General features: G+C 40.1%; 4 protein-coding genes across 4 annotated transcripts; 2 read left to right on the top strand and 2 right to left on the bottom strand.

Annotated features, from left to right (window-relative positions):
• Nucleotides 1-25,659: 25,659 nt before the first annotated feature.
• Nucleotides 25,660-26,833, top strand: LOC109209762 (protein ASPARTIC PROTEASE IN GUARD CELL 2-like). Its single transcript, XM_019373089.1, has 2 exons — nt 25,660-25,704; nt 25,787-26,833. Exons 1-2 carry the CDS (start codon nt 25,660-25,662, stop codon nt 26,831-26,833), a joined length of 1,092 nt encoding a protein of 363 aa, XP_019228634.1.
• Nucleotides 26,834-27,903: 1,070 nt separating this feature from the next.
• LOC109209763 (protein ASPARTIC PROTEASE IN GUARD CELL 1-like) lies at nt 27,904-29,226 on the bottom strand. Its single transcript, XM_019373090.1, has one exon. It carries the CDS (start codon nt 29,224-29,226, stop codon nt 27,904-27,906), a length of 1,323 nt encoding a protein of 440 aa, XP_019228635.1.
• Nucleotides 29,227-64,088: 34,862 nt separating this feature from the next.
• Nucleotides 64,089-65,433, bottom strand: LOC109209764 (protein ASPARTIC PROTEASE IN GUARD CELL 2-like). The gene is made up of 3 exons (XM_019373091.1): nt 65,211-65,433; nt 64,633-64,823; nt 64,089-64,538 (listed from the first exon to the last, which is right to left on the bottom strand). The coding sequence occupies exons 1-3, from the start codon at nt 65,431-65,433 to the stop codon at nt 64,089-64,091; spliced, it is 864 nt and encodes a 287-aa protein (XP_019228636.1).
• Nucleotides 65,434-66,259: 826 nt separating this feature from the next.
• On the top strand, nt 66,260-67,756 carry LOC109209765 (protein ASPARTIC PROTEASE IN GUARD CELL 1-like). The gene has a single exon (XM_019373092.1). The coding sequence runs from the start codon at nt 66,260-66,262 to the stop codon at nt 67,754-67,756; it is 1,497 nt and encodes a 498-aa protein (XP_019228637.1).
• The last annotated feature ends 716 nt before the right edge of the window (nt 67,757-68,472 follow it).

Below are 68,472 nucleotides of genomic sequence, written 5' to 3' on the forward strand. Positions count from 1 at the left end.
GAAAAAAATATTGTTTAAATATATTTTTCGGTTTTAATTTTTGTATTTATCGGTTTAAAGGTTCAAAATTTTACGAGTTCCAAAATTATGAGTTCGGAGGTTTATGTGTTTGGAAGTTTACGTGTTTAGAAATTATAAAGTTTACGGGTTCGAAATTCCGCGGTTTTGAAAGTTTAGCGGTTCGAAAGTTTATGAAATGTGTGGGTTCGGAAGGTTGTCGGTTTGAAAGTTTATGGCTTCATGTTTACTATATCTAAATTATTTATGAATACTCTTGAGAAGTCATTTTCCTTAATTTGCGTACCAAACACCGGAAAATGAATAAGATTACTACTTGTTTTCCAAGAAAAATTTTCTTGAAAAATATTTTCCACGGAAAACATTTTCTGTTATACCAAACACACCCTATGACTCGTTGAATGAAAGTAGAATCGCTCGATTTCAAGCTAGAGCAAGTCATTTAGCTTGAGTTCTTGAATCCAAAAATGGCGCAAATGCAAATATCTCAACGTATTAAGATGCACAAGGAGGTACGATGCGCGAACTTGGCCCAAAATCAACGGATACTCAGTACAGTATAGGGGATCTCCCGAGATACTATACCGTAAATGCGGCCCCAGCAAAGATAAGTGGCTTTCGCACCTGCGATGATTTTTCCGCAGATGCGAGACTGCAGATGCGGAAATCGGTGGCCAAAAAAGAGGATTTTGAGGGTTTGAAATTTCATAATACAAAATTTGATTTAGAGCTCGGTGGGAGGCGATTTTTCGAGGGATTTTGAGGAAGAACTATTGGGTAACTAATTCTAACTCTATTTTGATCATATTACATTAATCTATTGTTTGTTTTCCTCGTCAAGTTAAGGAATTTGAGGGTGGAGGTTTTGAATGGGGGAAAAAGTTCCCCAATTGAAAATTTGAGGTTTGAACAGGAATTAGACGTCGGATTTGGATGATTTTTGTTCGAGTGAACTCGTGAGTGGATGGATGTCCATAATTTGTGACTTTTACCCGATTTTGAGACGCGACCCCCGAGATGATTTTTGGGTGCTTTCCTATTTTCTTGCCTTAGCTTTGAACTCATTAGCTAAATTAGTTGTTTATAGCTTTATTTACATTATGTAACTGATTTGGTTGGATTTGGGCCACTCGAAATTGGATACTCGTGGCAAGAGCATGATTTCGGATTGATTTTGAGCTTGGTTCGAGGTAAGTGGATTGCCTAACCTTGTGGGGGAGAACTCCCCTTAGGATTTGGTACTGTTTGTTATATGAATGTCGTGTACGTGAGGTGACGAGTGCGTAGACGTGCTAATTGTTGAAAACCCCCATTTTCATTAAGTAACTATCTATGTTTTCCTTTAATTGAGCAATACTAGTATATGTAGCCCTCTGTTTAGCTTAGGAAAGGATGCTTACATGCCTTAACTGTCTTATCTGCTTTAACTGCCTATCTAGACTCTATATATTATGTTTAGAGTAAGATTTACCTGTCTTCTTGTTACGAACTTGATTAGAACTTTAGATTTTCCTTTTTGAAACTGTTGTGTATATTGAATGGGTTGTGTATTTACATTAGGACTACGGAACGGTATTTCGGAAGATCCCCTCTGCATGTTTATGTTTGGGACTATGGGAAGGTATACCGGGAGATACCCCTGTACTGGATATTTACTTTGGGACTACGAAACGGTATTCTGGGAGACCCCCCTGCACATTTACGATTTGGACTATGAGATGGTATCCCGAGAGATCTTCTGTACATTTACGTTTGGGACTTCGGGACGGTATCCCGGGAGATCCCCTGTTGCTTTCTCTGTGTACTGAGTTATTATTTTCTTGTGGTTTCATTTTCATTGACCGTTAGCATTTATCTTTACTGCCATATTTCATATTGTTTTATAGTATTATGTGTATAAACCAGTATGGCCCTGACCTTATCTCATCACTACTCGACCGAGGTTAGGCTTGGCACTAACTGGGTACCGCTGTGGTGTACTCATGCCCTTTCCTGCACATGTTTTTCATGTGCAGATCCAGGTTCATCGTACCAGCCTCCTCAGTAGTTGCAGTCGCCGCTGCCTGTTGGAGACTTGAAGGTACATCTGCCCGCGCCCGTAGATCCTCGGAGTCCCCCTCTATCCCCTTATGTTCATTTCTCATTCTTTCTGTAGAGATGCTGTATATAATAGTTTAGTAGCTTGTGACTTGCGAGTTTCCAGATTTATGATGTTGTTTGGTACTCTTTTTGAAGTGTTAACTGTATATGCCGAGTGGAATTTAGTTGCTTAATGGATAGCTGTATTGCGAATAGTTAATATTCATGCTTTTGTTTTTATTTCCACAATGTGTTAGGCTTACCTAGTCATAGAGACTAGGCGCTGTCACGACAGTTCACGGAGGGAGGAATTGGATAGTGACAAGTTGGTATCAGAGCTACAAACCCAACTATATCTTTCTTCATCCTCCTCCACCGATTTAGACTAAGTTCAAATCAAAGAAAAAGCAAAACATTTGGCTAAGCATGCTGCACAGAGTTTAGATAAACAATTAAGGCATAGACATGCTATTCTAAGCTAACATGGTTAAACACATACTTAAATAAGAAGGAAACAGGTTATTACTTAGCAGAAACAAGATTTTACAATAATTAGCCCGTGTACGTACACGACGCTCACATATCAAGAACAGTACCAAATCCTAAGGGGAGTTCCCCCACACAAGGTTAGGCAATCCACTTACCTCGAACCTAGATCAAATCAATCCGTAACAATACTTTTTCCACGAATATCTGACACTGAATGGCCCAAACTAGCCAAATCAATTACATAACATAAATATAACTACAAGAAACCAATCTAGCTAATGAAATCAAAGCTAATGCATGAAATTGGAAAATAGCCCAAAAAAAGTCTCCTTGGGCCCACGTTTCGAAATCGGGTAAAAGTCACAAAACATGAACACCCATTCACTCACGAGTTCACTCGTACCAAAATTACTCAAATCCGATACAAAAATCTCGATCAAAATCCCAAAATTCAGCTTAAGAACTTTTCTCAAATTTTTCCCAATTTTCCGCCCCAATCACAAATTTAATTGTGAAATTAAAGACGTAATCATGGGAATTAACCAAAACTAGGTAAAGATCACTTACCCCAAACACCCTCATGAAAATCTCTCCAAAAATTGCCAAACTCCGAGCTCTAAACTCCAAATGATGAAAAATGACATAAACCCTCGATTTTGAACTATTAAATATGCCCAGATGCTCCCTTCTTCGCGAACTCAGACCGAACCTCGCGTTCGTGAAGCAAAAATTGCTTCAATCCTAAAAACAGTCATCGCGAAGGTGATATACTGGTCACGAACGCGAAGCTCACATTGCCTGACCATACGCGAAGGTGGGAAACTCATCGCGAACGCGTAGGCTATTTGCCTGGAACTCCATCTGACCGTTTCCTCTACCCGAACACAAGGTCCATATCGCGAACGCATAGCCTCAAGGTTACACATCTTTGCGATAGCGGGAACCGAATCACGAACACGAAGAACAACTCATTTGTCCTCCCCAGATGCGCGAACGTGAGACCTCTCTCGCGAACGCGATGAAGACAAAGTCTGCGACAAAACACTAGAAAATCTGCCAACTCCCAAAGTCCAAAAATGATTCGTTAAGCATCCGAAACTTACCCGAGGCCCCCGGGACCTCAACCAAACATACCAACCACTCCTAAAACACCATAGGAACTTAGTCGAGCTCTCAAATCACATCAAACAATGCTAAAATTATGAATCACCCTCCAATTCAAACTTAAAGAACTTGAAATTTCAAATTTCTACAACTGATGCCGAAACCTATCAAACCACGTCCGAATGACCTCAAATTTTGCACACAAGTCATATTCAACATTACGGACCTACTCCAACTTCCGGAATCGAAATCCAACCCCGATATCAAAAGGTCCATTACAGGTCAAAATCATCAAAAAATTGACTTTCGCCATTTCAAGCCTAATTAAGCTACAGACCTCAAAAATACAATCCGAACATGCCCCTAAGCCCAAAATCACCAAACAGAGTTTACGGAATTGACGGAGCTCCAATCAGGAGTCGTCTTCACACAGTTCCGACTACGGTGCAAATCCTAAGACTTAAGCCTCCGTTTAGGGACTAAGTGTCCCAAAACACTCTAGAAACCATAATGAAACCTCCCGGCAAGTCACATAAGCAGAAAAAGATACAAGGGAAGCCGGGATTGGGGATACAACTCTCAAAACAACTGGCCGGGTTGTTACAGAGGGTTAGTATCAACAAAACAACTTGAATTGATACTTCAATGCATAATGTTCTTTTATCGTAAACTCTAGATGCTCTACATGAGGGAGAATATCCAAGGAATATACCTTTGTCGCTTTTTGGGTCAAACTTACCCAGATTGTCCTTTTCATTATTGTGAATGAAGCTTTTGCATCCAAATGGGTGAGAGTAACTGATATTGGGTTTCTTACCATTCCATAGTTCATATGGAGTCTTTTTAATAATGGGTCGAATCAAACACCTGTTGATAATATGACATGCTGTGCTCACAGCTTCTGTCCAGAAGTGATGGGGTAGAGAGTTTTCCACAATAATGGTTCTTGCCATGTCCTGTAAGCTTCTATTTTTACGTTCTACCACTCCATTATGTTGAGGCGACCTTGGCGAAGAGAAATTGTGAGAGATTCCTTGGTCATTGCAAAAGTTTTCAAAAGCTCTGCTTTCAGATTCTCCTTCGTGAACACTTCCGATAGTGGAAATGAAGTATCCTTTTTCACGTTGAACCTTCTTATAGAAAACATCAAAATTCCTTGAGCTTCATCTTTATGACTTAGAAAAATAACCCAAGTAAATTGAGAAAAATCATCCACAATAACAAAAGCATATTTTCTACCACTTATACTAGCAGTTCTAGTTGGACCAAACAAATCCATATGCAATAATTGAAGAGGTTTAGTAGTAGAAACAATGTCTTTGATTTTGAAAGATGAACGAGTTTGTTTTCCTAGTTGACATGCATCGCAAATATGATCTTTTGAAAAATCTAGTTTTGGAAGACCGATGACAAGATCATGTTTAGAAAGTTTTTAAATAGATGCATGCTAGCATGCCCAAGTTTTCTATGCCAAATCCCAAGGATCATCAATCATGGAAGCAAGACAAAATTGATCACCAAGGCTATCTACATTACTGATAGTATAAACATTCTTGTCTCTATTACCTGAAAGAATAACTTTACCTAATCCGTCTTCTATAAACCAGCCATGTTTCTTAAAATGAACCTCATAGTCATTGTCAAATAGTTGACTGATACTGAGAAGATTGTAACCGAGTTCATCAACTAGGTATAATTCGTCCACATCACATGTTGAGTTGAGGGGAACTTTTCCAACTCCAATTACGTTTCCTTTTGATTTATCTCCAAAGGTAACTGTTCCTCCATTTAGTTTGGTGACTGTTTTGAATAATTGTTTGTCACCATTCATATGTCTGGAACACGCGTTGTCAAGATACCATTTTCCTTTTCAATTCTTCTTGCGGTGTTCCTGCAAAACAAAGTTACTTGTTCTTAGGTACCCCAAGCCTTCTTGGGTCTTGAATGGTTAGATTTTTGAGTCTTAGCTTGACTATAGAATTTAGGTCGCTAGACCCATCTCTTGTTGTCCTTGAACCTGCGACGGTTAGAAGTGTGACCACGTTTTCCACAATAAAAACACGATGGATTATTGGGATTTTCAGATCCCCTTTCTACTCTGATTCTGTTCCTGCATTGGTTAGTGTTGTGACCATTTTTACCACAATAAGAGCATGCATTAGAGTTTCTAGTTCTGATCAAAGAATTATGAGGAGCAGTCTGATTTGATTTGACGGAACTATGACTTGTGGATTTTTGTAATCCATTCAGTTGAAGTTGAAGTTCATTAACTTCATCTTGAAGCATGTCTCAATTTCACAAACTTCCAGCTTCAAGGCCCAGTCTATCTTTTCTCTTTGGATTTTTCAAGGTTCATTTAGAACTCTTTCAATATCTGCAAGATCAGTATCAACAAATTCTTGAAGTTCATAACAATTAGGACATGTGGGAAGACCTACCTCACTGGTTCCTTCGTCTGCCATAAGACCAAGTTCACGTGAGTCTTCTTCCTCATCTGCTCCTTCGTCTGCCATGATCCCAAGCTCTCCTGAGTCCTCATGTTGTCTTCTTTTATGGCCATGAAATACATATTTGCAATTTCTTCATGGTCAGATTCTTCTTCATCACTCCAGTATCCAAAAGACTTCTTCTTTTAAAGGTTTCTGCTAAGCTTCTTCTTCAGTTCAGGACAAATCAGCTTGAATGTGTCCATGTTTTCCACATTCATAACATCTTCCATAATTTTTATCATTTTCATTATTTGTCCTTCCTTTTCTGAAGTTTGATTTCCCTCTTCTGCTATTTCAGTTTTTCCTCATCATGATTGTTACAACTTGAGAAAGCATGGCTATGTTTTCATCGTGTTCTCCTCCTTCCTCTTCCTCTTCATTTTCTGGTTCAGCCACAGTTGCTTTAAAGGTAACTGTTTTCTTCTTTTTTTGTTGAATTTTCCTGTCCAGGTGAGTTTTCTCAAAGGCAACTATATCACCTCTAAGTTCATCATAAGACATTTTGTCAAGGTCCTGACATTCCAGAGGAGTAACCTTGGGCTGCCAAATTGTGGGTAGACTTCTAAGAATTTTTCTGACTTGTTCTCCGCTCTTTATCGGCCTACCAAAAGATTTTAGATCTCCAAGGATTTTGCTGAACTTGGAGAACATTTCCTCCACTGATTCTCCATCCTTCATTTGAAATAGCTCATAGTCACGAACTAGAAGATTGATCCTTGTTTCTTTCACCTTGTTGGTTCTTCATATGTGACCTCCAATTTATCCCACATTTCCTTGGCAGTTTCACAGCTTGAAATATTTTCATACTCTTCTCCACTGATAGCATTATACAGTAGATTTTTTGCTTTGGCATTCACAGTTATGACAGCAGATTGTTCATCAGTGTAATCATGTAAGTCAAGTGGATCAGTTGGTACAATGACTTGATCATTCTCATCGTTCTTTGGCGGAATTGGAAGATTTCCCTTTTTGATCACACGTCAAACTTTGATATCGTATGACATAGTGTATGTTTCCATACAAACTTTCCAGTGAGAAAAGTGTTGTCCGTTAAAATATGGAGGTCCTACTTGAGAGGTTCCTTCTTGAAACAAAGAACTGATGACTGTGTTAGATCCCATGATCTTTTCCTCACTAGTTGTTAAGCAAGTTTGTGAGCCTTGCTCTGATACCAATTGAAAGTACAAGAGGGGGGGGGGGGAGTGAATTGTGGTATATTAAAAATTAGTTGACTAAGTATGAGTTTAGTCGACTAGGTTTCGCATAGCAAACAGATAAAGTAGAGATGAACCAAATGAATTGAAAGTAAAACATGACACAACAGTTTTTATACTGGTTCAGTATCGGTGTGGTACTTACGTCCAGTTCCCCTTGGGTCACAAGGGTTCTCTTAGATCTTGATAAAGGATTACAACAGTGATGGTTTTAGTTCTTTCACCACCAACGTTGTTTAGCGACTGTGATTTCTGGATGTTGACACAACTCTCTTTTGTGTTCTAACTCTTCCTATCTTTTATGACACTTGTAGACTCAATAATACAGTGTTTGTAATAAGAACTAGAGAGACTTAGAAGACAGTGTTCGTAGTTGCGTGAATCTTCTTCTTGAAATTGGCAGTCTTCTTATACGAGAGTTTGAGAGCCGTTGCAGATTGATCGTTCATTGAGGCACTGATCCTTTAAGAGATTTGACCGAAGGGGTGCCTCCGAATCTTGCACTAGAGATGGGCTGGATTCGTTTGCGTCCTTCCTTTTCATGTCCTCATTTCATGAGTTATTTGAGGCTTCGATTTGGTTGGTCAATCTTCTAATATAGTCTTTGAGGAGATGCCTGATATTCTCGAGCTGCACTGATATGTTTCCTTGTTAGACAGTCTCGATGTCCTTTGATTGAGACTGAGATAGCGAGACTAATTTGGTTTCCTTTTTGATGGCTTGACTTCCTTTGATTTAGCATCAGCAAATTCTCTTTGATCTTATTTCCTTTTGTTGATGTCATTAATGGTGCCTTGATTCCTGCAATCAAAGTTGATAGGATTTAGCTTTGCACAATGTCATCATTGAAACTTAGATGTAACACTCTATATACCTAAAATCTACTTGTGGCGCATTTATTTCTTTTTAGTCGCCACAAAAGTGAAAAGTGAAACAATATTAATAATGCAAAAGAGGCGGATGAACATTCACATTAATCCAAGCTTTCTCAAATAACTGTAACATTGAAGCAAAACAACATATACTTTCTTGCTTTAGTATGCATGAATGAAAACGATTTGGAAAATACTTAGGTTTCCCAATGCTCCAACAAAGACCTAACAAGTCTGACTTCAAATTCTTGTTAGGTAACTTCAAGGCTCGACTTGAAGGTGTCACGACCAAAAATCCATTAAGGGTCGTGATGGCGCCGGACACCGCTGTCATGCAAGCCAACCAAATACTTAATTAAACCCCAATTTTAACAATTTTGAAAACCAAGATTTTCCTTTAAATTTCATAAGTAAAAAGATAACTGCTTCAATTCAAATTAAATACCAGCAATCAATACAAAAATATTTAAAAACCATCCCAGAACCCGGTGTCACAAGTGCATGAGCATCTACTGATAAGGAAATAAAATACAATACAACATCCGTCCGGAATACAGTGGACAGAAAGAAAATACAATTTAATGGAAGGGACTTTACTAGCTGCGGGCCGCCTTGAATAATGCAACTCACCTAGTCCCCAAATCATCCGTGCTGCTATGCCCAGTGGGCTGCTAGAGATAAATATACCTGTGCAACAAAAATGCACAGAAGTGTAGTATGAGTGCGTAAACAACGTGTACTCAATGAGTATCCCGTCTAATCTCGAAGAAGTAGAGACGAGATGGTCAACTTCGACACTTACTAGAGGTCAATTGACAATATACTGAAAATGTGACGAAATCATGGATTTATATAGCAGTCCTAATTCACGAAGCCAGAAAACAGGTAAACACCTTCAACAAATAATCAAGGATTTTCAAGGTTTACTCTTTATTATCTTATCAATTTATGTCAAGCCACGAAGGGCAAATTTCACATTTAAAATTCTCAAGCAACAATATAACATGCGCAAATCACACCGAGGCGACGGCCCGATCCAACAGAAATAAACTGTGCACTTGCCGAGGGTCGACGACGCGCCTATAGATGCATCTATTTAATTTGCCGAGGCGTTCGGCCCATTCCATAAATAAACACATACCCTGCTCGCGAATCATGCATGCGACGCAGGTACACATGGAGATACATGCTCAATCAGTCAATTAAGAACTTATCGGGAATACTTATCCAAATAAAACAATTTCTCCTTTTAAAAATTCAGGAAAAATGATGTTTAATCTCCTTTTAAATTCATTTACTAATCCAAGGTGATTTAAGCAATTCAAGCTATCAATAGGTTCATAAATAATCCAAGTATAACATGCTTTTGGGCCCTAACTACCCGGACAATGGCATAATAGTAGCTACGCACAGACTCTCGTCACCTCGTGTGTATGTAGCACCCGCAAATAGGAGCACATAATCAATTATTTCACCTATGGGGGAAATTCCCTCTTACAAGGTTAGAAAGGAGACTCACCTCGCTCTGAAGGTCCATAACCGGCATTCCACGCCCTTTCGAAGACTCTAGTTGATGCACCACGCTCCAAAACTAGCCAACGGTTACGCAAATCCATCAATATATGCCCAATTAATCATTACAATCTAATTTATAGAAATTCCTAACTCCGATCGAAAAGTTGCCCAAAACGCCCACGTGCCCGGAATCCGAAATTTTTCGAAGATAAAGATTACTCATGACCTTAGGAACTCAAAAATATAATTTTCACTAAATTCCATACTCAATATCGTGGCTAAATTCAAGAAATGCCAATTTCTAGGTTTTCCACCAAAAACCTAAAATTTTCCATAATTTCCTTGCCTAAATCCATGTATAAACTTGGTATTTAACTCAAAGCTAGCATAAATTACTTACCTCATGATGAGTGACGAAAATGGCACCTCAAAGCTGCTCCCCGTCGACTCCAATGGAAGAAAATGGGGTTGAAATGAACCCAACCCCGAATTTTAAAAGACCTCACTGCCTCAGCTGTTTCCACTTCTGCGGTGCACTGACCGCTTCTGCGAAGACCACTTCTGCAGAATTAGGATCGCTTCTGCGAGCCTGGCCCAAAATGCCTGGACCGCTTCTGCGGTCTGGGTCCCGCTTCTGCGGAACCGCTTCTGCGGAAACTGGGCCGCTTCTGCGGTTTCCCTTGGACTGGCCCTTGGCTGCACCTGCAATGGACTGACCGCATCTGCGGTACCGCTTCTACGGTTCTAGAACCACAGATGCGGTTATGACAGAAGCAGCATACCTTCAGCTATTCTTCAACTTCCAAATTTGATCCGTTAACCATCCGGAATCCACCCGAGGCCCCCCGGGACCCCAACCAAACATACCAACCAATCCTAAAACACATTACGGACTTGCTCGAGGCCTCAAATCACATCAAACAACGCTAAAATCATGGATCGACCTCCAATACAACCTCAATGAACTTCAAAAATTCAAACTTCTATTTCCGATGTTTAAGCCTATCAAATCACGTCCGATTGACCTCAAATTTTGCGTACAAGTCATATTCGACATTACAGACCTACTCCAACTTTCGAAATTGGATTCCGACCCCGATATCAAAAAGTCCACCTCCGGTCAAGCTTCTCAAAAACCTTCAAATTTCTATCTTTAGCCAAATGGTTCCAAAATGACCCACGGACCTCCAAATTCACTTCCGATCGCGCCCCCAACTCCAGAATCACCATACGGAACTATTCACAGTCCCGGAATCCCAAACGGACATCGATAACACTAAAATGCACTTCAAGCCAAACTTATGAAATTTCTTCTAAAATGCTAACTCCCACAATAGGCGCCAAAACGCTCCTGGGTTATCCAAAACCCACACCGGGCATACGCCCAAGTCCAAAATCATCATACGAACCTGCTGGAACCTTCAAATACCGATTATGAGGTTGTTTACTCAAAAATCCAATCCTAGTTCATTCTTCCAACTTTAAGCTTCCGAAATGACAATTCTCTTTCCAAATCAACTCTGGACTTCCCGAAATTAAATTCCGACCACGCGCACAAGTCATAATACCTGAAATGAAGCTGCTCACGGCCTCAGGCTGCTGAACGGAGTGCTAGAGCTCAAAACGACCGGTCGGGTCGTTACATTCTCTCCCACTTAAATATACGTTCGTCCTCGAACGTGCTGAGAACTACACTGAAGTAGTCTGAAATCATCGGTTAACTTCCCATGCACCTTCCCGTGCTACCACCACTCAGTTGAGCACATTAGCTCGATTAGTTCTGAAGATATTCCCTTTTATTCAAGCAGATAGGCCTTAGAGCCTAATTCCGACATCCGGAATTCTCTGTCAGGACTGTTTCCAACATACGAACGCCGTATCAATCGCTACATGCTGTACCCAAACATGACTGCATAACATTGCTGAATTCACACCTTGCATCATTTTACTCACCCGACCACAATAACATTTTCTGATCAACTTAGTCGAAATTCCACGAATCTGATGCTTCCATTGCACCCCATGACACACACCGGTCATACTCTAACTCTTACAATACCGCCACAACGGAAGAGATGTGCAGAAATTCATAGTCAACTGCCGAGTCAACCCATCATTGAGTCTATACTTCTGACAAGAAACATTACCATATTCTGAACCAAATCGTGACCTTTGCTCCTTAATATATCCCATATAGTCAGATTGCACTGATCCTGAATCCAATGATTCCATCTCACCCAGTACGAACCGCTCAGGCAATAAGCCACCCCGGACATAACCAAAAGTTTCATATGATGCCACAACGTATAGGCTACCAATTAGAATGCGATACCAAAGGAAAACGAACTCTAGAAGGAATTACCTAACTCCCGCACTAATGCGGACTTTCCTTAGAAATAGGAAGTGAGACGTACAAAAAAATAACATGTAGAAAACTATACTCAACATCATACTGTTGCGGCGCGCAACCTGATCCAAACCTAGATCTCACATAAGGAGATTGCACATCGAGCTAAATTTGCCCATTACAATGAAATATCGAATTTCGGTCACAAGCACGCTAAGTGCATAATTCCATCCCTGGGGAGACATATAGTGCCAGAAGCCACAAAACTCAAGCACGACTGAGGTACGATATACGATTTGAAATCTCACAAGCATCCTGCTCATATAACATCATCTCTACGCGGATCCTCAACACATAAGCAATCTCTCAAGCCGTCTCCCAACTCACACGGCGCAACGCATTGTTACATGAAATATTTGGCAACGAAATAACACCCTGACTACTCCATAAGGATCACATCACTGAAATGAACACAATTGACCTGACATATAGCCCAAACCTCATGTCGATCCTGATCATATCAAACTAAGCCAATAACCTTTCAAAGGTCCATACTAATTTCCCTCTTCTCATAACACACAAGGACAGCCATCCTAACCGGAGTACTCATCCACAGTCCACAACTCAGTAACTGAGTGCCTTCCAGGCACATATTCTCAAGTAACGATATCATCACCACCTCCATACTTGTTTTAAGTCTTTAATCAACCCAGTGACTACCTACCACACTTATACAATCTTCTTGTGGGACACACCCCCATAACCTACCATAACAAATAACTGGGTCGTACCTCCAAACCACCGACCGCACTAACGCTGAAAAGCGATCAAGAACCATCAACCATGACACGGGCCCGTTTTTACAAAACACCAATCTCAAGTGACGCTGAAGACAATACCAACTTACCTTAAACATCGAAACTCCTTTCCTGCTCATCTGAGCTCGTGACATCCTTGTCCACACCGAGCTGCTACCTTGATCTTCACTGCAAATTCCATACCACTCACTACACTTAACATGCCAGTATACGATAGAACTCGTTTTTCATCATAGCTTCCGAACCACTAATGGGTTAACACTTCGTCACATAAAAGCTTTTCACTGAACTCACTTCAGGAGATCCATAGTACCACACAGGTGAATTCCCATAATCGTAGAATATGCAAATCTCTAAGTAGTGGTCTAAGCCACCATTGCCCTTCCGGAAATTTTGCTTCCACATAACAAGCCATAACAGTAGAATGCTTCTAAACAACATCAATTGCTGCGGCTGACAAGCCTGATACGTACCATCACAACTCACTTGCATAACTCGATCACGCTGAGGAAACTGATCACTAACACCACTATGCCAAATTCAATTATGGCCAATCAATCCATCTTCTTCCAATTTATCCTTGATTGCCTTAGAGATAATACTAACTCCATCCACACATCACATACTCCATCTGCACCCATCTCGAGTGACCTTGAATCACGAAACCATGCTGTCTCAAATCCCGCGAACCACTTCATACCTTCCTTGCGCGCATATTCGCACCCTCAACTGACATGACCATTCTGCTAATCCTATTATGAATCCGAAATCTCTTCTTATTTTCCTCTCAAGTGTTATACTGCAAGTCAAAACATCATAGAACATTCTGAGCCTCCACTCATTAGCTGCTGCAAAGCTTGATTCTTAACTGTACATATAGGCTCGAAATCACTAGGCACCATACTTTACCTCTTTTGAATCCGTTAGGACCGTTACTGAGAGCCACCCGCTCTGACTTGGTCCCGAATATAATCAACTCCATAAATCTTATAACACATGAATACCCTCTCGACAAGGCACCCGGCGGAATTACTTCCTTTGAAACCTGCATTTATACAAGGCATAAATCCTGAATCTTTCCCCAAGTCTGAACATGAGCCAATAAGGCCAACCATAGCATGCATTTTGACAATTCATTAGCTCGAATTACCACTTATGTTCCTTTCCCGTAGCTGAAATAACCCATCAATATGCTAATCACCAGAAACCTCGCAAGTAGCTAACTATGCAACCCAATCATAAGCGGTGGGACTCTCCCACTTAGCTTGAAGCCATTATTTCGCAAATCTGGGACTCACCGGAGTTCTTCATCTCTTATTGACATAGCCTTACACAATCAATCGCCAAAATTCTCGATACCTTACGGTAGAAGCCCCCTTTTATATTCTGAATCATTATCAACATTCACACAACAATTCCCTTTGCTGTATAACTAGTAGAATTCTTTGCAGAAGCCTCGCCAACCACGCGACCGCTAACCTGCGCACATGAATACCCTACCTGTAGGAGTCCCTCCCCGGCATCTTCTAATGCTGCTACATGGGGTACAATCACTGCAACATCGATTATCCCTCCTGAGTCCAAGCTCATTCTCCGGCTGCACAAGTCCATTCATCCCTTGTGGACATCAATTAAATGCGCGGCAATATTCCTCCAATACCAAGTTATGTTGTATCCTTCTCCATTCACGAAGCTCCATCCCGTTATATCAAATCTCCTGCTGCATGATAGTCCATACTTCTAATTAATCCATAGGCTTCAATCGCCAGCCACTATAATCCCCAAATCACTCCAGACTTTCCTTAATGTGCGTAACCATCCTACCACCAAGCCCATATGCAGCATCCGCCGCTCTCCCACTTTGGGCAAACTCACTTCTTTAATCAGCTACCTGACCTTTGCTTCATACACCTGGCCTTTTAGAAAGTTCAAACTCCGCCTGACACTTTCCGCACGCATTTCTCATCTTTTGCTGCTTGGTTGCTGCCTTAGCAAAATCTATCTTCATAGTACTTGAGTCCACAAATCGCTACTAACTTTAAACCTTTTCGAAGGTCATCTTTCTCGAACCGCCAACATTAGAAATACTGATTCAATCCTGAACCTCCGCACCCTGCGATATCTGACAGTTGCATCTCCGATACTATTTCACAATCTCTTGCTCCCAAAGGCGAATTGTAGAAGATTATAACACCGACACACTTAACACGTTCAATTAGGACAACAACACCCCAACATAGAAGAAAACTCCACTACGCTTGCAAATACCAAGTCTCATTACTTCCACCAGCCCACATCTGACTATCCTTAGTTCGATTGCCTTTCCCCTGCCAGGAATAAAACACTGAATCTCTTAGTTAAGCACTGAGTAAACCTCCCTTCAAGTCATTCACTGCCCCGACACGTGGGCAACATCCTACCATCATATCACTACTGCGGAACAGTCATTCATAGGCATCACGGAAACTTGTGCCTATCCCCAAAGCCCTCAAAAGTACCGTTACTGAGCTGAAACATTAAAATATCCTTCCATAAGGCGACGATAATAGTCCAATCAACTTATACCGGGAGAAACATCCCGCACCACATCCGTAGTACCATCGTGAATCTTCAATTCTCGATTTATAACAAGCGCTTTGCGTCGAGTAAGATTGAGTAGGAATGAATTAAAGGCATACGCCTCCAAGGATCAAATCGCACAATAAGGAATCAAGAAGGGAAGTACTCCTAACAGTCCTGCAGCCTCCCGGGGATAAGTACAGACGTCTCCGTACCGATCCGCGAGACTCTACTAGACTTGCTCATGACTCGTGAGACCCTAGGAACCTAGTGCTCTGATACCATGTTGTCACGACCCCAAATCCACTAAGGGTCGTGGTGGCGCCGGACATCGCTGTCAGGCAAGCCAATCAAACTACTTAATCAAATTCTCATTTAAATATTTCCGAAAACACTTCTTTTATACATTTAAAACAATACGTAGTAAGTTCCTCTGAATAAATAATGAAACATTTAACAACCTTTAAAATTTATAAATAAACCCAAATACATCCCAGAACCCGGTGTCACAAGTACATGAGCAATTTCTAAGAAATAATATAATACAACATCCGTCCGGAATACAGTGGACAGAAAGTAAACACAATATACTAGAAGGGACTATACTAGCTGCGGGCTGCCTCGAATAATGCAACTCACCTAGTCCCCGAATCATCCGTGCTGCTGCGCTCAGTAGGCCACTAGAGTTATATATACCTGTGCAACAAAAATGCACAGAAGTATAGTATGAGTACGAAAACAACGTGTACTCAATGAGTATCCCGTCTAATCTCGAAGAAGTAGAGACGAGATGGTCGACTTCGACACTTACTAATGGTACAATAATGATGTCAATAATTCATTAAATCGTGGACTCTTATAAACAGGATTTTTAATCCAATAGGAGGAAACAAGTAAATAATTATTTCTTTTATAGGTAGTTTTTCCAAAATTCCTTTTCATTATTTATCCAAATATTCTCAAGCCATGAAGAGGCAATAAAAACTTCAATAAGTTCAAGGCAGCAATACAAGCATGCGCAAATAACACCGTGGTACGTACGACCCGCTCCAACAGAAAATAAATTGTGCACTGCCGAGGGTCGAACGACGCGAACCATAGATGCATCTATTACCCCGCTCGCGAACTATCCATGCGACGCGGTCAACATAAGATAAACAATCACCCTGCTCGCGAACCATACATGCGACGCAGGTACACATAGAAATACATGCTCAGATAGCCAATTAAGAATTTATCGGGGAATATTTATTCAAATAAAAGCCACTTTCTCTTTTAACAATTTAAGAAAATGAAGTTTAATCCTTTTAGAAGTTCATCTACTAATTCAATGTGATTTAAGCAATTCAAGCTGTCAATAAGGTTACAGATATTCCAAATATAGCATGCTTTGGGTCCTAAACTACCTGGACAATGCATAATACTAGCTACGCACGGACTCTCGTCACCTCGTGCATACGTAGCCCCCATAAATAGGAGCACATAACCAATTAACTCACCTATGGGGACAATTCCCTCTTACAAGGTTAGAAAGGAGACTTACCTCGCTCCGAAGGTCCATAACCGGCATTCCACGCCCTTCCGAAGACTCGAATAGATGCACAACACTCCAAAACTAGCCAATAATTATGTAAATCCATTAATATATGCTAAGGTACTCATTATAATCCAATTTATAACAATTCCTAACCCCGATCGAAAAGTTGACAAAAATACCCTCGGGCCCACGTGCCCGGAATTCAAAATTTTTCGAAGATAAAGATTACCCATGGCCTCAAGAACTAAAATATATGATTTTCTCAANCTAACAGTCCTGCAGCCTCCCGAGGATAAGTACATACGTCTCCGTACCGATCCGCGAGACTCTACTAGACTTGCTCATGACTCGTGAGACCCTAGGAACCTAGTGCTCTGATACCATGTTGTCACGACCCAAAATCCATTAAGGGTCGTGATGGCGCCGGACACCGCTGTCAGGCAAGCCAACCAAATACTTAATTAAACCCCAATTTAACAATTTTGAAAACCAAGATTTTTCTTTAAATTTCATAAGTAAAAAGATAACTGCTTCAATTCAAATTAAATACCAGCAATCAATACAAAAATATTTAAAAACCATCCCAGAACCCTGTGTCACAAGTGCATGAGCATCTACTGATAAGGAAATAAAATACAATACAACATCCGTCCGGAATACAGTGGACAGAAAGAAAAAATCCAATTTACTGGAAGGGACTTTACTAGCTGCGGGCCGCCTTGAATAATGCAACTCACCTAGTCCCCGAATCATCCGTGCTGCTATGCCCAGTGGGCTGCTAGAGATAAATATACCCGTGCAACAAAAATGCACAGAAGTGTAGTATGAGTACGTAAACAACGTGTACTCAATGAGTATCCCGTCTAATCTCGAAAAAGTAGAGACGAGATGGTCAACTTCGACACTTACTAGAGGTCAATTGACAATATACTGAAAATGTGAGGAAATCATGGATTTATATAGCAGTCCTAATTCACGAAGCCAGAAAACTGGTAAACACCTTCAACAAATAATCAAGGATTTTCAAGGTTTACTCTTTATTATCTTATCAATTTATGTCAAGCCACGAAGGGCAAATTTCATATTTAAAATTCTCAAGCAACAATATAACATGCGCAAATCACACCGAGGCGACGGCTCGATCCAACAGAAATAAACTGTGCACTTGCCGAGGGTCGACGGCGCGCCTATAGATGCATCTATTTAATCTGCCGAGGCATTCGGCCCGTTCCATAAATAAACACATATCCTGCTCGCGAACCATGCATGCGACGCAGGTACACATGGAGATACATGCTCAATCAGTCAATTAAGAACTTATCGGGAATATTTATCCAAATAAAACAATTTCTCCTTTTAACAATTCAGGAAAAATGATGTTTAATCTCCTTTTAAATTCATTTACTAATCCAAGGTGATTTAAGCAATTCAAGCTATCAATAGGTTCATAAATAATCCAAGCATAACATGCTTTTGGGCCCTAACTACCTGGACAATGGCATAATAGTAGCTACCCACGGACTCTCGTCACCTCGTGCGTACGTAGGCCCCGCAAATAGGAGCAAATAATCAATTATTTCACCTATGGGGACAATTCCCTCTTACAAGGTTAGAAAGGAGACTCACCTTGCTCCGAATGTCCATAACAGGCATTCCACGCCCTTCCGAAGACTCTAGTTGATGCACCACGCTCCAAAACTAGCCAACGGTTACGCAAATCCATTAATATATGCCCAAAAAATCATTACAATCTAATTTATAGAAATTCCTAACTCCGATCGAAAAGTTGCCCAAAATGCCCTCAGGCCCACGTGCCCGGAATCCAAAATTTTTCGAAGACAAAAATTACCCATGACCTTAGGAACTCAAATATATAATTTTCACTAAATTCCATACTCAATATCGTGGCTAAATTCCAAGAAATGCCAATTTCTAGGTTTTCCACCAAAAACCTAAATTTTTCCATAATTTCCTTGCCTAAATCCATGTATAAACTTGGTATTTAACTCAAAGCTAGCATAAATTACTTACCTCGTGATGAGTGACGAAAATGGCACCTCAAAGCTGCTCCCCATTGACTCCAATGGAAGAAAATGGGGTTGAAATGAACCCAACCCCGAATTTTAAAAGACCTCACTGCCTCAGTTGTTTCCGCTTCTGCAGTGCACTAACCGCTTCTGTGAAGACCGCTTCTGCGGAATTAGGATCGCTTCTGCGAGCCTGGCCAAAATGCCTGGACCGCTTCTGCGGTCTGGGTCCCGCTTCTGCGGAACCGCTTCTGCGGAAACTGGGCCGCTTCTGCGGTTTCCCTTGGACTGGACCTTGGCCGCACCTGCGATGGACTGACCACATCTGCGGTACCGCTTCTGCGGTTCTAGAACCACAGATGCGGTTATGACAGAAGCAGCATACCTTCAGCTATTCTTCAACTTCCAAATTTGATCCGTTAACCATCCGGAATCCACCCGAGGCCCCCCAGGACCCCAACCAAACATAGCAACCAATCCTAAAACACATTACGGGCTTGCTCGAGGCCTCAAATCACATCAAACAACGCTAAAATCATTAATCGACCTCCAATACAACCTCAATGAACTTCAAAAATTAAAACTTCTATTTCTGATGTTTAAACCTATCAAATCACGTCCAATTGACCTCAAATTTTGCATACAAGTCATATTCGACATTACGGACCTACTCCAACTTTCGGAATTGGATTCCGACCCCGATATCAAAAAGTCCACCTCCGGTCAAGCTTCTCAAAAACCTTCAAATTTCTATCTTTGGCCAAATGGTTCCAAAATGACCCACGGACCTCCGAATTCACTTTCGATCACGCCCCTAACTCCAGAATCACCATACAAAGCTATTCACAGTCTCGGAATCCCAAACGGACATCGATAACACTGAAATGCACTTCAAGCCAAACTTATGAAATTTCTTCTAAAATGCTAACTCCCACAATAGGCGCCAAAACGCTCCTGGGTTATCCAAAACCCGCACCAGGCATACGCCCAAGTCCGAAATCATCATACGAACCTGCTGGAACCTTCAGATCCCGATTCTGAGGTCGTTTACTCAAAAATCCAATCCTAGTTCATTCTTCCAATTTTAAGCTTCCGAAATGAGAATTCTCTTTCCAAATCAACTCTGGACTTCCCGAAATTAAATTCCGACCATGCGCACAAGTCATAATACCTGAAATGAAGCTGCTCACGGCCTCAGGCTGTTGAACGGAGTGCTAGAGCTCAAAACGACCGGTCGGGTCGTTACAGCAGGTTGGAAAACCAAGTTCCTATCCCTCCCAGGAAGAATTACTCTCATTAAATCAACACTTTCTACATTACCAAATCACATAATGCAATACATTGCAATCCCTAAACATATTATCCATAAAATGGAACAATACATGCATAATTTTCTATGGGGAACTACTCAACAAAAAAGAAAGATCCACCTAGTCAATTGGAAAACAGTTACTATGCCGAAAAATTAAGGGGGTGTGAACAACTAATTTTTTATCACACCCAAATTATATACTATTTTAGTGTAAATGTTTTCTTTAGGTCTAATCTTAATATATATANATATATATATATATATATATATATATATATATATATATATATGGTTTCTTTTAATTAGAATTTTAATAAGTAAGTTATGGTATTTTTCTTAGCATAGTATAAAGTGTTATATATATATATATATAGAATTAGTTAATTAATGTTTTTTGTCTTAATATTTAATTGAATTCTATTTATAAAAGAAAATAAACAACAAACAAAAAGAAGAAGCAACAAGTACGTGATTTTTTTATATAAAAAAAAAAAAAAAAAGTTTGGTAACAAATTTAACTTCAAAAGTGATTTAACTCATCCATGACTCTTCCACTTCACGTGACTTCCTTCCCCACTAACTCTCACGTTTCTCACCCTCACTTCCCACTTCTCCCACTCTTCTCACCACTTACTCACATCAGTTATACAATACACACATCTATATATTGTGGAATTCCCCCACTTAGAGGACGGAGAAGAACAAAAAAGACATACATACACACGCACATGATCCTGCTTTCTCATCTCCCCCATCTAATTCATTTGTTGGTTTGCTGATCTTCGTTACTGAGTTTGCTGGGAATTTGTAGCAAAGTTCCAATCTTCTCTTCTCCAGCTTTTATTTGCCACTTCATAGTCAATTTCTGAGCACAGCTTAGGTACATATCTCTAACCTGTAGCTTCATTGAAGTTTATAATGAAATACTGTTTGTTCCCTTAGTTATTTTGTTTGCTTTTTTTTTTCTTTTCTTTTTGTCCTTCTTTTCTCTTTCTTTCTTCGCGTTTCTGGCCACATTCAGTTTATAGCCATGAGTGTGATAGTATGTTAGCTTAACATATAATATTGTTACATTGTGATCTTAATTTGATTTTGCCTTTAATAAATTAAATTATGTAATAAGGAAGGATTTATGCTATGTTTGATGTGTCTGAACACAATGTGTAGTGACAGAAATGAGAAAATAAGGGTTTCGCTCTTCTAGATAAGTTAAGTCATGATTCATTATATCAGACCTGAATAATAAAGTATCTGCGAATTAGGCTATGAATTTATCCACGAATTTGCTATGTGGAACGTACTTTGGTAAAAAAGGTAGTGCTACATAAGTATTGATACTCAGGGCTGCTGTAAGATCATGCAAGAGAAGAAATTGTTTTTTTCAGTCATTTTGTTTCATATTCTAATCTGGTTGTAGAATTGACAAGTTTGTAAATAATACATTTGCTACAATAATTTTTGATTATCTAGAAGTTGTGAATTATTATTATTTTGCAGACATCTGTAGTTGGTAAATTGACTAATAGCATTCAGTCATGAGTACTTGAGTTGGTCTAATAGCTGAGCTTGAAAGGCTCATTCTGTCCGCCTTTGGTTTTGTCAAGACCAGTCATCAATGGTCTTGTTACGTTTTTGCATAAAAGAAGCCCATTGGAATCTCAATTTCAACTTTGGATCCTTGGTAATGCTTACGGTCATCTCTCACTTGTCAATAACAAAAGGCTAAGTTGTACATATCCCTCTACAATGTTATCCTTACGTGCTGGTTTCACCAAATAACCTTACATTAACTTAAAATTATTAAAAATGAATACGCTAGAAAAGTTTAGACGCACTTTATATATTAGTCCATGTGTTCATACCCGGATCTTGGATTTATATGTTTAAATAATAAAAGTATTATGTGCGCATTCCACGTCTTTCTGCCTTTAAATTTAAAATAATTATATTATAACCATGTGTACATTCCGTACCTTGGTTTAATATTTAACCTCAAGGAAGTACCTTGTGTGCGTACCGCATCTCGGTGAACACAATTAAAAAAATATATATAATAATTAATTAAGCGGTAATAAATAAGCCATAATCAATAAAATACAAGAATAGCTAAAAATTAATTTAAGGGGTGCCTTACACCTTCCCCTCGGTCAGCAGAATTCCTTACTCAGTTGTCTGTTTTCGTAGACCATAAATTAGGAGTCAAATCTTCCTTTTGATAAGGGATTCAATAAAAGGTGACTTGGAACACCAAAACTCAATTCCAAGTGGCGACTCTAAATAATAAATAATCCCTTTTCAAAACGTCACTTCAATTGGAAAAACTCTTCTAACTCAACCACGTAATAGGGTTGTGTGGAAAAAAAAAGAGGTGTGACAAGGGGTCTAGGTATATAGAGGCTGGATTTAAAGAATGAGGCTTTACTGGCAGGATTAGCATGGAGGGTTTCCATTCGTCTACACAATTATGGGCACACACTCTTATACACAAATATAAGAACAAACGTGTTGTAGCAAACTCCTCCAACACTTGGCACAACATTATTAAAGGCTGGGAAAAATGCCAACATGGAATACAATGGAATTTAGGTAGAAATTCTAGATTAAATTTCTGGACGGAGGCATGGATTGTTCCAAACACCACTATACGCTCCTTACTAATTGGTCCCGTCCCTTTAGACCATACTAGGCGCAATGTTGCAACTTATAGAGATCAAAACAATTGGAATTGGGCAGATATACCTTTTTCTCTTCCAGATACTATCACAAACCAAATAAATAGGATCAATGTACCAATCTACACAGACAAAGTTGACACTATCTATTGGGGACTCTCCAATCATGGCAAATTCACTGCCAAATCTATGTATTCCAACCTCCTACAACAGGAATTAAACTCACAAGTACACACAACTCCTTACAATTGGATTTGGAAGATTCAAATACCACTCAAAATAAAAGTATTTCTTTGGCTTATAATGCATGATAGATTACCAACAACAAAATACCTAAACCACATAGGAGTAACATTCAATGATCAATATCAAATATGTCACACACATCCAGAATCTACCAACCATCTCTTTCTGCGTTGTCCCAACATAATTCATATATGGCATGAACTGGGAATAACTCACATTACTGACATTATACTTCCGCACTCTCACCCATCACAGTGGTTAATGAAACTACTAAACAAAAAGCTCAACCAAATGCCACACCATATTAATGCTCAAACTTTTAGATCATACACATTATGGCATATTTGGCTCAATCGTAACAATAATTAACAATATAAAACAACGTCTTTCGATTAAACTAATTAGCAACAATGCACTGGAATTTACTTATTTCGTTGCAAATATGCCATTTCAAAAAAATTATATACTGCAAAAATATTAAATGGATACCCCCTAAACCAAATTACTATAAACTAAACACGGATGGGGCAGCTTCAACATCAACTCACAAAGCAGGTATAGGGGGTGCCATACGAGACTGTCATGGACACTGGATTAGAGGGTTTGCTGGTAACTTGGACAATGCCAACACCATCCAAGCAGAACTTAAGGCCCTATTCCATGGATTGGAATTGGCGCATACACACAACTTGGTTCCACTGGAAATAAACATTGATGCTCTAGAGGTACTAAAAATGTTACAAAATGATAACATCGTTTATGCTAACATAAAGCTGACTGCAGGTATCTCCTGGACCAACTGCATAGTGCGATCATAGCACACACCTACAGGGAAGGCAATGAGGTGGCTGATGGTTTAGCTAAAGCAGGATGCAACTTTCCATCTACAGATAAACCATTTATTTTTGAAGAACCACCGGATTTTGTCAATACTTTTTTGCAAAAGGACCAAGCTGGAGTAACTCGTACTAGGAAGATAACATGCTTGTCGCACCAACTGGAAGACGTGGATCAGGACATTTTTGATAACCACTCAAACGATCTGGAATGGCAGCTTCTAATAGCCCCATTGTAATGGACAATTATCATAGGATAGCTAGTGCTAGCATTTCTATTTCTCACATATCAAACAACTATCATGCAAATGCGTACGCATCTTCCTCTTCTGTAGTTCCTCTATTTATGTTTAATGCAATTTATCTTTCTCACCAAAAAAAAAAAAAATTAAAATGATTTGAATTACTCAATCCATCAATTTTGAAATACTTTGGTTGCGATTAGTGACCACAAACCTTTTCAGTCAAAATGGAAAAAGAAATTTAATACATATATAAATTATTGCCGCCACTAAATCTCACTTTTGGGGCAGACTTTTTAAAGTCGCAATGAAAGCCCTTACATTAGCGTGATTAAAAGAGTCGCCACAAACCGCAATTTCTTGTAGTAATTTATTTACACAATCAAGTCACTAGCTAATTAAGTTATATCTTTTAATAGATATTAATTAATATATTTCCAAGATAATTAGTTGCTTTTATAGATTAAATTTACTGTTTAGAAAAAAATATTACATTGCTAGTATATATAACTTCATCCAAATAAATAAACTTTTTAAATAGCATATATCCTACGAGATTTCACAAGATTTATCAATGCTCTGTTTAGGAATGGTTTTCTAGCAAAATCAAATATTTTCTTTAATTTGAAAAAAAAAATCAAAATATATCAAACTTTGATCCTCTTAGTAGTTATAGAAAAGGCAAAAGGGCAAATTTTTTGATATTTGGCTAAATTGAGAACTTGTCTCTTCGTAGTTGTTCACACTATGGCTTCTCCTAGAATTACAGAATTACAGATCTCTATAGTTAATTAATTTTGTTGTTTCTTCCTTATTCGCAATAAAATTAATAGGTTAGAATTTTATGTATTTTTTTTTTATTTTTGCAATAAAATTGAATAGGTTACGAGAAATTCACACCATAGAATTAATTACACGATTGTAATAAGTGGTGGACATATTCAAAAACAATTCAAGCAATTAGCAAAATACACTTGATATACTGAAGTTCCATACCAATGGAAAACATCCTCCATTTTTACCTTTTGATATCAATTATTTTGTCTATTCTGTTTTTTGTTTTGGGCAATACAAAATCTCTATCACCCCTTAACTCCACTTATATTATGCAAGCTAGAGAAAGATTTATGTCTATTGATCCATTTAAGCTTCAAGATCCTCCAATGCCATCCTATAGTTTTATTATTTTCCATCGTGATGTATTTGAAAAATCAAATTTCAAAGACTAATCGCTCGATCTCAAGCTAGAGCAAGTCATTTAGCTTCAATTCTTGAATCCAAAAATGGTGCAAATGCAAATATCTCAACGAAACAAGATGCACAAGGAGGTATAATGCGCGAACTTGTCCCAAAATCAACGGATACTCACTACGCAAGTGGTGAGTATGTTGCATCTTTTTTGATAGGCAGCCAAATGATCAAAATTACTTGCTAATAGACACTGGAAGTGATTTAGTTTGGTGGCAATGTGGACCATGTGAGGCAAACAAGTGCTACAAACAAAATCAGCCTCTATATGATTCTACTACATCCAAAACATTTCGAAAAGTTGATTGCTATCGACGAGGTTCAGATTGCATGACTATTGACCCGGCCTTTCACTGTGATCTAGGTAGTTTTGAGTGTATCTATGATGTGGAATACCAAGATAGATCAATAACAAAAGGTTTTATAGCAGATGATGTAATTACTTTTGTTTTAGACCAAAGACCAATTAGGGTTACCTTTGGATGTAGCAAAAATCAATTAACTGGTGAAAAGAATTTCAGTGCTTCCGCTTCTGGGATTGTTGGACTTGGGCATGATGCATTTTCAGTAGCTGGATATTCTTTACCTTCTCAATTTGGGGCGAACCTCATGTCCATGTGTCTACCGAGTTTTTATTCGGGAAAGGGATCTATATTGAGTTTCCATATAAGCAAGTTGCCAAGAGCAACATCAGCAAAATTGTTACCAAATTATAGGTACCCTTCTTTTTATTTTGTGAACCTTTATAAAGTTTTTATTAATGATAGGGAAGTTCAGGTAAATCCCTCGTGGTGGAATTTTAAGCAAGATATGATGGGTGGAATTTTCGTGGATACAGGAACAACTTTTACCTATTTTCCTCATGATTTTTATGTCATATTTCGTTACATTTTTAGAGCTGAAGTACGAGATATTCCTATGGTTGAAAATCCAGTTGGACCTTTTGATACTTGCTATAAAGAAGATCCAATTGGTCGCGATTTATACTTTCCTGCTGTGAAGTTGTACTTTGGCAGCGTAAACTCCAGTACAATGCTGTTTCTGGCACAAAAACGAGTTGTTGTGAACTATCGTGGGCTCTACTGTTTGGCTTTTATTGGATGGAATAGAGACCAGTCAGTATTAGGCATGTATCAACTCCAAGGTGTAGGATTAACTTTTGATACTTCAGAAAATACATTGTCCTTTGACATAGATGCATGTGATTAAGTACAATAAAATTTCTTTATGTTGCAATCTAAAGGTGCATCAATTAAATTCACTACAATTACAGCTAGTATATGCCTTTCTGTATCGTTTCATGAATCTAAAGCTAAACTTCTTTTTTTTATGCTGACAAGCTTCCATTTGTAGCTAGCATAACCATTCACATCCACTTGATTGTGAAATCCAATTGAACTAATAGTATAAAAACGTTAATACAATTTCATAATCGGTTGTCCAAGTGGGGTTCTAAAATCTAAAATATTCTTTTTGGTTGAGTTTATGCGATTTAAGCATTGGCACATACACATGATATGATACAGAACATGGCACGAATGAGAAATTTGAGAAATCTAGAAGACGTAACTGGTAAAGTTACCGCCATGTAACTAGGAGGTCACAGCTTCGAGCCGTGGAAGCAACCTCTTATAGAATGCAGGGTAAGGTTGCGTACGATAGACCCTTGTGGTCCGATCCTTCCCGGACCTGCGCACAGCGGGAGCTTAGTGCACTGGGCTGCCCTTTTTTAGAACGAGCAACGCCTTGCAAGATGTAATGGTAATAGAATTTCACTATCATAGAATAGGAGTGGCGCAAAAAAGATTTAGTCAATAATGAACGTTATTTTATCTTAAGGCCCAAACTCATATCATGTGTCCTCTGATCATATGGCGTGCCAAGTCATATCCAAAAGTCAAATTGGTGCAATGACTTAAAAGAAATAATCATCAAGTGGAAGAGTTTGTTTACAGCAAAACTATATCTCTTCCAAAACTATAGATAAAAAAGGGCAGCCCAGTGCACTAAGCTTCCTCTATGCGCGGGGTCCGGGGAAGGGCCGGACCACAAGGGTCTATTGTATGCAGCTTTATCCTGCATTTTGCAAGAGGCTATTTTCACGGCTCAAACCCGTGACCTCCTGGTCATATGGCAGCAAGATAAAGGTCTTCAATAAAACTAAAAGACACATAAAAGTGCACAAGAAAAGCAAGAGAAAATAATGAAACATATATAGTCCATTTTATATTGAATTTGAACAACCCTTTAAGTTGTTAAAATTTGAACTTTTGTATACTTCAATCACATGCATCTAAGTCGAAAGTCAAAGTGTTCTCTGAAGTATCAAAAGTTAATCCTACTGCTTGGAGTTGATTAGAGCCTAATAATGTTAATTCTTTATCCCATCCTTTAAAAGCTAGACAATACTGATCACCTATGAGAAGTACAACTCGTTCTTGCGCCAGAAACAACATTGAACCGGGACTTTTACTGCCAAAGTACAACTTCACAACAGGAAAGTACACTTCACTACCATCGATGTCTTGGTAACAAGTGTCGAAATCTTCGATTGGATTATCAACCATTTGAAGATATTCTACCTGCGATCTAAATATATCGCGAAATAAGATGTAGAAATCTTGAGGAAAATGTGTAATGGTGGTCCCTGTATCCACGATGACTCCACCATTAAAGTTTTTACCAAATTGCCACCATGATGGTTTCACTGGAACTTCCTTATCATCAATAACGATTGCATAAAGATCAACAAAATGCAATTGAGGTAACCTGTAATTTGGTATTAATTTTGCCATTCTTGCTCCTGGCCACGGGGCTTTATTGAAACTGAGGATAGATGATTCTCCTGAATCAAAACTTGGTAGACAAAAAGCAAACAACGTCGCGTTAAGTTGTGATGGTAAAGAATATCCACCTGGATCATTCGTGTTTACTCTACGACTAAGGCCAACAATCCCAGAATATGCACCACTAAACATAACTTTCCCACCGTTTTGATTTTTTCCACATCCAAATAAAATCCTCTGTGATTTATGGTCTGAAGTAAAAGTAATCACCTCAGACGCCATGAAACCTACTGATTGGATACCACTTGCGTATGGTATATCATAGCGACAATAACGCAGTTCTTCAACACATGTAAAAGCTGGATCCTCAGTGATACAACTCGAATTATCTTTAGTGCAATCAACTTTTTGGAAAGTTTTTGATGCAGTAGAATCATATATAGGATGATATATTTGCTTATAACATCGACTACATGGTCCACATTGCCACCAAACCAAATCAGTGCCAGTGTCTACTAGCAAATAACTTCTGCTGAAATCGCTACCAATTAAAAAAGACGCGACAAGCTCACCTTCTGCGCTGTGTGTAGTCGTTAACCCTGTGGCTGGTCCACGAACAATCCCTTCTTTAACATTGTTAGCATTTTCAAAAACCGAAGCCAAATAACTTGCTCTAGTATGCCCTCGAGCAAGACGAGCTCTGAGCATGGAGTCGTAGTCCTTGAAGTTTGATTTTTCAAATACATCGCGATGGTAAAGAGTAAAAGTATAAGATGGCATTGGAGGATCTGGAAGATTGGATGAATCAATAGACATAAATTCTTTTCTAGTTTGCATAATAGAAGTGTAGTTAAGGGGTATTAAAATTGGTTTTTCATTGCCAGAAACTACAAAAAGAATTGAGAAAATCATTGACATCAAAAGATAAATATAGATGAAATTTTCCATTAGCATAAAAAGGATGATGTTGTGCTTATTTTTCTTGATTTGGGTTGATATTTGTGCACTACTCCTAATTGTAGTCATCTATATATAAATTTAATACAGATTCAAAGAGATTTGATTGATTTGTTTGGTAGCTATTTGATTTTGGTTAAACATTAATTATTTTTCCATGAAATAATCTGAAATAGAGCATGAAATCTCATAAGATATTTTCAAATTAATAAGTAGATCTAACATCTATATTATTTGGGATTACTTATTAATGTAGCCATCACAATAAGAATTTTTGCTGTATTAAACATCAATTAGCTAATTAAGGAGCAGAAAATTACGCTTGATGGACCTTTTTAGAACCACCATTTAAATTTTTTTCCCGGCAAGAAAAGTCTTGGGAAAGTAGCATCTGGGTAGAATTTGGGAAGTGCTCTTAGTAATCGCCAGAACTTTCCAATATAACATTTTGAGATTGCCATGTTTTGTGGCAAATCTTGGTGATCAACATATGAAAATTCTGGCTATTATTTACGCCAAACCAATAGATGTATGGCATGTGTTTGCAAATTCACTTCCACAATCAATTACTGCATATTTTTACTTCATAAAATCACTTGACCGTGGCAAGTAAATTTGGTTTGATGTAAGCACCTAGGGTGGATAAATATTTACCTATAAAGAATTCTGGACGTATCACTAAGATTGTCAAGAAGGAAATTCTAATTTTAATGTCATTTTTGTTTTAAATAGTTTTAATTATCTTGTATAATTAGAACACATATTTTTTATTCCACAATCTATCTTGCATAAAATAATATATAAATTACAAATATATTATACCACTATATTAGTAATACACATTTGGTTTGTCGTACTGATCCCTACATAACTGATATTCGGCATAAAGTATGCATATTTTTATGTATATTACCTCGCATTTTGCTCATGTATCGTAGATTTTAGATTTGTGGTATTTCTCTTGGTAGGAATCATCCAGATGCAATTTGGGACGAAGGTGCGCGAATTGGAGCGAAAATGGGAAGAAAAGGGAAAAGTGCACATTGTAGCGCCACAGGCAGCGTGGGGCGCCACATGTGGCGCTCAAAACAGAATGTTCAAAAAACTCAGCGCCCCACGCTACCCTGGGCGCTAATGACGTGAAGTTGTCCTATTTCGACGGGGAATGGGTTATTTCGATCCCAAGGCGCCCATAACTCATATAAAAGCAAACCTAAACCTATTTTGGCAAGGAGGACGCTACTTAGAGAGGAAAAAAAGTACGAAACACTCGGGAGCACGGATTAGATCAATTCTTCCGTTCTTCTTCTAGTATACATTGATTTTATATGTTAAAACATTATTTTTGATGATTATATGAATATAAGTGGCTAAGAACCTTATTATTCTAGGGTCATGGGTGCTACATGAATGTTTACGTTTGAAGTTTAAATTGATGAGTTTGATTTTATCATATTGGGTTGTGTAACTACCCAGCCGGTCGTTTCATGAGTTACAACCCCATTTTCTCCATTTCTATTTCTATATTGTTCAGCTACATTTTATCGTATCGTGTTGGTTGGTTCGGGTTCGGAGTAGTTTTGGAGGGATATGAGACACTTAGTCTCTTATGTTGGCCATTGATTTACCCAAAAGTCAACCGAAAGTTGACTTATGGGTAAATGATCTCGGAATCGGGTTTTTATGGTTTCGATAGCTTCGTTAGGTGATTTGGCACTTAGGAGCTTTATCATAATATATTTTGGAGGTCCGTGGTAGATTTAGGCTTGAATTGGCGAAATTGATATTTTGGCATTTTCCGGTTGGTAGTGGAAATTTTGATATCAGGGTCGGATTGGAATTCCGTAAATTGGAGTAGGTCCGTTGTGTCACTTGTGACGTGTGTGCAAAATTTTAGGTCATTTGGATGAGGTTTGATAGGTTTATCGGTTGCGAAATTCGGAAGTGTTGAAATCCTTAGGCTTGAATCCGAGGGTGATTCGATATTTTGATGTTGTTTTGAGTGTTCCGAAGGTTGGAATAAGTTTGAATAGTGTTATGTGACTTGTTGGCATGTTTGTTTGAGGTCCCGAAGGCCTCAGGATGGATTTGGATGGTTGGGGGAAGGTTTGGAATTGGAGTGGAGTTGCGGAATTTTTCTGCTTCTGTTGTTTCCACACCTGCGGATTGGGGACTGCAGGTGCGATGATCGCAGACGCGTGATGATGGCTGTAGGAGCGGACTTAGTCGTAGGAGCGGATGGTTAACCGCTCCTGCGAGCCCGCAGGTGCGAGGCCTGGGACGCAGGTGCGGAAGTTGGTTCCCTTAAGTGAAAACCGCAGAAGCGGTAGCGCAGGTACGCTTATGGGACCGCAGGTGCGGAATCCCTGGAGCATAAACTATAAAAGCTTCCCTTCGCGATTTTCAGCCTTATTTCACCATTTGTGTACGGACTTGGAGCTTTTTTAGAGGATTTGAAGAGGGATTCGAAGGGTATCGATTGGAGGTAAGGTTTTTGAACTCAATATTCGATTCTATGGTGATTTCTAACTGATTAGACATGAAATTAGTGGAATTTAAAGGTTAAAATTGGAGAATTAGGGCTTGAAATTGGAGAGTTTAAATTGGGGATTTGAGGGACCATTTGAGGTCCGATTTTGATGTTCTTGGTATGTATAGACTCGTGGGAGGATAAGGATTCTAGTGATATAATTTTTATCGAATTCCGAGATGTGGGACCGGGGGTCGGGTTTGGCCAATTTCGGGATTTTCGAGTTGATTTGATTATTTTTGCTTGGGCTTTGTTCCTTTAGCCTATATTGATGTTATGATTCTGATTTTGGATAGATTCGGGGCGAGTTGAGGCCGAGTCGAGAGGCAAGGGCATCGCGGAGTAGAATTTCATCTGGTTTGAGGTAAGTAACGATTGTAAATCTAGACCTGAGGGTATGAAACCCCGAAATTTCGTACTGTTTTGGTAAATGAGGTGACGCACATGCTAGGTGACGGGCTTGTGGGCATGAACCGGTAGGGATTGTGACTAGGTCCGTCCCGTAGTAACTGTAGAGTTGCTTATCTTGACAACCTCTATATGATATCTATCTGTTTTAGAAATTAATCTATCAATTTGGGCTGAATGCCATGTTTGGGGCCTTGTGCTGAACTGTTTGTACCCTCAGGGGTATTTTACTACTTTCCTCACACTGTTTTGATTCGAAAGCATATCCTCAGTCATGATTTCTACCTGTTTACTTTTGATTTAGTTTCAATACTCTGTTTTAGAATATTTGATAGTTGATTGGACTGAGTTCCCTAATTTTTCACTGAAATGCCCGAGTAGCTGTGAGGTTGATGACTGAGAGGCCGAGGGCAGGATAGTGAGGATTATATATATATATATATATATATATATATATATATATATATATATATATATATATATATATATATATATATATATATATATATATATATGGATTAGGCTGCACGCCGCAGCGATATTTATATGTATATGGATCGGGCTGCACACCGCAACGATATAACGCTTGGGCTGTAGGAGCCCTTCCGGAGTTTGCAAACCCCCAGTGGGCACAGTCGACTATATATATTTCCGGATCGGACTGCACGCCGCAGCGGTTATTATTATGAGATATCTATTGAGCGGGAGTGCTGAGGGTGAGTGCTGATTGATGAGAGTTGAGTCACGAGTGACTAAGAGACTTGCCCGAGAGGCTATATATATATGAGTGATACTTTGTTCGAGGGGCTTGTTTATGAACTTACTATTTTCACGCTTCATTTATGCTGAGCCTCTATTCAAAAGTATTGAACAAATTAATTTTCATTGAAACTGGAGTTTTACGAGATGTTTGGGAACTGAACTACGGATTTGACTTTGATATTTCTATTGAGATTCTATGTTAGATTAAGTATATGATTTAAATGTTCGTCACTGCACTCAGCCTTTATTTACTTTGGTTACTTACTGAGTTGGCGTACTCACGTTACTCCCTGCATCTTGTGTGCAGATTCAGGTGCTCGAGCATCGGAGTGAGAGCTTCCAACAGCTTCTGAGTACTTCCGGAGATAGCAAGGTAGCTGCACGGCATTCGCAGCCCTGCCTTTCTCCATCCTTTCCTTAGTGTTATTTATTTCAGTCTTTTCTTGTAATGAGTAGACAGTACTGGACCGTATCTTAGTAGCTCGTGACTAGTGACACCAGGATCAGGCTGTGTGGATGTATTTGCGTATTTATTTTCTTTCGCGTATTCTGTTATATTAAATGATAGACTTGTGTTCATAACTGATTTGGAACTAAATTTACAAAAGACCTTTATGTATTAGTGTTGAATCGGCTTGCCTAGTACTGTGATAGGCGCCATCACGACCGGGGTGGTTTGGGGTCGTGACAAGTTGTTATTAGAGCCTAGGTTACATAGGTCTCACGGGTCATGAGCCATTTTAGTAGAGTCTCACGGATCGGTACGGAGACGTCTGTACTTATCCTCGGGAGACTGCAGAACCTTTAGAAAAAACTTCACATTCTTGAAATTCCTATCGTGCGAATCTATTGATTCTAGTACTAAACTTCTGTTATTCTATTCTCTCACAGATGGTGAGGACACGTGCTACCAGTCAGGACGGACGACCACTAGTTAGGGCCACTAGAGGCCGAGGTCGCGGTCGAGGCCGTGGTAGGGGCAGGGGTGTGGCCCGTACAGGAGATGGGGCAGCACCTGCAGATCTACCAGCGGCCCCTGTTCATGACCAGATTCCAGTGGGGGATGCTCCAGCGGGGCCAGCTCAGGCACCCGCTGTGCCTATTGTTATTCCGGGTCTTCAGGAGACCTTAGCTCAGATCTTGACCGTGTGCACTAGTCTTGCTCAGGCGGTCGCATTTTCTACTACAACAACCACTTCTCAAGCTGGGGGAGGCACTCAGACTCCCGCCGCCCGCACCCGAGCTGGTTGTTTAGGGATTATAGACGCCGGAGGCACCACTAGCCTAGCCGGTTGCACCTGCTCAGGGTTTTGTAGTACCAGTTATGCTTGAGGACGAGCAGCGTCGATTGGAGAGATTTGGTAGACTTCAGCTCGTCATGATGTTTGGTTGGTTCCTACGGATAGAGAGACGATCAAGAGGTTCGTTGATGGCCTCACATATCAGCTTCGGATTCTCATGACCAGAGAGAGGGTGCCAGGTGCTACTTTTGAGGAGGTTGTTGATATTGCCCGCAAGATTGAGCCAGTTCGTCGCCAGGAGCGAGATAAGAGGGAGGCCAAGAGGCCTCGGGTATCTGGTAGTTTTGGTTGTGTTCCTTCGAGAGATCAGTTTCAGTACGACAGAGGCCGCCCATTCAGGCATGCTCAGTCAGCTCGCCCACTTTATCGTGGGGCATCATCGGGCCATGGTTCTCACAGTTCTCATCAGGGCCACTCATCACTTAGTGTCCTACCAGCCTAGAGTTCTTCCCGTACTCTATCAGTTCAGGGCTCTTCCATGCCAGGTCCTTCTACTGGTCATTCTGGTGTTAGGGGTTCCCTTCAGTCCCCATTTCCCGCACTAGGGAGTTGTTATAAGTGTGGAGAGTTTTGACATATGAGGAGGCAGTGTCGTCATCTTCTTGAGGGTCCATCTTAGTAGAGGAGTCAGCCCTCGACTTCAGCTCCAGTTACTTCACCGCCCACCCAGGCAGCTAGGGGTGGGGATCAGTCAGCTAGGGGTCGCCCTAAAGGGGGAGGCCGATCAGGTGGCAGTCAGGCCCGTTTCTATGCCCTCCCAGCCAGACCAGACGTCGTTGCTTCAGATGCGGTGATTACAGGTATTATCTTAGTTTGCCACAGAGATGCCTCTATGTTATTTGATCCTGGTTCCACCTTTTCCTATGTGCCATCATATTTTGCTCGTTATTTGGATATGCCTCGTGATTCTCTTGTTTCCTCTGTTCGTGTATCTACTCTGGTGGGCGATACTATTGTTGTGGACTGCGTATCTCGGTCGTGTGTGGTGACGATTGGGGGTCTGGAGACCCAAGTGGACCTTTTGTTGCTGTGTATGATGGACTTTGATGTGATATTAGGCATGGATGGCTATCTCCGTGTCGGGCTATATTGGACTGTCATGCTAAGACAGTGACGTTGGCTATGCCGGGTGTACCACAAATTGAGTGGCGAGGTTCAACTGATTTTGCCCCCAATAGGTTGATTTTGTTTTTGAAGGCCCAGCGGATTGTTGGGAAAGGTTGTCTATCATATTTAGCCTTTGTGAGGGACGTCGGTGTAGAGACTCCTAGTATTGATTCTGTTCCAGTAGTGAGGGACTTTCCCGATATGTTTTCTGCAGACCTGCCGGGCATGCCACCGGACAGGGATATTGACTTTGGTATTGATCTGGTGCCGGGCACGTAGCCCATCTATATTCCACCATATCATATGGCACCGGCAGAGTTGAAAGAGCAGCTTAAGGAACTCCTTGATTAGGGGTTTATTCGGCCTAGTGTGTCGCCTTGGGTGCGCCTGTTCTATTTGTTAAGAAGAAGGATGTCACGATGAGGATGTGCATAGATTACAGGCAGTTGAACAAAGTTAGAATCAAGAACAAGTATCATTTGCCTCGTATTGATGATTTATTTGACCAGCTTCAGGGAGCGAGGGTGTTCTCCAAGATTGATCTCCGGTCAGGGTATCACCAGTTAAAGATCAGGGACTCGGATATTCTTAAGACGGCTTTCAGGACCCGATATGGTCATTATGAGTTCCTTGTGATGTCCTTTGGTTTGACTAATGGCCCAACAACATTCATGCATTTGATGAACAGTGTGTTTCGGCCTTATCTCGACTCGTTTGTCATCGTATTCATTGATGATATTCTGGTGTACTCGCGTAGCCAAGAGGAGCACGCGGAGCATTTGAAAGTGGTATTGCTGCGCGAGGGAGGAGAAGCTTTATGAAAAGTTCTCCAAGTGTGAATTTTGGCTCAGTTCAGCGGCTTTCCTGGGGCACGTGGTGTCCAGCGAGGGTATTCAGGTTGATCCGAAGAAGATAGAGGCGGTTCAGAGTTGGCCCAGACCGTCCTCAGCCACAGAGATTCGCAGCTTTCTTGGGTTGGCGGGTTATTACCGTCGGTTCGTTCAGGGATTTTCGTCTATTGCATCACCCTTGACCAAGTTGACTCAAAAGGGTGCTCTATTCAGGTGGTCGGATGAGTACGAGGCGAGCTTTCAGAAGCTCAAGACTGCCTTGACTACATCTCCAGTGTTAGTTTTGCCTTCAGCTTTAGGTTCATATACAGTGTATTATGATTCTTCGAGAGTTGGTATTAGGTGTGTGTTGATGCAGGAGGGTAGAGTGATTGCTTATGCTTCTCATCAATTGAAGCCCCATGAGAAGAACTACCCTGTTCATGATCTAGAGTTGGCCGCCATTGTTCACGCGTTGAAGATTTGGAGGCATTATCTGTATGCTGTGTCTTGTGAGGTGTTTACTGATCATCGTAGCCTCCAGCACTTGTTCACGCAGAAGGATCTCAATTTGAGGCAGCGGAGATGGTTGGAGCAGCTAAAGGACTATGATATCACTATCTTGTACCATTCGGGGAAGGCCAATGTAATGGCAGATACATTGAGTATCAAGGCAGTGATTATGGGCAGTTTGGCATATATTCTTGTTGGGGAGAGACCTCTTGCAGTTGATGTTCAGGCTTTGGCCAATCGGTTCGTGAGGTTGGATATTTCGGAGCCTAGTAGGGTCTTAGCTTGTGTGATTTCTCGGTCTTTCTTGTTTGATCGCATCAGAGAGCGCCAATATGATGATCCTCATTTACTTGTCCTTAAAGATAGAGTTCAGCACGACGATGCCAGAGATGTGACTATTGGTGATGATAGAGTATTAAGGATGCAGGGCCGGATATGTGTGCCCAATGTGGATGGGCTTCGGGAGTTGATTCTGGAGGAGGCCCACATCTCGCGGTATTCCATCCATCCGGGTGCCGCAAAGATGTATCAGGATTTGAGACAGCATTACTAGAATGAAAAAGGATATTGTGGGATTTGTAGCTCGGTGTCTCAATTGTCAGCAGGTAAAATATGAGCATCAGAGACCGGGTGGCTTGCTTCAGTGGTTAGATATTCCAGAGTGGAAGTGGGAGCGGATCACCATGGACTTTGTAGTTGGTCTCCCACGGACTTTGAAGAAGTTCGATGCTATTTGGGTGATTGTGGATCGGCTGACCAAGTCCGCGCACTTCTTTCATGTGTGTACTACCTATTCTTCAGAGCGGTTAGCAGAGATTTACATCCAAGAGATTGTTCGCCTGCATGGTAGAAAGGTACTCAGTTTACTACGCAGTTTTGGAGAGCCATACAGCGAGAGTTGGGTACTCAGGTTGAGTTGAGCAAGCTTTTCACCCTCAGACGGATGGGCAGTCCGAGCGCACTATTTAGATATTGGAGGACATGTTGCGCGCTTGTGTTATTGATTTTGGGGGTTCATGGGATTAGTTTTTACCGCTCGCGGAGTTTGCATATAACAACAGTTATCAGTCGAGTATTCAGAGGGCTCCGTATGAGGCTTTATATGGGAGACGGTGTAGATCTCCAGTTGGTTGGTTTGACCCGGGCGAGGCTAGGCTCTTGGGTACAGACTTAGTGCAGGATGCCTTGGACAAGGTGAAGGTGATTCAGGAGCGGCTTCGTATAGCGCTATCAACACAGAAGAGTTATGCTGACAGGAAGGTTCGTGATGTGTCTTACATGGTTGGGGAGAAGGTTCTACTGAAGGTTTCACCCATGAAGGGTGTTATGAGATTTGGGAAGAAAGGTAAATTGAGTCCTCGGTTCATTGGGCCTATTGAGGTGCTTCAAGGACTGGGGAGGTGGATTATGAGGTGGCTTTGCCACCTAGCTTGTCGAGTGTGCATCCGGTATTCCATGTTTCTATGCTCCAGAAGTATATTGGTGATCCGTCTCATGTTTTGGATTTCAGCACGGTTCTGTTAGACGGTGACTTGACTTATGATGTGGAGCCAGTGGCTATTTTAGGGCGTCAAGTCCGAAAGTTGAGATCACAGGATATAGCTTCAGTGAAAGTGCAGTGGAGAGGTCGGCTCGTGGAGGAGGCTACCTTGGAGACCGAGCAGGATGCGGAGCAGATATCCTCACCTATTTGAGGCTTCAGGTATGTTTCTTGACTCGTTCGAGGACGAACGTTTGTTTAAGAGGGGGAGGATGTAACGACCCAGCCGGTCGTTTCATGAGTTACAGCCCCGTTTTCCCCATTTCTGCTTCTGTATGTGTTGTTCAGCTATATTTCATCGTATCGTGTTGGTTGGTTCAGGTTCGGAGTTTTTTTGGGAGGGATATGAGACACTAGTCTCTTAAGTTGGCCATTTAGTTGGAAAAGTCAACCGGAAGTTGGCTTGCGGGTAAATGATCTCTGAATCGGGTTTTTATGGTTCGGATAGCTTCGTTAGGTGATTTGGGACTTAGGAGCGTGATCCAAATGTGTTTTGGAGGTCCGTGGTAGATTTAGGCTTGAATTGGCGAAATTGGAATTTTGGCATTTTTCAGTAGGTAGTGGAAATCTTCATATCGGGGTCGGATTGGAATTCAGTAAATTGGAGTAGGTCCGTTGTGTCATTTGTGGAGTGTGTGCAAAATTTCAGTTCATTAGGATGAGGTTTGATAGGTGTTTGGATCGGTTGCGGAATTCGGAAGTGTTGAAATCCTTAGGCTCGAATCTGAGGGTGATTTGATGTTTCGATGTTGTTTTGAGTGTTCTGAAGGTTGGAATAAGTTTGAATAGTGTTATGTGACTTGTTGGCATGTTTATTTGAGGTCCCGAGGGCCTCAGGATGGATTTGGATGGTTGGAAGAAGGTTTGGAATTGGAGTGGAGTTGCAGAATTTTTCTGCTTCTGTTGTTTCCGCACCTGCGGATCGGGGACCGCAAGTGCGATGATCGCAGGCGTGTGATGATGGTCACAGGACCGGATGGTTAACCGCACTTGCGAGCCCGCAGGTGCGAGGCCTGGGGCGCAGACGCGGAAGTTGGTTCCCGTAAGTGAAAACCGCAGAAGCGGAGAATTTCTGCAGAAGCGGTAGCGCAGCTGCGCTTATGGGACCGCAGGTACGGAATCCCTGGAGCAGAAACTATAAAAACTTCCCATCGCGATTTTCAGCCTTATTTCACCATTTGTGTACAGACTTGGAGCTTTTTGAGAGGATTTGAAGAGGGATTCGAAGGATATCGATTGGAGGTAAGGTTTTTGAACTCAATATTCGATTCTATGGTGATTTCTAACTGATTAGACATGAAATTAGTGGAATTTAAAGGTTAAAATTGGAGAATTGGGGCTTGAAATTGGAGAGTTTAAATTGGTGATTTGAGGGACCATTTAGGTTCGATTTTGATGTTCTTGGTATGTATAGACTCGTGGGAGGATAAGAATTCTAGTGATGTGATTTTTATCGAATTCCGAGACGTGGGCCCGGAGGTCGGGTTTGGCCAATTTCGGAATTTTCGAGTTGATTGATTATTTTCGCTTAGGCTTTGTTCCTTTAGCCTATATTGATGTTATGATTCTGATTTTGGATAGATTCGGGGCGAGTTGAGGCCGAGTCGAGAGGCAAGGGCATCGCTGAGTAGAGTTTCATCTGGTTTGAGGTAAGTAACGATTGTAAATCTAGACCTGAGGGTATTAAACCCGGAATTTCGTACTGTTTTGGTAAATGAGGCGACGCACATGCTAGGTGACGGGCGTGTGAGCATGCACCGGTAGGGATTGTGACTTGGTCCGTCCTGTAGTAACTGTAGAGTTGCTTATCTTGACAACCTCTATATGATATCTATGTGTTTTAGAAATGAATCTGTCAATTGGGCTGAATGCCATGTTTGGGGCCTTGTGCCGAACTGTTTGAACCCTCAGGGGTATTTTACTACTTTCCTCACACTATTTTCATTCGAAAGCATATCCTCAGTCATGATTTCTACATGTTAACTTTTGATTTAGTTTCATTACTGTGTTTTAGAATATTTGATAATTGTTTGGACTAAGTTCCCTGATTTTTCACTGAAATGCCCGAGTAGCTGTGAGGTTGATGACTGAGAGGCCGAGGGCCGGAAGTGAGGATTATATATATATATATATATATATGGATCGGGCTACACGCCGCAGCGATATTTATATGTATATGGATCGGGCTGCACGCCACAGCGATATGATGGATCGGGCTGCACGCCGCAGCGATATAGCGCTTGGGCTATAGGAGCCCCTCCGGAGTCTGCACACCCCCAGTGAGCGCAGTCGACTATATATATTTACGGATCGCGCTGCATGCCGCAGCGGTTATTATTATGAGATATCTATTGAGCGGGAGTGCTGAGAGTGAGTGCTGATTGAAGAGAGTTAAGTCACGAGTTACTAAGAGACTTGCCCGAGAGGCTATATATATATGATTGATACTTTGTCCGAGGGGCTTGTTTATAGAACTTACTGTTTTCACCCTTGTTTTATGCTGAGCCTCTATTGAAAAATATTGAACAAAGGTTTTTAATTAATTTTCATTGAATCTGGAGTTTTATGAGATGTTTGGAAATTGAACTAAGGATTTGACTTTGATATTTCTATTGAGATTCTATGTTAGATTATGTATATGATTTAAATGTTCGTCACTGCACTCAGCCTTTATTTACTTTGGTTACTTACTGAGTTGGCGTACTCACGTTACTCCCTGCACCTTGTGTGCAGATTCAGGTGCTCGAGCATCGGAGTGAGAGCTTCCAGCAACTTCTGAGTATTTCCGGAGATAGCAAGGTAGCTGCACGGCATTCGCAGCCCTGCCTTTCTCCTTCCTATCCTTAGTGTTATTTATTTCAGTCTTTTCTTGTAATGAGTAGACAGTACTGGACCTTATCTTAGTGGCTCATGACTTGTGACACCAGGATCGGGCAGTGTGGATGTATTTGTGTATTTGTTTTCTTCCGCGTATTCTGTTATATTAAATGATAGACTTGTGTTCATAACTGATTTGGAACTAAATTTACAAAAGACCTTTATGTATTAGTGTTGAATCGGCTTGCCTAGTACTAGGATAGGCGCCATCACGACCGGGGTGGTTTGGGGTCGTGACAGGTTGTTTATTTAATTATGTTCTTAATTATTTTGCTTTGTAGCTAACAGTGAAATACTACTTACGAATCTAGAGTTCAACTCGAAAGTGAGAATTCTAGATTGCATATTTGATTAAATAGCACAAGTGCTTGAACTCGGGCACCGGGGAACAGATTCGCAATTAAGATACAAATATACCTAATTGTGTTGCTTGGTTGAGATACATGAAGTGTAAATGCGTTCTTGTTAGTCTTAATTTCATAGACATATAGGTATTAAGTTAGCTTGAATAGGCGAGTGAAAACTCGACTGATTATTACGAGTAACATCAACCCTATCAATCAACAAACCAAATAAATCAATTAGTCAGTTTAAGCCAAGAACACAACAAGATTGTTAGCTAGCCTATGACCCTAGAATTTCTTCTCCTACTAATTTTTATCCGAAATTGCCTAAGTGTTGTAGCCGATCTATAGCTATTTCATTACTTGATACTCTACTCACTACTTTATTACTTGACGACCACATATACTTGCGTGTGTGTGTTTGGTTGCAACAAGTTTTTGTCGGGGACTTAGAAATTAGCTACTTATCTGAGTTAAGCTATTATTAGATATTTTTTCAAGTTTTAATTTTGAGTTTGCCTTATTTGTGTTAACGCAGGCTCTTCTCTTGAATGCGTAGGAATAGAAGCGCAAAAACAATCCGCTTCCTCTTGATCCTGAAATCGAACGAACACTTCATTGGGTGAGGAGAGAAGTCAAATCTAGAACTAAGAAGACAAAGTCGCAGAGGAGCTAGATTCTTGGGTTCCAACAATGGAATGGCGAGACTCTTCGTCAAGCTTGGGAAAGATACAAGAAGCTACTCAGAGACTGCCCACATCACTGTCAGATTGATGAGGTGTTGGGTCACACTTTCGTTTATGGGTTGGACGAGAGATCAAAGATGAATCTTGACTCAGCTTGTGGGGAAAGTTGCATGGCAAGGCCGTATAGTGAAATCCAACTCTTGCTAAACAATTTTACTGCTAATGATAATAATTGGCAGGGAGATGGGGAATCACGAAGAGCACTTAAACAGTAAGCAACTGGTGTAATTGAGCTTGATGACTTCTCAGCCATGAGGCAGATATAGCAAATTGGCAAATCAAATGAATAGAATGACAATGAACCAAACACAACAGATGCAACATGTACAACAGATGTCTACTTGTTGCGAATTATGTGGTGATAGACACACGAATGACATGTGCCCCACGAATCTTGAATCTATATAATATGTGGGGCAGTAGAGCAGAGGTCCATTAAATTAGCATGCACAATATGGGAACACTTACAACCCAAATTGGAAGAATCATCCTAACTTATTCTAGGTGGAAATCAGACGACACAGAATCATTATAGGCCCCAAGGAAATTTTAATCAACCTCAGAAGCCACCCCAGCAAGTAAAGAAGAGTATTAATGACTTGTTGAAGAAGTTGTTGCGTGACAATCAACAACTCAGGACCGATTTTAGAAATCTTGATAGAAAAATGGGACAGTTAGCGTCAAATCAAAATACTAGGCCTGTAGGTGCTCTTCCTAATGATACAGAGAAGAACCCTCAAGTTAATGCAGTCACACTTGGAAATGGGAGGGAATTGAAAGAACCTCCAAGAAGATAAGGGATAAGCATACACCTGAGGAGAAGTTGATTCCTAAGGCAACACACGAGTCAAAGAAAGATGATGAAAGTTCAGAGCCAGTGAATGCTGCAAGGCCACCACCACCTTTCCCCTAAAGATTAAAGAAGAAGAATGATGATTGCATGTTCAACAAATTTCTCTCTATGTTGAGCCAAGTTCAATTGAATATTCCATTAATGGATGTACTTCGCGAAATTCCAAAATATGCTAAGTACAATAAGATATAGTGGCTCACAAGAGGAGATTGACTGAATTTGAGATAGTTGCACTTACTAAGGAGTGCACTTCGACGGTCCAAAACATGCTCCATCAAAAGCTTAAGGACCCTAGCAGCTTCACCATCCATGTGCGGATTGGTAATATTGATGTGGGCCGTGCTCTTTATGATTTGGGGGCGAGCATAAATTTGATGCCCTTGTCCGTGTTCAAGAAATTGGGTCTGGGAGCTCCGAGACCAACCACTGTGATGTTGCAACTAGCCGATAGATCCATAGCCTACCCTGAAGGAGTGATTGAAGATGTGTTGCCGCAAATTGGGAAATTCATCTTCCCAGCGGACTTCGTTATCCTAGATTATGAGGCTGATGAACAAGTTCCAATCATATAGGGATGACATCTCTTGGCTACAGGTGATGCAATTATTAATGTGAGAGAGGGAAAAATATTTATGAGGGTGGACAACGAGGAAGCAGTTTTCAATATCTACAAGGCGATCCATCTTACCCGCCATTATGAGGAGCTTTCTAGGATATCTGTTGTGGAGGTGGATAAGCAACTTATCAACATGAGTGTATATCTAGACGATTCTTAATAGAAAGTACCCAGGTTGTTCGATATCTTGGAGATTGATGACGAGGTTGAGGAGATGATGCATGTACATGTGTCTACCTGCAGGGATTAAATCCCTTTGAGCCCCTAGATAGGCCATGTGGGCCTCCACCAAAGTCGTCGATTGAAGAGGCTCCAAAATTGGAACTTAATCCCTTGCCTCCTCACCTTCAATATGTTTATTTGGGTGGTTCTGACACTCTATCTATTATTGATTCCTCTGACTTGTCTAAATTGCTAGAAGAAAAGCTGCTAAGAGTGATGCATGAGCACAATCGAGCAATTGGGTGGACGATGTCTGACATTAGAGGCATTAGTCCGGCCTTCCGCATGCATAAAATTATCATAGAGGAAGGCACAAGCCAAGTGTAGAGCACCAATGCCGCCTAAATCCAATCATAAAGAGGTGGTAAGAAAAGAAGTGATTAAGTGGCTTGATGCAGGCATTGTATTTCCAATCTCTGATAGCAAATGGGTAAGCCTCGTCCAATGTGTGCCTATGAAGGGGGGGATGACTGTAGTGGTTAATGAAAATAATTATTTGATTCCCACAAGAACTGTGACTGGGTGGAGAATTTGCATAGATTATAGAAAATTAAACAATGCCACCCGCAAGGACCACTTTCCCCTCCCTTTTATTGACCAAATGCTTGATAGATTAACTGGACAGGAATACTATTGTTTCCTAGATGGCTATTCGGGGTATATTCAGCTTGCTATAGCCCCAGAGGACCAAGAGAAGACTACATTTACATGTCTCTATGGCACGTATGCGTTTAAGAGAATGTCATTTGGTCTCTGTAATGCACCTGCGACTTTTCAAAGGTGTATGATGGCTATTTTTACTGCCATGGTTGAAAGATTTGTAGAAGTGTTCATGGATGACTTTTCTGTGTTTGGGTATTCTTTGATCATTGTTTAATGAACCTTGATAAAGTGCTTGCCAGGTGTGAAGAGACAAACTTGGTGCTAAACTGGGAGAAATGCCATTTCATGGTACGCGAAGGTATAGTCTTGGGGCACAAGGTGTCCAAAAATTGGTTGCAGGTGAACAAACCAGAGGTGGAAGCGATCGAAAAATTTCCCATACCGACATCCATCAAGGGCATTCGTAGTTTCTTGGACCATGTAGGTTTTTATCGCCGTTTCATTAATGATTTTTCAAAATTTTCTTCTCCTCTGTGCAGGCTTCTTGAGAAAAATATCCCCTTCCAATTTGATGATGCTTGTTCGAAAGAATTTGAGGAGCTGAAGAAAAGATTGGTGACTGCGCCAATTATCATTGCCCCGGATTGGGCGCATCCCTTTGAGTTAATGTGCGATGCGAGTGATATCGCAATTGGAGCTGTTTTGGGGCAAATGAAGGATAAAAAGTTTCACTCCATTTATTACGCGAGCAAAACTCTGAATCCATCCCAGATAAACTACATTGTTATTGACAAAGAGTTGGTTGTAGCGGTATGGGCATTTGACAAGTTCAGATCTTATCTAGTGGGAACCAAAGTCATCGTCTACATAGATCACTCAGCTATAAGGTATTTGTTTAAAAAGAGAGACGCCAAACCGAGGCTAATTCGATGGGTCCTCCTCTTGCAAGAATTTAACTTAGAGATCCGAGACCGAAAAGGAATAAAGAATCAAGTGGTTGATCACTTGTCTAGATTAGAAAATCAAACCATGTAGCTGGGGGGGCGGGGGGGTTGATCAAAGATACCTTTCCAGATGAGCAGCTATTAGTCGTTACCTCGAGTGCAGCCCTGTGGTATGCAGACTATATGAATTTTATTGCAAGTAGGGTGATGCCACAAGAATTGACACCAGATAATAGAAGAAGATTTCTGCATGATGTGAGGCTCTACATATGGGATGAGCTATTCCTATATAAGCATTGCGTAGAGCATTTAGTACGAAGATGTGTTCCGGAGGAGGAGATGAGTGCAATATTGCATGACTGTCACGCTTCTCCATATGGAGGTCATCACAGTGGGGATAGAACCGCCAAAAAAGTGCTGCAATCGGGTTTCTATTGGCCAAAATTAGTAAGGATGCATTTGCATGAGATGCCTTTGCAAAATATGTGTCTAAGTGGGTGGAGGCCATTGGTCACGAAGAAGCATGAGATGCCTTTGCAAAATATTCTGGCATTTGAGATCTTTGATGTTTGGGGGATTGATTTTATGGGACCGTCCCACGCTCTAATGGGCATAGATACATCTTCTGGCGGTCGACTATGTGTCTAAGTGGGTGGAGGCCATTGATCTTCCTACTATTGACGCAAAGGTAGTGGTAAACTTTGTCAAAAAGCACATCTTCACACGCTTTGGGACTCCAATGGTATTGATAAGTGAAAGAGGAACTCACTTCTGTAGCAAGTTGTTGAATAACGTTCTAGCTAAGTATGGAGTTAAGCACAAGGTTGCAACCACCTATCATCCCCAAACGAGTGGTCAAGTGGAAGTGTCATACAGAGAGGTGAAGCAAATTCTAGAAAAACAGTAAGTGGAAATAGGAAGGACTGGGCCGGAAATCTTGACGACGCATTATGGGCGTATCGAACTGTATACAAGATCCCCATAAGAACTTCTCCGTATAAGTTGGTTTATGGGAAGGCGTTCCACTTGCCCGTCGAGCTTGAACACAAATCCTATTGGGCGATTAAAGATCTAAATATTGATATGGGCTTAGCTGGAGAGAAGAGGTTGTTACAGCTCAACGAGCTTGATGAGTTTCGATTACACGCGTACGAAAATGCCAAATTGTATAAAGAAAAGACCAAGAGGTGGTATGATAAGCACACCCAACATCGCAAGTTTTAGCCAGGTCAAGAAGTTCTCTTATTGAATTCGAGGTTGAAGCTTTTCCCTGGAAAGCTTAAGCCTCAATGGGCAGGTCCTTTCGTAGTTGTTAGTGTGAAACCTCATGGAGCAGTGGAATTGCGTGATATGAATTCAAGTGGTACCTTCTTGGTAAATGGGCAGAGAGTAAAACACTATTGGGGTGGTGACATTGCACATCACAAGACCTCGGATTGGCCGATGCTTGAAAAATGTGTTGAGTCGTGCCGCGACGTTAAATCAGGCGCTTGTTGGGAGGCAACCCAATTTTTAATGCTTTCGTAGCTTAGATTTTCATTTTTTTAGTCAGAGTAGACTAGTTTTTTTTTTGTTTTCTTTGAAGTTATAGAGTTCATAGGCGGGAATGGTATGGGGTGTATAATGTATGTATTAAATGCTCGGGCTGGGGGATGTTTAGTCAAAATAATAACAATAATAATAATAATAATAATAATAATAATAATAATAATAATAATAATGATTTTCAGCGAACTAGCCGCCAGGCCAACGCCCCACGCTGCCTGGGGCGCAGTTTATAGAAGCATCACAGCCCCAGCGCTATGCTTAGCACAGCGCGCTGGGCTGGGGTCACCAGGTAAGGTAAAAAAATCTTTCTTTTTCATTTTCTTTAGACCCAACACCCACTAATCCGACCCAACTACCATCTATACTCACATACTAACCCATACCCAATTACCCAAACCACTCCCCTACCTAAATTAAAATAACTCTAACCCAAAACTTCACTCTCTCTCTCTCCTCGTAACTCTCATACACATCCCTCGACTCTGTCTCTCTCCCCGCTTCTATCTCTCATTCTCTCTCAAGTACTCCAATTTTTGTTGCTCACTTTCATCTCAAGACTTAAAGGTATGTTCTTCTTGTTATCTCTTTTCTTGTATTTTGCAATTTTTTTAGTGTATTTCTAGTTCCCCTTCTGAAACGACCCCAATCCCCTAGGTCTCTTATATATGTTATGTTGCTATGGTGGTCTTAATATGCACAAAATTTGTTGCAAATATTGGTTGTGAAGTTGTATATGAAGTAGTAACCTACCATTTCTTCTACTACATTTAAATTTGGGAGGGCCACTATGTTCCACCATTATTGGAAAAGAAAAGAGAAACAAAATTGATGCCCACAATATGTTTGCTAAAATGCTTGAAAGAGTGAATTGAACACCGGTGAAGTTTGAGTAGCCGAGTTTAGTTGTATATGATGTTGGGAAAAATGTGGGGTGTTTGGGGGTAGTTACCTAATCCAAAGCTCGTGCTCCATGTCACCATATCATAATCACACCACCCACACCTTGTCTCCTGTGTAGTCTATCTTGTAGACTCTAGTAAGAAGTAGTTAGTGTAATACTAGTTGTAGTAAGTTGGACCCCAGCATTGTGTGCTTGCAATACGGCTAAGTTATGGCCATGTTCGACTACTTGAATTGTGTGGCATGGGGAAATCTTGAGTACCTGTCGCCTTGTGATGCAACTTTGGTGCACTTTGAACCACTATTGTTAGTAGATTATATATAGCTTTTGGTTTTTAGTGTGGGGTCATATTTGCCTCTCACGATGACTTTGAGTGAATTTCTTGATTCATTCTCACATTTGTGTTTATCGTGTGTAGGTTTCTATGGCTCGTGACAGTGATGCCGAAGGAAAATGAGTGGGAAAGTCCTCCACTATTGCTCCCCCTCCCAAAAAATGCAAGCAAGGTGAAGGTTCTTCCCAGCAAGCTAAGGGAAAGCAGGTCGACGAGGGCGCCATGGGTATCACAACCATGGTTTGATCTAGTTCGTGAAGATGCCATCCAATGGCATAATAACTTTGCGACATATGGGAGATACGCCTCCAAAATGGGGATTAATGTGAAAGCTCTTGAAAAGTGCTTCCCAAATGTGCTGGCCCGGTTGGTAGAGATGAAGATGGATATGTTCGTAAAATGCCCGATCCATGCAAATTTGAGCATGGTGCGAGAAATGTTTGCCAATTGGAACGCGAACTTGTTCTAGTCATGGGTCCGAGCAAAGGAGATACCAATAGATAGGCGATCCTTGTGTGAATTTTTGGGAGTTGATATCCCTAACCCACAGAGGCTATAAAAGTTCGTCAAAATCCCAAGCTACCAGGCGATACGTCGCACTCTTTGTGCCGTTGATTATAATGTGAAGTGGACATGGACTTAGGGAGATGTCCACCTTGAGATGATTTGTTTTTTTCTGATGATTGGGTGACCCATCAATGTGGGTGAGATCATGTTATGGGATATGGCCCGCACCCGCTTTGGGCAAAGGATCAAAAGGTTCTTCTTTGGAAACCTCCTGACGCAGTACATGCTCTCCCATGGGGTACCGGAGTACCCCAGCTATGATGAGGTAGTGGAGGCACCAATGGCATTACTAGACATTACATCCTTCCTGGAGTCTACATCAAAGCTAAGTCAGGCTACACGGAATGAGAGAGACGAAAACTTCAACAGTTATCTTTATAGTTCCCTCAATGTGATAATGAGCAGGCTAGGGGTGTCGGATGAGGATCGTATGCATCTACGCAATGATCTATCCAGTTCTTCCAAGGAGATGTTGGGAATTGCACCAGGCAGTTATATTCACCCGTCTGAGGACGAGAACACGTACAAAGGATCCGATGATGAGGATGAGGTTGGTGATGAAGTCACGGGGCCCATGGCTTTTGTGCCCCTAGAAGCGGATGATAATGATGAGCCCGGAGTTGTGGCTGGTGGGCATTCTGAGGAGGAGGAATCCAACTAGCAGGGAGTTCTTTCTTTCCACCTTACGTTATTTTGAATTTGTTTATGCATCGGGGACTATGCATCATTTAGGTGTGAGGTGGGGGAAATACTTCCTGACTTGCGATTGTATAAAAAATTTAAATCTTTTAATTTTGTTTTAGCTTAGTTCAGAACTCACATAGTCTAATTAGTTTGTTTATTAAAAAAAAATTGAAAAATCTTGGACTTTCCCCATGATGGATCTGTTGGACAATTTTCTTGAGGGATTAAAGTCCGATTAAAAATACCAAAAAGATTTTCTTTTGTTTTTATTAGGATAGTTAGGTAGCCTTGGTTTTTCTTTGGACGCCGGTTCTTTTCTATGGGTGTATCTCGAACCGGATGTTTTGTTTTTTATTTTTATTTTTTGGAGTAGGATAGGAAGAAAACTAAGGTGTTTTGAGATACCTGTTGACATGTCTGGTGCTGGCACATTAAGTTATGGCATGCGCTCTGTCTTCCTGAATATTTGATTTGAATTGTAATGCCTAAGTAAATTAAGTAGCCTACTCTGTGACGCCTTTTTCTCTGTTGTTTTACTAGTATTACACCTAGTGCATTATCGCTTAAAAATTCTCAACTAGCTATGCTGCTTAACTTGAGAGACGAACAGAACCGTCTTGATTTAGTCATGTGAAATGTGTGTGTAAGGATTCGTGATATTTTGTGCTATCGTGTGTAGTCTAGAACTTGCCCTGTGTGTTATCGAAGCAAAATCGTTAATTTGTGCTAGTCTAGGAGATGGCGTAGGCATTTCTTGCTTGATCATAGAGGTGCTTGTCACTGACAATAAAAAAAATTTGTTGCTAGCCCCTTTGAGACTATAGACCTTTTTTTGGCACCCACACTACAAGTCCTATCCCTATTTTGTTCTTATTGTTGAACCTTCACCTCCTAAGGTACTTAGTCGCTAAAAGAAGTAAGGTGAGAGATTGGGGAAAAGCTGTAACGAGCCGGTCGGTCATTTTAAGAATTTAAGCTCTGTTCAGCGGCATAAGGTCTTGAACAGCTTCGTATTATGATTTATGACTTGTGTGCGTGGTCGAGTTCAGTTATCGGATGATTCGGAGTCAAATTGGAAGAAGGATTCTAGTTTAGGAAGCTTAAGCGGTGAGAGTTGACCGGAATTTTGACTTTGTGTGAACGGCTCCAGAGTGGCTTTTGGATGATATTAACAGCTCCGTTTGGTAATTTTGGACTTAGGGGCGTGTCCGGATTGTGTTTTGGAGGTCTGTAGCTGATTTAGGCTTGGAATGGCGAAAGTCAAATTTAAGAGATTTTGATCGAAAGTGGACTTTTTTATATCGGGGTTGGATTCTAATTCTGGAAGTTGGAATAGGTCCGTAATTTTGAATATGACTTGTGTGCAAAATTTGGGATCAATCGGACGTGGTTTGATAGGTTTCGGCATCGGTTGTAAAAATTTGAAGTTTCAGGTTCATTAAGTCTAGATTGGAGGGTGATTCCTGTTTTTAGCGTTGTTTGACGTGATTTGAAGGCTCGACTAAGTTTGTATGGTGTTTTAGGAGTTGCTGGTATGTTTGGTTGAGGTCCCGGGGGCCTCGGGAGTGTTTAGGGGTGAGTTTTGAGCGAGTCCGGGCATTTCGACACTCTAATGTTGTTCTGGAACGTTGGAAGTGTCGCATAATTCTATGTGCTGAGGCACACTTTTGAGTGTTGTAGCAGATGAAAAAGTTCTGCAGCATACAAAAAAGTGCGGACCGCAGAGGAAAAGTGCGGACCGCACAACTTTGTCTGCGGCCGCACTTCTGGTGATTCCGCAGGTTCGCTGGTCCGACTTCGGAAGGTTATATCTTTTGATCTACAAGGAATTTAGAGATGATTCAAAAACTAAAGTTGTAGCCATCCATGTCAAGCTTCCGGAAGGATAAAGAAATCATCATTTGGAAATCTGTAGAGAAAGTTATGCTCAAAATACTGAAGCCTGGTATGCACAAGTTGCAAAAGTGCGGCCGCACAATTTTGAACTGCGGCCGCAGAAGCTAGGATGTGCGACCGCACTTGGAATTGTGCAGACCGCACATTGAGAGGTCAGATTGGGTACTATATAACCGAGGTTTAGGGTATTATTTCATTTTTGGACTTTGGGAGCTCGGTTTGAGACGATTTTTCGTGGGCTTTCCAAGAAATTCATCGGGGCAAGTGATTCTAACTCGGATTTGGTTAATATACATGAAAATATCATTGATTTCATCATTTAAATAGTACTTTGAGATGAAAATTTGGGAAAAATTGTAGATACTTCATAAACTATAAATTGGGGATTTGATGGTCGGGTTGTGATCGGAATTGACTAATTTTGGTGTGGTTGGACTCGTGGTTGATTGGGTATTCGGATTTTGTGACTTTTACCCGATTCTGATATGTAGGCCCGGGGCCCGGCTTTTGTGTTGACTTTTGACTTAAAGCTTAGTATTTTCTTATGGAATTGATTCCTTTAGCTCGTGTTGATTGTATCGAATTATTTGTGGCTAGATTTGGGCCATTCGGAGTCAGAAAATCGTGGAAGAAGTATTCTTACTGATTGATTGGGCTTGGTTCGAGGTAAGTATCTTGCCTAACCTTGTGGGGGGAACTACCCCTTAGGATTTGAGTCTCCTATGCTAATTGTAGTCCGTGTACGCGAGGTGACGAGTGCGTGCTCGGACTTATTATTGGAAAGTTGTCCTTTTAGGGTTCTTAGGTCCTTATATTCACTGAGTATGAAGTTGTTCTTGATAAGATTGAGTTTCCTATTTACTAGTTTCACTTCTACATGCTTTAATTGGAATTAATTACTTTATGATTCACTCTTATTGCCTATTTGACTTAACTGAAGATTTTTACCTCTTCTATTGTCATGCTATCTTTTCATAACTTCTTGTCGTTATTTGAAATCGTTATTATCTCATCATGTTAATTGTTTAGTCTTAACTGAGGTTATGATTATCTTTTCGTTGTTTATCCTTGATTGAATTTGTTGTATATTCTTCGTAATTGCCCAACCTTAAAAGAAGTTTAGATATCACATATCTTAGTTGACAGGTCCTTAATTATTTGACTCGTGTTAACTCCCTTGTTGTTGAACTGCATATTGTGGGATCATTGTTACATATTATTCTCTTCCTTGTTGATCTGTTCTTATTACGCCTAGTATTCTCTATTGTGATTATTCCTTGTGAACTAGATTTATCGTTTCTTTTTTATCGAAAGTTCTTGAGTTGATTCACTTGTCGTACTTGTATATATTATCAGTGTTGTTGTTGTACTTGTATTTGTGATGCACGAGGTTTCTGTCGTGCGGTTGTTGTTATTGTGATGCACGAGGTTTCTGTCGTGCGAGTGTTATTGGGTTGCATGAGGTTTCTACCGTGCTATTGTTAGTGTTGTGTGTGTGTGTGTGTGTGTGTGTGTGTGTGTGTGGCGAGAGTGGGAACATTATGTTGCACGTGTGGCGAGATAAGGCGGGCACTTACTTTATTATTACACACGTGGCGAGACAAGGTGGGCTATGTCGAGGATTGATTTGTGATGACTTGTGATGGCCTGGAGGCATTCTTGTTGTTGATATTTGTGTAGTGATGCACTTACCTGTGTGAGTTCTATTTTTGTGGAAATTGTGGGAAAACATTCTACGTGATGTTCGTTTCTTTTCCTATACTTACTAGCTGGCATGAACTATGTTAGAACACTTGCACAAGCATACACGTAGTTAAGCACTCGTATCGGTTAAGAAGATGTATCTTGATATTGTTGAGTATTGATGCACACCTTTGTTACTTGCCTTCTATGTGAGAATGACTCTCTTGGTACGTGAGTCGCCAGTGTGGTTATAAATTTGTAATGAGGGCACAAGATGCCAAATGGTTAGGGTTCCGGAATTTGGACCCGTGTATTGTGAATACTCTGAGGTTCGATACCTCGTGATGACTATTGACTAAAACCTGGTGTGAAAGCAAATGTTTTTGTTAAGTTATTACTTGAGTGTACTTTATCTATGATCACCGGATTTAAACTGTGTTCCGCTCATCCTACTCTGTTATTATTATGTTGTTCCGTTGTTAGTCGCTGTTTTCCTTTTTCTTATTGCAATTACTGTACCGTTTTGTCATTATGCGTAGTCTTTATATAGATATTATACTCTGTTGTTCTGTGCTTATACTTGTCAGGTTATTTAGTCCAGTAGGTGTCTTGGCTGTTCCTCGTCACTACTCCTCCGAGGTTAGTCTTGATACTTACTGGGTACCGCTGTGGTGTACTCATACTACGCTTCTGCACAGTTTTTATGCAGATCCAGGTATTTCATCGTTAGTAGTTGTGCGGATCGTTGCTGTGGAGACTCAAGGTGAACCTGTTGCTGCGTTCGCAGCTTTGGAGTCACCTTCTTATTTTGTATTTACACTGTTCACTCTTATTTCGGGATAGTTGTATTTTAGAGGTTTTCTAGCAAACTCTATAGAGCTTATAACTTGTACTACCGATTTTGGGATTGTAAATTTTAAAGAGATTTCTATTTCAATTTGTTAGATGTTATTTAAATATTATTGTTGTTTCATTCAATGTTAGGTTTACCTAGTCCCTAAGACTAGGTGCCATCACGATACCCAACGGAGGAAATTTGGGTCGTGACATATTGGTATCAGAGCACCCGTACCACACAGTTCCCGCAACCACGTCAGTAGAGAAGTTGCTTTGAGTGTGGAGATACCATCCACATGGTGAGAGATTGTCCCACACTTCGGGCAGATTTGTCACAGTGAGGTATTCAGGCGAGTAGGGGCGCCCAAGAGGGAGATGCCCGGCCCGTTGATGTGTTTCATATAGTAGGCGTGAGGCCGTTGCGCCAGATGATGTCATATAGGTATGCTTTCGGTTTGTTACAGAGGAGCACCCTCCGTATTTTGTTACAGTTCTGCTTATCAGGGTGTGTTCCCCTATTTGTTGCTCCACCTATGGGTGAGTTCATGACTCAGTATTATGTTTATGTGTTTGCCCCTTTTGGGAGATTCTATGAGGGGTAGCCCATGTCTATCATTTGTTTCTATTAGTTATTGAGAGTTACGAGACTAGTATTGAATTCCTGTTGTCCATTACGGTAGGCTTGATGTGATTCCTGAGTAAGTTGGTTACGAGCTATGATTTTTATGCTCTACCGGTGTGGGAGCCAGTACTTGTTGTAATTTATGATGGAATTGATCTAGTGGAAGGTTTCAGCTGGTTTGATGTATATTCTAATTGTGATTCAGAGTTGGGGGTGGGACCCTCGCGATTTCATGTGATTTGATATGTTTGAACCGGGCTGTGTACCACAGTGGAGGTTATATCAGGATGAGATCCTTGTGAATTGTTCGTGCACTTTGATTTTTTCTTGTAAATTTATTCGTAGAATAGTACTGATAGTGAGTTGTGCATGTCGGGCTTGGTTGGTAATTCTCTTATGTGTTTCTCCTTACATATTCAGTCATTTTTGTTCTGTGCTTCTTGAGTCTTAGCTTGCAGGGTGTGTGCCCGGTGGTGTTACTTGTGACTTGTTGATTTGGGTATATAGTTATGAGGTATTCGTGTTCCTCTCATCGTTGTCAGTGTTGTGGAGGTTTGAAACAGAGTTCTAACGGTTATGAGGCTAATTGTCGGTGTTGGGTTTGATTATGGGCAGCAATTTTGATCAGAAATGTTATTATGTGACTATGTGTGGTGAGCCACGTTGTGTGGTTGTACCTTATGGGAGTAGGCACAAGTTGTTGCAGCTGGTTGAGACTAATACCGGGTGTGAATGTAAGAATCGGATCTTTTGGAGATGGACGAAAGGTGAGAATTTTGACTCCAAGGCTTTTCGGTATCAGTGGAAGGGGTAAATTACTGTTGAGATGGTGTCGTCGGGATCATGTGGATTGGTGTGACGAGGGGTCACCCGTGGGTATATGTTGGATGTGTACATTCAGTGAATTGATGACTTTGAGGCTATTCTTGGCACGTTCGAGGACGAACGTTTGTTTAAGAGGGGGAGGATGTAACGACCTGGCCGGTCGTTTTGGGAATTTAAGCTCTGTTCAGCGGCATAAGGTCTTGAAGAGATTCTTATTATGTGTTATGACTTGCGTGCGTGGTCGAGTTCAGTTACCGGATGATTCGGAGTCAATTGGAAGAAGGATTCTAGTTTTGCAAGCTTAAGCGGTGAGAGTTGACCGGGATTTTTGGCTTTGTGTGAACGGCTCCGGAGTGGGTTTTGGATGATTTCAATAGCTCCGTTTGGTGATTTTTTACTTAGGGGCGTGTCCGGATTGTGTTTTGGCGGTCTGTAGCTGATTTAGGCTTGTAATGGCGAAAGTCATATTTTGGAGATTTTGACCTGAAGTGGCTTTTTTATATCGGGGTCAGATTCCGATTCCGGAAGTTGGAATAGGTCCGTAAGGTTGAATATGACTTGTGTGCAAAATTTGGGGTCAATCGGACGTGGTTTGATAGGTTTCGGCATCGGTTGTAAAAATTTGAAGTTTCAAGTTCATTAAGTTTGGATTGGAGGGTGATTCATGTTTTTTGCATTGTTTGACATGATTTGAAGGCTCGACTAAGTTCGTATGATGTTTTTAGACTTGTTGGTATGTTTGGTTAAGCTCCCAGGGGCCTCGGTGTGTTTTGGGGTTAGTTTTGAGTGGAGTCCGGGCATTTCGGCACTCTGATGTTGTTCTGGAACGTTGGAAGTGAGGACCGCATAATTCCATAGGCTGAGGCACACTTTTGAGTGTTGTAGCAGATGAAAAAGTGCTGCAGCATACGAAAAAATGCGGACTACAGAGGAAAAGTGCGGACCGCAGAGGAAAAGTGCGGTCCGCACAATTTTGTTAGCGGCCGCACTTCTGGTGATTCCACAGGTTCGCTGGTCCGACTTCGGAAAGTTATATCTTTTAATCTACAAGTAATTTGGAGATGATTCAAAAACTAAAGTTGTAGCTCTTTGTGTCTAGTTTCCAGAAAGGAAACAAAATCATCATTTGGACATTTTTAGAGAAAGTTATGGTCAAAATACTGAAGCCTGGTATGCACAAGTTGCAAAAGTGCGGCCGCATAATTTTGAACTGCGGCCGCAGAAGCTATGATGTGCGACTGCACTTGGAATTGTGCGGACCGCATATTGAGAGGTCAGATTGGGTACTATATAACCAAGGTTTAGGGTATTATTTCATTTTTGGACTTTGGGAGCTCGATTTGAGATAATTTTTCGTGGGTTTTTCAAGAAATTCATCGGGTTAACTGATTCTAAATCAGATTTGGTTAATATACATGAAAATATCTCGGATTTCATCATTTATTTAGTACTTTGAGATGGAAATTTGGGAAAAATTGTAGAAACTTTATAAACTTTAAATTGGGGATTTGAAGGTCGAGTTGTGATCGGAATTGGCTAATTTTGGTATGGTTAGTATCGTGGTTGATTGGGTATTCGGATTTCGTGACTTTTACTCGATTCCGATATGTGGGCCCAGGGACCGGCTTTTGTGTTGACTTTTTGACTTTTGACTTAAAGCTTAGTATTTTCTTATGGAATTGATTCCATTAGCTCGTGTTGATTGTATCGAATTGTTTGTGGCTAGATTTAGGCCATTCGGAGTCGGAAAATCGTTAAAGAAGCATTCTTACTGATTGATGGGGCTTGGTTCGAGGTAAGTATCTTGCCTAACCTTGTGTGGGGTAACTACCCCTTAGGATTTGAGTCTCTTATGTTAATTGTAGTCCGGTACGCGAGGTGGCGAGTGCGTGCTCGGATTTATTTGTGAAAAGTTGGCCTTTTAGGGTTCTTAGGTCCTTATATTCACTGAGTATGAAGTTTTTCTTGATATGATTGAGTTTCCTATTTACTAGTTACACTTCTACATGATTTAATTGGAATTAATTGCTTTATGATTCACTCTTATTGCCTGTTTGGCTCTTATTTGACTTAACTAAAGATTTTTACCTCTCTATTGTCATGCTATCTTTTCATAACTGCTTATCGTTATTTGAAATTATTATTATCTCATCCTGTATATTGTTTAGTCTTAATTGAGGTTATGATTATCTTTCCGCTGTTTATCCTTAATTGAATTTGTTGTATCTTCTTCGTAATTGCCCAACCTTAAAAGAAGTTTAGATATCCTATATCTTAATTGACAGGTCCTTAATTATTTAACTCGTGTTAGCTCCCTTGTTGTTGAACTGCATATTGTGGGATCATCGTTACATATTATTTTCTCCCTTGTTGAGATATTCTTATTACGCCTAGTATTCTCTATTGCGGTTATTCCTTGTGAACTAGATATACCGTTTCTTTGTGATCGAAAGTTCTTGAGTTGATTTACTTGTCGTACTCTGGTATTTATTGTCATTGTTGCTGTTGTACTTGTTGTTGTGATGCACGAGGTTTCTGCCGTGCGGTTGTCATTGTGATGCACGAGGTTTCTGCCGTGCGGTTGTTGTTATTGTGGTGCACGAGGTTTCTGTCGTGCGAGTGTTATTGGGTTGCATGAGGTTTTTGCCGTGCTATTGTTACTGTTGATATTTGCACATACGGCGTTACAAGGCGGGATATATATATATATATATAGGTTGCGCATGTGGCGAGACAAGGTGGGAACATTATGTTGCACGTGTGGCGTGACAAGGCGGGCACTTACTTTATTATTGCACACGTGGCGAGACAAGGTGGTCTATGTCGGGGATTGATTTGTGATGACTTGTGATGGCCTGGGGGCATTCTTGTTGCTGATATTTGTGTAGTGATGCACTTACCTGTGTGAGTTCTATTTTTGTGGAAATTGAGGGAAAACATTCTACGTGCTGTCTGTTTCTTTTTCTATACTTACTAGCTGGCATGATCTATATTAGAACACTTGCACAAGCATACACGTAGTTAATCACTCTTATCGGTTAAGAGGATGGATCTTGATATTGTTAAGTATTGATGAACACCTTTGTTACTTACCTTTTATGTGNACATGATTAGGGAAATTACGGTCTAAAATCCCCAAGATTTCTGAGTTAGGGTTCTGCCGGACTTTGGGATAAAATTTGTAATGTTCCGGGCAGATTCGAGACAAGTGGCTATGGGGTTCGGGTAGAGGAGACTTAGGTGAACCTAGGGTGTTAATTTGGGACTATTTGGCATACTTTGGGTCTTGGCCGGAAAATATTCAAATTGAAATTCGACCAGTTAAAGGCAGATTCGAGAAAAACTAACCGGGGATTTGGATAGGGGAAGGGGAAAGGGACCTAGGGTGTTAATTTGGACCGATTTGGGAGAAGTGGTGTCATGGCCGGAAAATCTTCGATCCAATATTCGACGGCCTGGGGTGGGATTCGAAGGAATTGGGCTATGGATTCGGATAGAGGAGGAGAAGGGGAGTATGGGGTGTTATTTTGGTGAAGTTTGGAGATTCTCCGCCGCCGTGGGCGATTTCCGGCGGCGGAGCACGTTTGAGGAACGGTGGAGGCGGTGGGGTGACGGCGATGAACAGGGTACGAGGAAGAGAGGATATGGTCTCAGATGTTTGTGAAGGTGTTACTACATTTTTATGGGATTTGCTTGAACTGATCTGGACCGTCGGATGAGATCAATGGACGGCCCAGATTTGCCATTTGATGAAACGGGTCGAACCGGACGGGTGGATTGGGCTGGGTTGCTATTGAGGTGATTGGGATTCTTTTGGGCTGGGTAAAATGTAACCAAACGGCCCATGGGCACTTACTTTATTATTGCACACGTGGCGAGACAAGGTGGTCTATGTCGGGGATTGATTTGTGATGACTTGTGATGGCCTGGGGGCATTCTTGTTGCTGATATTTGTGTAGTGATGCACTTACCTGTGTGAGTTCTATTTTTGTGGAAATTGAGGGAAAACATTCTACGTGCTGTCTGTTTCTTTTTCTATACTTACTAGCTGGCATGATCTATATTAGAACACTTGCACAAGCATACACGTAGTTAATCACTCTTATCGGTTAAGAGGATGGATCTTGATATTGTTAAGTATTGATGAACACCTTTGTTACTTACCTTTTATGTGAGAATGACTCTCTTGGCACGTGAGTCGCCAGCGTGGTTATAAATTTATAATGAGGGCGCATGACGCCAAGTGGTTAGGGTTCTGGAATTCGGACCCGTGAATTGTGAATACTCTGAGGTTTGATACCTCGTGATGGTTATTGGCTAAATCCGGGTGTGAAAGCGAATGTTTTTGTTAAGTTATTACTTGAGTGTCCTTTATCTATGATCACCAGATTAAAATTGTGTTTCGCTCATCCTACTCTGTTATTATTATGATGTTCCGTTGTTAGTTGTTGTTTTCTTTTTTCTTACTGCAATTACCATATCGTTTTGTCATTATGCGTAATCTTTATATAGATATTGTAGTCTGTTGTTCTGTACTTATACTTGTCAGGTTATTTAGTCCAGTAGATGTCTTAGCTGTTCCTCGTCACTACTCCTCCTAGGTTAGTCTTGATACTTACTGGGACCGTTGTGGTGTACTCATACTACGCTTTTGCACAGTTGTTGTGCAGATCCAGGTATTTGATCGTTAGTAGCTGTGCGGATCGTTGCTGTGGAGACTCAAGGTGAACCTGTTGCTGCGTTCGCAGGCTTCGGAGTCACTTTCTTATTTTGTATTTACACTGTTCACTCTTATTTCGGGATAGTTGTATTTTAGAGGTTTTCTAGCAAACTCTTTAGAGCTTATGACTTGTACTACCGGTTTTGGGGTTGGAAATTTTAAAGAGCTTTCTATTTCAAATTGTTAGATGTTATTTAAATATTGTTGCGGTTTCATTTAATGTTAGGCTTACCTAGTCCCTAAGATTAGGTGCCATCACGATAGCCAACAGAGGGAAATTTGGGTCGTGACAGTAGCTTTCGATTGGAACCATGGAAGGGCCCTTAAGGTGCACTAAAGTTGTGGAAGGGCCCTTAAGGTGCCTGCAACCGACCTCTCGATCAGCCACAACCAGCTCCAAAATCTATACAAAAAGTGCAGAGTGCAGTATCAGTACAACCGACCCCATGTACTGGTAAGTGCCGAGCCTAACCTCGACGAAGTGGTGACGAGGCTACGGCGGGGCATTTACCATATAACCTGCATACAGTATATAATAAAGCAAAAAGGAGGTACGAGACAAAATGAAACAGGAACTTGCATCAAATGGATACGGAACTCAAATATCTTGTAAGTTCCTAGTTATAACCAATCCTTGAGAGAGTTACAAAACTACGGAACAAATTCAGAGCAGAAGGACATAAACAACAAACTGATGCGGCGTGCATCCCGATTCCACCATATAATCATTATCAATATGAACATTCACCCTTATTACTCCTTATCAAACCACCCTTATTCCCCCTGTTGCAGCATGCAACTCGATCCCACCAGACAATAGTAATTCACCCTTATTACTCCTCAATATATAACCCTTATTACTCCTGTTCCGGCGTGCAACCCGATCCTACCAGACAATCACCCTTATTCCTCAATATATCACCCTTATTCCTCATGTTGCGGCGCGCAACCCGATCCCACCATATCAGTACCAATCAAACAATAAGAACGGGAATTTCACAATTTAGCTCAAAATCCTCCACAATATATAAGCCTCAAACCAAGGCAAACCAAAAGCTATACAATTATGAAACTTCACTCAATTAATACTACACAGCGAGACCAACCAAAATATACCATGAAACACCGATACGCCAACTTAAACTAATAATGAAATACAATGAAACTACGGAACAATTAATACTTGCAATAAAGGAAATTACATTTCACAAGAAGCAATAAACATGGAAACACCAATAAGCATATAGCAGTTAAGACAGGAAAATAATATATTAAGAACGGGGAAGCAAACAGGCTAAACAGATAATGTGGCGGCTCATAGGTACTCGTCACCTCACCTATACGCCACACACATGGATCTTCACATAGCAAATAAGTCGGGGATCCCTAATCCCTCAAGTCAAAGTTAGACACAACACTTACCTCAATCCGACGGTCAATTAAACGCTCAATTACCGCTTTTCCTCTAGATTCCACCTCCAATCCACTCGTATCTAGTCATAATTAACTTAATAACATCAATTATCGCTAAAGAAATCAATTCCAATGCATAATTATAGGTTTCCCAACATTTCCCCAAAAAGTTAAAAATCGACCCCGGGCCCACTTGGTCAAAACCCGAAATTCGGACCAAAACCCGATTACACATTCACCCCCGAGCCCGGATATACAATTGGTTTTGGAATCCGACCTCAATTTGAGGTCTAAATCCCCAAATTTCGAAATCCCTAAGTGCTACCCGAAAATCCCCAATTCTACCATGAAAACCCCTAGATTCTAGGATTAAATCTTATAAAACAAAGTGAAAGATTGAAAGAAAAGAGTTAAGAATCATCTACCTACGATTTGGGGAAGAAATGGTCTTTGCAAAATCGCCTCTTGAGGTTTAGGTTTTGAAAAATGGAAGAATGAATGAAAAATCCCGTCTAAGTCCCTTTTTGCACAGTTGCAGATGTCGCACTTGCGACCTGAGCTTCGCAATTGCGAAGCTCGCAAATGCGAGACTGGCATCGCAAAAGCGAACCTGTCGTATTTCTGCTACTGCAAATGCGAACTAATTGTCGCAATTTCGAAGGACCCCTTCCCCTGACCACTCCGCAAATGCGAAGGTTGTTCGCATTTGCGATGAGAAGCTCGCAAATGCGACCTCCACAGTAATCGCAAATGCGAACCTTGACCTCGCATTTGCGAGGTCTGAGGCCTGCAACACAGCTGAAGAACACCAGCAACTTTTCTAAGTTCCAAATCACTCCTTAGCCTATCCGAAACTCACCCGAGCCCTCGAGTCTCCAAACCAAACATGCACACAAGTCTAACAACATCGTACGGACTTGTTCGTGCGATCAAATCGCCAAAATAACACCTAGAACTACAAATTTAGCACCAAATTGCATGAAATTTTCAAGAAAGTTTTAAAACTTCTATTTTCTCAACCAAAGGTCCGAATCACGTCAAATCAGTCCCGTTTCTCACCAAATTTCACAGATAAGGTATAAATATCATAACGGACTTGTACCGGGCTCCGGAACCACAATACGGACCCGGTATCAACAAGATCAATTATTAACCAAATTCTTAAAACCATTATAATTCCAGTTTTACAATATTCATCAAAAATTCATTTCTCGGGCTAGGGACCTCGAAATTCGATTCCGGGCATACGCCCAAGTCCCACATTTTACTACGGACACACCGGGACCTTCAGAACATGGGTCCGAGTCTGTTTACTCAATGTGTTGATCGAAGTCAACAAAAATCAACTTTTTAGGCCTTAAATTATTATTTCGTCAATTTTTCACATAAAAGCTTTCCGGATATAGGCCCGTACTGCGCACGTAAATCGAGAAGATATAAAATGAGATTTTTTTAAGGCCTCGAAACGCGGAATCGAGTTCTAAAACAGAAGATGACCTTTTGGGCCATCACATTCTTCTTCTAGTATTCATTGATTTTATGTGTGAAAAATATTATTTTTGATGATTGTATAAATATGAGTTGCTAAGGACCTTATTATTCTTGGGGTCATGGGTGCTACATGAATGTTGACATTTAAAGTTTAAATTGACGAGTTTGATTTATCATATTGGGTTGTTTATTTAATTTTGTTCTTATCATTTTGCTGCATAGATAACAGTGAAATACTACTTACGAATCTAGCGTTGAACTCGAAAGTGGAAATTCTATATTGTATATAGGATTAAATAGAGCAAGTTCTTAAACTCGGGCTTCGGGGAACGCATTCGCAATTAGGATAGAAATATACCTAATTGTCTTGCTTAGTTGAGATACAGGAAGTGTAAATGCGTTTTTGTTAGTCTTAATTCCATAGACACATAGGTATTAAGTTAGCTTGAATAGGCGAGTAAGCACTCGACAGATTCTTACGAGTATTATCAACCCTGTCAATCAACAAACCAAATAAATCAATTATTCATTTTAAGCCAAGAACGCAACAAGATTGTTAGCTAGCCTATGACTCTGGAATATCCTCTCCTACTGATTTTTATCCGAAATTGCCTAAGTGTTGTAGTCGATCTCCAGTTATTTCATTGCTTGATAGTTTCTTTGGTAGTTAATTAATCACTTACACATTTTGTGAAAAAAATCTCTTGAATCGATAAGATGTTTGAGTTTGAGTCTGTCAAAAGTTAATTATAAGTCTCTGTGGGAACGATACTCTACTCATTATTTTATTACTTGACGACCATGTATACATGCGTGTGTGTGTTTGGTCGCAACAATAACCTATGCGAGTTTAATAGTAAAAGCGAAAAACACAAAGTTAAATATGCAAATATCAACATTAATCATACAAGATATTATACTAAAAACCAAATATTGGATATATTATTTTTGGCAAATTTAGATATAACAACCTTAGAATGTAAAGATTCGAAATTTTCTCTACATTAATCACAAGCATCTACACTGAAAGTTAGAACGTTATTCTTAGTATCAAAAGTTAATCCTGTCCCTTGAAGTTGATTAGTGCCTATAATTGAAAAATTGTGATTCCATCCAAAAAAACCTAAGCAATAAAACCCTGCATTTTGTATTACAACTCGTTCTTGTACTAACATCAGCTCTTGACTTGGAGAAATATTGCCAAAGTAAAACCTCACAACTGGGAAATATACTTCAGCACCATATGGATCATCTTTGTAACATGTATCAAATGGACCAACTCCATCTTCAACCATTTCATAATCTTTAACCTCAAGTCTAAAAACGTCGCGAAATATAATATAAAAATCATGAGGAAAACGAGAGATCAGTGTCCCTGAATCAACGATCACACCTTGATTACCATTATTCCACCACGAAGGATCCACTGGAACAACTTTATCGTTAATCACAATCTTGAAAATATTGACATTGTAAAAATGAGGGTTTAATGGATTTTTTACTAGTTTCACACGGAGCTTTATTAAACGTGAGAACAGATGATTGTACCGAAGTAGAACTTGGTAGACATAATGCAAATATTGACGACCCTAATTGAGATGGTAAAGAATATCCACCTATAGCTTTCGTGCTAACTCTTCGACCAAGTCCAGCAATTCCAGAAAATGTACCACTGAAATCTTGACTACCACTTCTTTGGTCAATACTACAACCAAAATTAATCCTAGCTTGTGTATTGTCTGAAGGAAAAATAATAACCTCAGATTGCATAAAACCTTTTGTTGTTTGTCCACTTCCATATGTTGTCTCATAAAAACATAAACTACTACTTAAAGCACAATGAAAATGTGGATCTTCAGCTACACAAACTGAACTATCTTCAACACAATAAAGTCTTTTGAAAGTTTTCGACGTGGTACGATTATATATAGTATTAAAAACTTGTTTAAAACACTTATTTGGAACACAAGGTGCACATTGCCACCAAACTAAGTAACTTCCGGTGTCTATTAGTAAGTAATTTCTTATTCTTTCACTACCAAGCATAAATAGGGCAACATAATGACTTTGATAGTATGAAGTAGGTGCTACCTTTAGGATTTGGTCATGGTTCTTACTCAAATTACGCGCATACTTCTCTTGAAAATCGGGGTCTTTTTTTGTTTCTGTATCGCGGTATTTGAACTTTGATGCCAAGTATGTAGCTCTAGCATGATCTTGAGCAAGACGATTTGTTAGCACGGAGTCATAGTCTTTGAATTTTGATTTTTCAAAGACGTCGATATGGTAAACACTAAAAGAATAAGACGGCATTGGAGGATCTTGAAGCTTGGATATATCAAAAGACATGAATGTTTTTCTAGCTTGTTTAATGGAAGAAGAATTAATCTTGAAATATGATTTTTCATTGCTTAAACTAGCAAATGATTTCCAATGAAGGATTGACATAAGAAGATGAAGAATAAGGAGGAGGTTTTCCATTGGTAATTAGTTTAATTTTACTATTGATTTATTTTGAAACTTGTGCAGACATTTCGATTATTTATAATATAAGTATGTAATTAAACACGAAATCCCGTTAAATATATTTACGTATTTGCAATCTATATATTAATTAGGATACTAATTCTAGGGTCAATAATCAAATTTAATTATATCTCATTATGTCTAGCAATATTATTGGTAAATTAATCTTGTACTTACCTTTTTGGTTCCAATCTCCTAAAAACGCAATATTGCTTTCCGTAACTATTTCACGAAAATAATTTGAATGATTTTCAGTATACATAATGAAATATGATTTTATCATTTGAGCCTAGTATTAGTATCCTAATAATTAATATATAGATTGCAAAAAAATTACCTAAATTGTGATTGGTGCAAAATGAAGTTTCCATATAGTATAGATTTCATATTTAATTCTTGTTAAGTAATGTTACAAGATTTTATGCTTAGTTTGGACATTTCCAAATAAGCATAGGTATATCTTAATGATTTACCATAAATAAGTGTGAAATGATCCAAACTTGTGTTCACATTAAATTCACTTTTTTTTGTCCAAATTTGTACACAAATTTTGGTAACATTTTAAGGATGAAACATAAACCAATGTTATAAATGATTGAAGCAATTTGCTCAAGTTTCAAACCAAATTAATACTAAATCAAAATTACCAATGGAAAAACCCCTCCTTCTTCTTCTTCTTCTTATATCAATCCTTCATTGGAATTCATTTGCTAGTTTAATCAATGAAAAATCATATTTCAAGATTAATTCTTCTTCCATCAAACAAGCTAGAAAAGCTTTCATGTCTTTTGATATATCCAAGCTTCAAGATCCTCCAATGCCGTCTTATTCTTTCAGTGTTTACCATCTCGACGTCTTTGAAAAATCAAAATTCAACGATTATGAGTCCATGCTTACTAATCGTCTTACTCAAGATCATGCTCGAGCTACATACTTGGCATCAAAGTTGAAATACCGCGATACTGAAATAAAAAAAGACCACGATTTTCAAGAGAAGTACGCGCGTAATTTGAGTAAGAACCATGACCAAGTCCTAAAGGTAGCACCTACTAATTACTTTAATGGTCACTATGTTGCCCTTTTATTGCTTGGTAGTGAAAGAACAAGAAATTACTTGCTAATAGACAGTGGAAGTTACTTAATTTGGTGGCAATGTGCACCATGTATTCCAGATAAGTGTTTCAAACCGCGTTATAATACTATATACGATTCTACCACCTCCAAAACATTCACACAACTTGATTGCGTTCAAAACAGTTCAATTTGCATAAGTGCAGATCATGATTTTCGTTGCGCTTTAAGCAGCAAACGATGTTTCTATACGCAACAATATATAACTGGAGAAACAACAAAAGGTTTTATGGCATCTGATGTGATCACATTTCCTTCAGACAATACACAAGCCAGGATAAAATTTGGTTGTAGTATAGATCAAAAAGGCGGTCCAGATTTCAGTGGTATATTTTCTGGGATTCTTGGTCTTAGTAAAAGAGTAAGCTTAATAGCTACAGGTGGATATTCTTTACCATCTCAATTAAGTTCGTCGATATTTGCATTATGTTTACCAACTGCTGTTTCTGTACAGCCATCTATCCTCACCTTTAATAAAGCTCCGTGGATATATGGAACAGAGGCAAAACTACTAAAAAATCGATTAACTCCTCATTGGTACTACGTCGATCTTTTCAAGATTGTGATTAATGATAAAGAAGTTCCAGTGGATCCTTCGTGGTGGAATGGTCAAAAAGAAACTCATGGAGTCATGATCGATACAGGGACGTTAATTACTCGTTTTCCTCATGATTATTACATTATATTTCGCGACGTTTTCAGAGAAGAAGTAAAAGATTATACTATGATTGAAGATGGATATGGTATATTTGACACTTGCTATGAAGATGATCCAGATGGTGCTGATGTATATTTCCCAATTATCAAGTTGTACTTTGGCAATTATTCTGAAAGTCAAGAGGTGCTGCTGGTAGATGGACGAGTTGTAGTAAGTATTGGGGGTTACTATTGCCTAGCTTTTATGCCATGGGATGATAAATCTACACTTATAGGCACTAATCAGCTTCAAGGCATAGGTTTAACTTTTGATACTAAAAAAAATGTTTTAACTTTCAGTGTTGATGCTTGTGATTGAGATAATAAAATTTGAACCTTTATCGCTGGTTTGGATTGTTGTTATCTGTTGTGTTGTATCGTTTTGTTACTTCAAAGACAATGTTTGTTTTGATTGTTACTTAAATTTTATTGTATCGTATCGTTAAATCTGTTGTTACGTAACGACAAAAAGTGTCACTTTATGGAACGACCGAATTGGTGTGGTCGCGTCGTTTTTTTTTTCCTCTCATCTTGCCCTTTTTTATTACTCCATCCGTTTAAAATTAAATGAGGTAGTTTGACTCGGCACGGAGTTTAAGGACAAAAAGAAAGACTTTTGAAATTTGTGGTCTTAAAAGCTTAAGGGGTAAACCTTTGTGGGGCCATGACTTTTGTGTGGTTATAAAAGCTTCTCATTAAGGGTAAAATGGGTAAAATGGGAGGTTTAAAGTTGAATTATTTCCAAATTCAGAAATGTGTCATTTATTTTGGAACAGACTAAAAAGAAAAGTACCTCATTTAATATGAAACGGAGCGAGTATTAAATAATCCTATTATATCTAATTAAACTTTGATTATTCTTCTTCGTAAATTTAGTAGATATCCAATCATTTTAACCTCGACAAATAAGCAAGCCAGCAAACGATGATCCATATTGATCATTCACTAAAAAAAGTTACTTTATTCTCATCTATAATTATTTACTCAAAAAACTTTGTCTAATATACTATTTTATAAAATCATAAATTACATATA

This window comes from Nicotiana attenuata, unplaced genomic scaffold (assembly GCF_001879085.1).
Source record: "Nicotiana attenuata strain UT unplaced genomic scaffold, NIATTr2, whole genome shotgun sequence".
Taxonomy (NCBI): Eukaryota; Viridiplantae; Streptophyta; class Magnoliopsida; order Solanales; family Solanaceae; genus Nicotiana; species Nicotiana attenuata.

Excerpts from the sequence above, each read along its gene's own strand:
- LOC109209762 (XM_019373089.1), top strand. The coding sequence starts at position 25,660 with ATGGTGCAAATGCAAATATCTCAACGAAACAAGATGCACAAGGAG. Across the intron at positions 25,705-25,786 it reads GAAACAAGATGCACAAGGAG|CCAAATGATCAAAATTACTT; the intron begins GTATAATGCGCG and ends TTTGATAGGCAG.
- LOC109209763 (XM_019373090.1), bottom strand. The coding sequence starts at position 29,226 with ATGTCTATTGATTCATCCAATCTTCCAGATCCTCCAATGCCATCTTAT.
- LOC109209764 (XM_019373091.1), bottom strand. The coding sequence starts at position 65,433 with ATGTCTTTTGATATATCCAAGCTTCAAGATCCTCCAATGCCGTCTTAT. Across the intron at positions 64,824-65,210 it reads TTTTCAAGAGAAGTATGCGC|ACAATACACAAGCTAGGATT; the intron begins GTAATTTGAGTA and ends TTTTTCCTTCAG. Across the intron at positions 64,539-64,632 it reads GTCTACCAAGTTCTACTTCG|ATTGTGATTAACGATAAAGT; the intron begins GTACAATCATCT and ends AATATTTTCAAG.
- LOC109209765 (XM_019373092.1), top strand. The coding sequence starts at position 66,260 with ATGGAAAAACCCCTCCTTCTTCTTCTTCTTCTTATATCAATCCTTCAT.